Source organism: Erythrolamprus reginae, unplaced genomic scaffold (assembly GCF_031021105.1).
Source record: "Erythrolamprus reginae isolate rEryReg1 unplaced genomic scaffold, rEryReg1.hap1 H_24, whole genome shotgun sequence".
NCBI classification, from domain to species: Eukaryota; Metazoa; Chordata; class Lepidosauria; order Squamata; family Dipsadidae; genus Erythrolamprus; species Erythrolamprus reginae.
The window spans coordinates 461,818-515,383 of record NW_027248478.1 but is presented as its reverse complement, the minus strand read 5'-3'; the positions used below and the strand labels follow the sequence as shown (position 1 = coordinate 515,383).

Genomic DNA, 53,566 nt, shown 5'->3' with positions numbered 1-53,566 from the left:
GTGAGCCGCCCCGAGTCCTCGGAGAGGGGCGGCATACAAATCCAATTAAACTAAACTAAACTAAATGCTTTTAATTTACTTATGAAATTTCACAAATCTCAAACAATTAATTGAAGAAGAAAATTCATGAACATGATCTCACTAGAGGGAGCTCAGCAACTACCCATTGGAATTTCAGATGTTCAACTTCATTCTGGGACACTCAAAATGAAATGATGATAATATACATAATTCTATGAAATAGTCATTATTTGCATTAAATGTATTTTTGTCATGGTGTTGGGAATCCCTCTTTCAAAATAACAGAGGAAAGGTGTGGGTTTGGTAGCTGGAGAACATGGTACCTGCTCGGTTGATTTATTATCTGTGAGTTTCTCTGAATTGCTTAACTATAGTAAGTTCATATCTTAATTACATTCAGCTGAGCTAGAGATAGCTATTAAGTTAGCCTTTGTCAAGATGGCACATACCCATTTGTGATTCCATTCTTTTTTATTTGATTCAATTAATTAATATTGATATTAATTAAATAATCTGTCTAATTTAGATTGATTACTTAATTTTGACCATTGTGAATGGTTTATATGTATCTCATTAGCTATTTGCAATTATGAAATATAGCAGTATGCAAAAAAGTTAAATACACAATTTCTCAATAAATAATTTAAAAATCAAATACAGTATCAGCAACAAAATCAGAACTGGCTATTGTATGGCTTCTTCTTTGGGCAACCCCATCTACCTCAAATGTCCATGGTTTTAAAGTAGATTATGTGACCATCTCATGTATTTTGACTCTCTGGTGTATAAAGGCAGAAAAGGTAGCATGGGAATTATTGCAAATAATGTCATAATGAACAGGCATTGTTGCAAGAAGGCATAGAAAAAAGGTGAGAATTGAGTATTTTTTTAAAAAAAAAATCTATAATGTGGTTTTTGTTCAGAGACATGATTAGTTGGCAGCTATTTATCCCATGCAATCAAAGACTCAGGGCAAACAGTGTCTGAGCAAAGGGCGGAGGGCTAGAGGCCCATTGGCAGGAGGAGGTTCAATGGAGGAGAAAAGTGATGTGAATGGGCTGAGTTCTCAGGCAGAAGGAATGGTGCTGTGGGGGCAGTGTGGAATTGGTGATCGCAGGGGCTGTAGAAGTACAGTATGCAATGCAAGATTATTTTAAAAGTGCCATGGCTCCTCCGCAGGTGTTTTTTGGGGGAGTGGTGTTAAAAGTTTTTTGGATTTTTATTTTTAGAATATACATCAATATCCATACATGAACAGTGCAGCATGTGGGTATCATTCATTTTGGGACAAATGTCAGTAATAATATTAATGGTATTTGTTAGATTAATCAAACTTACAAAATCCTTGTATTAATACTGTATACATATTTGTTTTAAAGTAGTTATTTAATATTTCAATGTTCCATTTTAATGCCAATCAAAATATTATTTGAGTTTGCATTGTACTGCCCTCTTTCAACCTCTAATCTTTCCTTGTAGTTATTGCTGTTTGTTAAAGCAGAGAACAGAGAAAAAAATTAAACCCGAATGAAAGGAACTAAGGCGAAAAGAGCTAAATACTTTTTTAAAACACAGAAAATTGGACTTTCAAACTGGGTAGGCATTGTTTTGAAAAGGCATCTTAAAATGCTGGAATGATCTACTTGAATCATTGACTTTGCTTCTAAAAATTGAATTAAAATTGGATTAAATAATTTTACATTTGAAACAATGCTGAAACCTAAACTGAGGCTGCCCCCTACTGATGAAGGAAAATATACCAAATCCCTGCAAGCCTGGGAAAGTTTCTGATAAGAGAAATAATAAGAGATATAAACAATATTTCTCTGATAAGAGATCTAAACAATACTCATCATCAATTTTTATCCACCCTGCTAGGAAACAAACATTCTCTTGATGACACCAATTTTTAAATCAGTGTTTTGTTTCTAAAAACCTTTGCTCCTTATTGGATGTTGGCATTTTGTTGGAAGTATAAATGAAGACACCACTTGTGCTCCTAATTCCTTAACTTTCTTCCCTAGCTCTTTGTTGTTGTTGTTGTTGTTGTTGTTGTTGTTGTTATTATTATTATTATTATTATTTATTAGATTTGTATGCCGCCCCTCTCCGGAGACTCGGAGCGGCATTTGTAATCTCTTGTTATTGTTTTCAGGTTCCTTGTTGTGTCATTTGTCCCCATATGTAGGAGAAGAAAGGGGTATCCTTGTGGTTGATTAATTTGCTAAGTCTTTAAGTTACATCTTTGATTTTTGCTTTATGGGGACAGCATATCTGTATATAAAGATACCCCTTTCTTTTGCTACATGATTGAATGCCTTTTCTTCTCTTTGAAATGTCATTTCTTTTCCTATGCCATTGAATGTCCAGTCTGCAAGTTATAGTTTCTGAGACCCCAGTGTATAAACTGTGGTATAAACCACAGTTGAAAAAAGAAGAAGCCAAGGATAAAACCTTTCAGAATGTCTTCTTCAGCTCATGTTTTCTCTATACTATTTGCTGAACCTTGTCCTTTATTCCTCCCACTGAAAATGAGTATGTGATTGGATTATTAATATTGCATCAACTGTTATCCATATTTGCTTAACCTTCAGTTATTTGATCTCCCATTTACTTAAAGCAGCTATTAATTGTAAATGGAGGTTAAATGTAAAGGGCAATGTGTGAGAGGAAATTACAAAATATGTAAGGAACACAGGAAGTACACACACACACACACACACACACACCTATACATATACACAAAGACACTAATGCATATTTCTATGGATTCAAGATAAGATGTCTGACTAAAACCTTCTCTAAGTCTCACTTGATTTTTATTTAAAATATTTGATCAACATGAAAAACAATAAAAGAGATTTTGGCAAGATGCATCTCAATCCCACCAAAATTGCCATATTTTTTCTACCCATAATTATTTCAGTGCAGAATTAAACAATATTGTCCTCCAAACACTCCCAGCACATTGCAACAGCATTCCATGTCGATGTTTCAAAGCTCTGTTTCCAAAGCACTGTTTTCAATTCCGAGCCATTGTAAGATTTTTCTGAACAGTTAGACTATTGTAATAGTGATCTATCAAGTTTCCCAGCTTTTGAGTATGTTAAATAGCCCCTCCTCCAGTATCTGATCACTGCCATATATAGCCATTTCATGCTGAGCTAGTGGGTTGCTATGCCCTCCGCTGATCTGTAGGTTCCTGTTTTTTTCTCTTCTACCTGATATAGCCAGTTGAAGCCTTCTTGCAACTGGTTTTCCCAGCATTTCAGCCAGTACAATATTGCAGTTCGTTACTTCTCCCAAAGGCTATATTTTCAGTGACAGGTTCTTTCTAGCTATCTGCCCAATCCATTGAAATGGTTTTCTTCTCTACAACTTCTGTCCCAAATTTGCAGCATAGGCATTTTTAGAACAAAACCTCAACCCAAATGAATACCTTTTTTTTTGCTTGCTTCAATGGAACATGAGAAACCATCACTATTTCTTTGCCACAAAGGTTCCACAGACACAAAAAAAGGATAACGAAACAACAGAGTTAAAAGGGACCTTGGAAGTCTTCTAGTCCAACTCTCTGCTCAAGCAATAAGACCTAAACCACGTCAGACAAATGACTGTCCAATCTCTTCTTAAATACCTCCAGTGATGGAGCATCCAAAACTTCTGGGGTGACCCATTCCACTGACTAATTGTTCTCACTGTAAGGAAATATCTCCCTAGTTTTAGATTGGTTTTCTCCTTGATTAATTTACATCCATTGTTTCTTACCCAGCTTTTAGAAAATAGACATCTCTTCTTTGTGGAAGCCCCTTAAATATTGGCAGATTGCTATCAAGTCACTCCATTTCTTCTCTTCATTTGATTAGACATGCCCAATTCCTATAACCATTCTTCATATATTTTAGCCTTCAATTTCCTAGTTATCTTTGTTGCTCTTCTCTGCACTTTTTATAGACTCAACAACTTTTTTATATTGTGGCGATCAAAACTGGGTGTAATATTCCAAGTGTGACCTTACCAAGGCACTATAAAGTGGTATTAACACTTATCTGGTCTTGATTCTATCCTGCTGTTAATGCAGCCTAAGACTGTGTTGGCTTTTTTGATGGCTGCGGCACATTGTTAGCTTAATTGGTTGTCAATTTAGCAAAGGACAGCAGTTGTTTTGCTTTAATCAGTGTAGCACTATATAAGTGATGGTAGAATAAAGATTGCAGGGAAGAAAGGGTCTGAGTTAGAATCAATGGATATAATGTGGGAAGGGGATGTGAAAGTACTGTATTCATAAAGTGTAAACATCTGGGAGAACAAATTTTAGAAAACTAATAAGGAGAAAACAAGTAAAGTTTAAGTAAAGGTGGACACTGAGAGACATATCCACAGAGGAGCCAGAAAATGTATGAATATCCTATTCATGCAAGAACAAGGAGAAAATGGGTTGTGGTAGCCATAGTCTATATTGAGCACCAGCCTGGATCTTGCCAACCCACAGTAATCAGTATTTTAATTTCTAAAGTTAACTTCAGAAGGAGCCAAAAGCATCACAGAAGGCAAGCTTGTCTAGAACTGCCATTGAATATGCAAATGATGAGATCAATAGCAGGCAGATTGTATGAGTAATTGTTCTCTTCCCAGTTAATGACCCTTGTGAAATAATTAAAAGTGTAAAGGGAAACTGCTATTAAAAACATAACGCTGAACATAACACAGTATAAAGGTTTGCAATTTATATGCAAGTTAGTTGGAAGCACTCACACTCATGGTTAATTGCAGAAAGACTTCTAATAATAAAGCATTATTTCAAGGTCATCATTGTATGAAGTATATAGGTAAAGAAAGGAAACCCATTTGCAATCACTTTTCTTTATGCTGAAACTGTGGAATGTGCACATACTTTAAGTCTTCCTATTGTAGTAAGTTTTGGAAACATTTAAAAGCATAGTTGAACAGTCTATTGCCCATAGGTCGCCTCTAACTCTCAGGATAGATTTGTGGACCTTCATTATCCTAAGCAGGGGAGGTGGGTTTCAATTTTTGTTTGACTTCTATGCTGCCCACTCCCAATGAGATGCAGGGCAGCTTACAACAATATAAAAACACAACACAATAATAAAAAGAAGTCAAATATTAACATTAGCAATAAAAACCCTGTGTAAAACCCACAAAGCAAGAAGTCCAATCAACACATATGCATAACACTCATACACAATTTAGCCGTGGCTGATGTAATATTCATGGATCCCAGGCCTGGCGGCAAAGCCTGGTCTTCACAGCCTTTCGGAAGGCCAGTAGAGTAGGAGCAGTATGGATATCGGAGTTGGTTCCATAAGAGCAGGGGCAGCCACAGAGAAGGCCCTCCCCTGCAGCCTCGCCAACCTGCACTGCTTAATCGACTCAATCTTCCCCAAACTCCAAAATTGGACCCAAATTGAATTGTTGACATTTATCCATTTTGCAGTCAAATTTCATATTTTGACTATTTTAAGAATTAGGCGTGCTACAAAGGCAGTCTTCAAAAATCAGACATGACTGAATGGAAGAAAAAAATAGAAACAATTACTTACTAGGATCTCCTTTTCCTATAGTATAAACCTTGAAACAACCTCCTTCCCAAGTGGGACCAACAATTTGTAAGCTTGCTGTTCAAGTGACTTTCTATGTCATAAAAAACATTGGAAGCTCTCTATTGGAAGAATAACATATGTAGCTCCCCAAAAACTCAATTTTGTTTCTTACTATGATATATCATTATTAATTTTAATATCACAGTTGAATTTTCTGACTTCATAAGTTCAATACAATTTCAAGAATGACATTTGTGTAGTTTCTTGAATGAAATGTACTTTCAAAATAGCATGGGGAGAGGCAATGTATATTTAATTATTTCTCCCACATGATCGTTGACTACAAAAACATAGACAAATAAGGTGTAAGAAAATGATTTCTTATCATTGCTTGATTTCTTCCTGGGTTTGCCAGTGTCTGTGATGGTGAACCTATAGCACGTGTGCTGGAAGAGCCATCTCTCTGGGCATGCCAGCCATCACCCGTTGCTGTTCTGGGTTCTGGTGTGCACATTCATGCCAGAAGATGGAAGACCAGTTGATGGACATGCATGCACACACCAGAAACTGGAAGCTCATCTTCCTGATGCACATATGCACACCGGGGAACTGCTCTTCTGATTTCCGGTGCTCCCGCACATTTGCACCAGGGAGCTGCTCTTCCGCTTTCCGGTGCTCCCCCCTGAACGTGCACATGCTCCCATTTTAGCACTCGATGCCAAAAACATTTGTCAACACTAACCTTGCCAAAGTAGGAATCAGGCAAAGAAAAGACAATCAATTTGACATTCCCCGCTTATGCAATGTTTTCCAGCTAAAGGCAACACTCTAAAATGGATATGGCCATATCAAAAAAGTGGTTTATTCATACATAAAGTGAAAAATAAATCACATCAAAAGTGAAATGCTTTTAAAAAGTTCAGCGTTTAAAACATTGCATAGATATAAATGGTTTTCTGTTGATGTCATCCACTGTACCAGACACTATTAGAAAATATCTCATGTTGAATTTCCCTTATAATCAGGAGGAGGTTTTAGGATCATGCTAAATCATTGGGTTGATGCAAAGAGCTGGAGAAGCACTGACTGTCCATCCCGGGTTGTTCCTTTCCTTTTGATTAATATGCTTAATAGTACTGATAAGCTTCAGCTGATCCCATGATCCAGAAGGGTGGCATAGAAATCTAATAAAGAAATAAAATAAATGTTCCAATTTCAATTTGACTGGCAATATTCAGTTACACTGGCTTGCTGAAATCTGTGCCTTCACAACTATGAGTCTAATAATCAGCTTAGAAGTCTCACAAAAACAAGATTACTGATTATTGCATACACATGCTTTCTTTACCTAAACATTTTAAAAAAGAGAGAGAGAGAGAGAGAAAAGAAACATTGATTCATGAGTAAAAGCCTAATTTGCTTCAGTTAGACAAAGGTTTATTGGTTTCAGGATTTCTGGAAAGATCAGTTGCAACCATTTATGTAAAATGTAAAAAAAAGAAGAAAACTTTAAACAAATGTAAGCAAAGAGCTTGCTGTTTCTATTGGTTTAGCAGGAAGGTGGTTTTCGTTCCCACCCCTCTTGCTTAATGATCGAGTCAGATGATCGGAAACCTGGGTTTGTTTTAGTTTGCATTCAATTAAAACTTGTAAATGCCAGAGACTTACTCCTATGGTGAACAGAGGTATCCCCAAGCTGGAAAATTGTTTACCTTTTCCATTTAACAATCAGTGCCCTTGACAGGGAAAGTAGCACTTACATTTATTTATTAACATTCAAAATTTATTTTATGGCTCACAAGCAAAAGTTTAAAAAACACTGCTCCCTTATGGGATTGCCTAATGACAAAGCAAGAGAAAAGCCAAACCTTTTCTTGGCACCATGTGTTGAAAATAGACCTAGGCACATTGTGGAATGTTTTTGTGGAATCAGCCCTGATAAAGCAGCCTCATTTAGTGTCTTTGTACAACTATCACGGTGACCCAAAAGTAACTTTGCAACAGTCATCATATTTATGATCTTCTTAGCCATCAGGTCCTAACTTGTTGTGGAGGAAAATTAATGTCACTCCTTTTTAATGATAGTGAAATTAGTTAGAAGAGTAATCCTAAGAGTTGAAAATTCAGGAAGAGAAACAGTTAAAAAGCTCATCATATTTTTCTGAAATTTTCCACAAATAATAAGAGAACTATAGTAAATATACAAATTGACTCTGAAAGGTTGTAAATTGTCATTCCCTAATCTGGTTCTTTCCAAATGTTTTAGAACAGTAGTCTACAGAAATTTCCATTATTATCAGTGAAAAATAAAATATTGCAAAGTTATAACTAATTATTTCAGGATAAGTGCCATATTTGAGTGGTGCTAAGGGTCAGATTAGAGCTAACAACAACAACAACCCTCAAAAATTTTATGGACATTTGTGTACAATTGAAAATAACATGATTTCAGTAATATTACTGTAATATTATATATATATATATATATATATATATATATATATATATATATATATATGTCACATGTTTAAGCTGAATTTGAAAATTAAGGGAGACTAGGATAGATCTATTTCGGCCTTATTTTGGCCTCATCAGCTAGCCATATATATATAATTGGTGTATAATAACAATTAATATGCTTATACTTTTTTCTGTTACAGTAAACACTTCTAGCCCACTGCAACTTTCTCCAAAACTTTCTTGGTATCAGTCCTAGGAACATATATTGTGCTCACTGCATTACGGTCAATTTACTCCTTTCATCTTATCTCATGTTTGGTCTCAATATTTGCATGGCAGTGAGTGGTTTTTTCTGCGGCAAAGTCCCCTGTCATTCAAGCAGTCAGCAAAACCTTCAACAACTTTCCATAGAAAGTTAACTGTTTTCCACAGCATTCTATTATGCCATCTAACAGTCTGAAAATGATTTTGAGTAACTGAATTAATGAGATATTTCTCTAGTTGCTGAAAATGATCATATATATATGATCTAAGTCTAAGTCAGCACATGAAATAATAATCCTCTGGTACAACAAAGTACAGTATTTGTTATAAACGTGACATAACATTACATGAGTATAGCACAAACATTGCTTGTTTTCTAATCTATCAAGTAATATATATGCATCATATGGGTCATTATCAGTCATTCTAAGATAATGTAGTATATATATATATATACCTGTACCCGTGAAAAATCTATGAAAACACACACACACACACATATATATATATATGCTATTATATATATATATATGTTATTATATAATGTAATACTACATTATCTTAGAGTGGCTGATAATGACCCATATGATGCATATATATCACTTGATAGATTAGAAAACAAGTAATGTTTGTGCTATACTCATGTAATGTATGTAATGTTTATAACAAATACTTTGTTGTACCAAAGGGTTATTATTTCATGTGCTGACTTAGACTGCAGCTGATTATTCTTTTTAAAATTTCTTAAAATAAAACGTAATTATTTACTTGAAAAAGTGAAACCAATATTTAATTCCATATGTCCATACCGCTATGATAATTGCAGTTTAGGGTAAATGGAATGATAGACTTTTTGGGTCAGTTCTTTTCTCTAGATACGACACATCAAATATTTACTGAAATTGAGATGAAGAGGACATGGTGTATCACTTCAGCAAATGCTCTGTTAATGATTAGGTGAAATTGAGTAACAATGTTCAATAAGGACAACTAGGATTTGGAAAACTAGTGAAGAATTCAAAATCTCTTGAAGAATATTGGGACATGTTTTCACTCAGAAAGAATTATCAAATTTTTAGAAAATTTTATTAAATTTATACATGTGAACATTTGATTGCTTGAAAACATTGTTTTCAGAGCTGACTTTCTATTTATGTTTTGAACCTAGGATTTATAGACAATTCATAATTTATACATATTTAAGTATATCTGACTTTTATGTAGAAAATTTATATCACTTATATATTATTTCCTTCTGCTCTGTAGATGTTATGATAAAAAATTTGCAATAACTGAAGACTTTGAAATTCCATTAAAAGTGCTCCTGTTACCTGTTATGCTTGTGAGGGTTTTGTTTTATTGTGTTTTGCAATTTGTGTTTGAATTGAATGAGGGAATTGTTCAGTTAACAAGACAGTATTACATGAAGTTAATTTCTAGATATGTCTGAATCTGAATGTTAGCAAGGGTGGGTATTTCAAAGAAAGGGGCAGGCCTAAATTGTTGATCAGATTACATAAAAGAATGCACTTAGGAGATGCAATTTATTTTATCTCAGGATATTGGAACAGGCGATATTTGATACTAGAGTCATGACTGGATGTCCATTTTGGAAGAACAAATATCAGTAAGTAGATTTCTCTTTTTCATGAATAAGAAAGAGATATTGGGTTAGACAAAAACAAATGAAATACTGTAGATAAATACCAGTAAGTAAAATAATAATTTAAAAAATCTTAGAAGCAGCTGGGTTTTGGAATCCTATTTTTATTTCTTTGCTTTAATTGACAAAACCAGAATCAGTCTTGTCTTGTCTTCAAATTCAAATAACCAGCATAGTAATGTAATCTGTTATAATGTTCTCACATGTGTGTGCGTACATGTTTGTGTGTGTGTGTGTGTGTGTGTATGTATGTATGTATGTATGTATGTATACAAATAATACCTAATCAATCACAGTGTGTCATCTTGGTACAACATTTTAAATCAACATTTTTTCTTTGACCACTATTTTCTATTAAGAAACAACTCTACTTTTACAATTCAATTAAACTTATCCTCTATCAAACCTTCCCATTTCATTTTATTTAACGCCATATCTCTTTTCATTTATATTCATTTTCTATCGAATGATAAAAATGCTCCCGTACATCATAATACTCTGATTCTTCTTTCCCTTTTATTGCCATTGTTAATCTGTCCATTTCTGCACATTCCAGTATTTTCTTAATTATCTCTCCTTGTAGGATGTTACGTGCTTTACAATTTTGTGCAAATATATTTATGTAGTTATTACATGAATGATCAAGTACACAATTTCTTTACTATATTGCTCTGATAAAATACCTAATAGGAATAATTCTGGCTTTAGGTTGCTGTGTCATGTTGCTGTGTCATCTTTTCTAACCATTTTCGAATTTGTGCCCAATAATTTCTCACTTCTGCGCATGTCCACTACATCTGATAATACCAGTGTCTGGGTGGCATTTCCAACATTTAATTGATTTATCTTTAAACATTTTTTTCCAATCTTTCTGGAGATATAGGGCATTTATAGAATGTTTTGTACAGATTCTCCTTATATGCTTTTGCCATTGTTAATTTATAATTTCTTTCCCATAATTGCTATTTTTATATTGAAAATTTTCTGCTCATGCTATTATTGTTTCTTTCACTTGCTCTTCTTCTAATGTAATACTGAGTAAGTAACTATACAATTTTTAATCATTCTGTCCTCTGTTCCTGTGAGTATTTCATCCAGTTCTGTCATTTCCAAATAAAAATCACATAGTTTAACATATTTTTCATATCTTGCTTTTATTTGCAGCTATTTGTACCACACCATATAAATCCCCTGTTCTTCCAATTCATGTTTCCTTTTCAATCTTTGCTTCTCTGATAAAAATGTCTTTATATCTAATAGTATTTCCCCATATTAGTTCTATTTGGAGGTATTCCATTGTTGAAAGTCATATTGCTATTTTCCAATAAAGTTTCTCGTGAATTTTCTCTTATACTAATAATAGTATGCATTTCTTATATAATGCCTTTTAAAGTAATTGTGTATTTTATTCTTCCCTTATCATAGAAAGGCATGCTAACCTAATTGCAAGTCATGACCTTCTAATGTCAATAATCTTGTATTTCTTAGCACAAGACATTCTTTTATCTATGATAATGCAGCTTCCTGATAGTATAATTGCCAGTTTGGAAGTCCAAATCCTCCTCTAATTCTTGAATCTTGAAGCATTTTTATATTGATCCTCACTTTTTACCTTGCCATATAAATTTCATGGTCTTGTTGAGACTTTGAAAATATTTTTATTGGTATCATTTGGAAATAAATACAACAATTTCGGTAATATATTCATTTTAATTGCCACTATTCTGCACATTAAGAATAATTGTAGGTTCTTACATCTCTCCAAATCTATTTCAAGTTTCTTTTCAGTTTCTAATAGTTGTCTTCTTATTTGTCATACATCTTGCTGTTAAATGTACCCTCAAATATCTTATCTTTTTGATAATCTGTACATTTTTTTCTCCACAACCTCCCTTTTCTGTTTCTCTGTAATATTTTTTGCTAAGATTATCGTTTTGTCTTTGATAATTTTCAGCTCTGCCACCTCTCCATATTTTTCTATTTGTTCTATTAATTTTGGTCCTCTTCTGTTGACAGTACAGTGGTACCTCTACTTAAGAACTTTTCTAGATAAGAACCGGGTGTTTAAGATTTTTTTACCTCTTCTTAAGAACCATTTTCTACTTAAGAACCCGAGCCCGGAAAAATTTACCAGAAAATTTAAGAGCAGCACGAAGGCCCAGCCAGTTACCTGCCATTCCCCCTGAGTTTCCCTCTCTGGCGCAGTATATGCGAGGCAGCCTCGCGCTGGGTGTATGGGAGGTGCGTGCTCCTCCTTGCTGCCTCAGAGTCCCTCTTTTTAAAAAAAAGCCTTAAAGTTTTGGATTTTTTTTATTCCCCTCACCTTACCTTCTTCCTTCGGCAGTGACTGTCTTCCTCCTCCTCCCACCCAAATTCCGAACTTTTATTCCTTTCCTAATGGGTCTGCGTGCATTATTTGCTTTTACATTGATTCCTATGGGAAAAATTGCTTCTACTTACAAACTTTTCTACTTAAGAACCTGGTCACAGAACGAATTAAGTTCTTAAGTAGAAGTACCACTGTACTTAGCTTTGTTATCATTTTTTATTCATAGATTTAATTTTAGTAAACTGGCTTTGGAAGATGGGGCAGATGACAAATCACAGGAAGGATTAAACAAGGCTAGCAAAGGTGGTCTTATCTATGGTGAATATCTACATGTAAGTATGAGATAGTAGTACTGTTTAAAAAAATGACTAATTTGCACCAGAATATTTCTGCAATTTCTGTAGCTATTTAAGTATGTTTTATGATTATGAAACTCTTGATTATTGTAATGAATCTTCAAAAGACTTTGATGTTTTAACTACAGATCCTTAAACTTTCCCAGTAACTGCAATAGGCAAATAACCATCTGTTCCCCCGCCCCAGAGTAGTTCATCCAAGCAGCTGGGTGGTTATGAGTCTTACTTTATAAAGGCCAGTTTTCCATTTGAAGACTTGCTTAAAATTAACTTTGGTTATGCGGTTGTTGGTTTTTTTGGATGATTCTCCATTATTCGTCTAGTTTATAAGGGCCTAGCCATCAATAGCATCTAGACTGCAATATGTATAGTTCCACTAGGTTATGATGAGATACATTGTATTTAATTTGTGACCAAATTTTTCTTTTATCTCAGCAAAATATGTTTTGAATACATTTCCATATTAGATTTGTAACAGAATAATACCTTAGGCTCTCCCAGTTGTACTATAAATTAATATATAGTCATGGATTATTATTATTTTTTAAAGAATAAGGTGGCAGTCTTTGTGGGGCAGAAAAAAATTTGTTATGCTTTTATTTATAAATTGTTCATCTTTTTCCAGCAGGGTTTCCCTGCCAGACAAAAATCAATAGTAAAAAAATTACTGCAAAAGCTCTACCAGTCGAAAAAGCTCTACCAGTTGAACAAACATGTTCTTTTCCAGATCCATAAGCTCCAATATTACTTTTAGGATGAGAATCACTTTTATTGGCTGTTGGGTTTCACACACACCCCAAATATATTCTTGTCCTGCTGCTGTGGCAGCAGGACAAGAAAATCAGATTTGTTTATTTCCTAATTACATTAACGTGGGGCTGGGACAGCTGCAATAATTTTGCCATGTTAAACATTAGTGCTGACTCAAAAATATATGATATCCCTAGGCTACATTGAATATGGCACCATCTCCTTCCATTTTGCATTTTTAGAATGATTCAGAGAAAGGAAAGCATTGGTTCTTCCCAAACTTTGGTGTCCTACTCATCCTTAATCTAACAACAGCCCTATTGAATAATACGTTTAAAGACATGGTGTGTATGGGCATGACTTTAAAGCTATTGTTTTCAATATATAAAACCGATAATCAAGATGGAAGTGTGAATTTTTAAATAAAGATATATTCATTATGTAAGACAGAATTAAATGACATTATCTGCAGAATTTTTGAAAGATCATCTTAGTCTTCTTTCCTTTAAAGCTGGATAAAATATTGAATGCACAGGAACTTCAGAGTGAAAATAAGGGAAACAAAATTCACGATGAACATCTGTTTATTGTGACCCATCAAGGTAAATCCTGAATAATCCAGTTCATTTTATTATCTGGTGATTACAAATACATGTTTGCTTTTTAATTAAAAATATTTTATTCTATATACTACTGTATTTTAGTATAAGTTAGAGCATGTGTAAAAACAGCTAATATAACACTTTAAATTCCATAGCTATATCATAGCTGAAAAGGCTGATGAATAACATTTGAATTGTCTTCTAATTTGGAAAAATCCCTATATTTCTTAAAACCAATAAAGTTAACATTTGTATAGGCAATCTTTCTAACTTATGCCAAAACTGCTAACTTTGCAGAATGCAGAATATATATCCAATTCATAATAAAATTCAAGTAAACTGAAATTTATTAATTAATTACTATTATTAATTCAGTTATTACTTATAATTCAGGTATTTATTGTATTTATTATTCTAGTTTATGATTTTAAAGCATGTTAATGGATACAAATCAGATTCTATTATATATAAAATTATATATAAAAGATGTTTCTTTCAACTTTAGCTTATGAATTATGGTTCAAGCAGATTCTGTGGGAATTGGATTCTGTTCGAGTGATATTTCAGAATGGTCATGTAAGTAGAGTAGAACTATTTTATTTTTATTTAAATGCATTTAAATTTATCTTTGGATTGTAATACTTATAAAAAACAATTTGAAATTCAACTTGTGAAATTTGGATATTTTGAACATTTAAAATAATCATCATTTTTTGGAAGCCAACTAGATTAAATCTTTAAAATTTATGACTGAAGAGCACAATTAAAATTCTTCAGACTGCAGTGCTATGCACTTTTACCAGAGAGAAAATCTTATTCTTTGGAGGAAAATTCCACTGTACTCACCTATGTATTCTGACAAAGAAAGAAAGACATGATCTCATCAGGCAACAAATGAAAATATGGAAATATTAAAATTGTGCCTGGAGGCTGTGAGGGACCAATGGATGGTGGATGGGGCAAAACAAACCTAGATTAAACCCTAGTAAGGTGGGCTATTTGTAAATGTTATCAAATCACTGTCACAATTCAAATAGTCTATTATGCTTTATTATTTAATGTTATTGTGATTTTTCTGCTTTATCAGCCAAGTCATAATAATATTTTTTATATGTACAAACTAAGGTGAGAGATGAAAGGAACATGCTGAAGGTGGTTACTCGAATACAGAGAATTTCAATAATCCTTAAATTGCTTGTGGAACAATTTTCCGTCCTAGAAACAATGACAGCTCTGGACTTCTTTGACTTTAGGTACAAACATTTCAGGTCTTTGATTCATTTATATGTGCAGCTATGAAATTTTCAACGGTCTTAAAATGAATTTATAGGAAACAAAATAGTGATAAAAAATATTTGTAACTCAGGATTGAAATGAGGAGTTGCTGGTGTTCTCTGAGCTTGGTTGTTTTCTTGTTTATATTATAGTGGCTTACCCTGTCAGTGTTGGTGGAAATGGTCTTGAAGGTTTTTTGTTTGGGCTGTTCACTGTTAGCTTATTTGGCAGTTCCTCTATTGGGGTATTGTATACTTCTTGATTGTTAATCTATAGTCATCTGGGTGTTCATTGCTGATGGGGAGTTGTTCCCTTTTTGGCTTGTTGATTGTCTCTTTTGCACAATATGTGGCTAGGACAGGATCTCCCAAACTGGTAGCGACCTACTAGTGATGTCATGGATCCAGTTTGGTCAGTGCCAGTCTGTGTGTGCCACCACCTTTTTTTGGGTGGTTTATCCTCCGATAATTTTTTTAAAAAAATTGAGAACTTTTCCCTGTTTAGACTGCTTCTCCTCTTTCGCTGCTTGAAAAAGGGCCTGCTGCCTGCTTCCAGGTTAATATTGACCTTTATTTCTTCACCTGAAGCACAGCGGATCAGTTCCTCAGTTGTGTTTTGTGCCGATTCCAGCTACTGAACATGCCTGGAAGCAAAATTGGATAAGGGGCATTGTCATAATGCAAACCGGTGGCAAACCGGAACCCACTCCTGGTATTTAGATATTGTTTATGTTTCTAATTTGCCAGAGTGCCAGTCTTCTAGAAAGGAACTCCAAACAAGTTAACACTAAACAACCCAACCAAAGTACCTCCAAGACCACTCCCACCAACACTGACAGGGCAACCAGTAGAATATAAAATAAGAGAGCAAACTCCACTCTTGCTAGAACTGCAAGGAAACAACTAAACTCAGCGAGCACCAAGGACGCCTCACAAAATAATTAGTATCAGGATTTGTAGTGATAATAGTAATGTATGAGCATTTCACAGAATTGAAGAATAGAAGTCTTTATCCTGACAGGATTAGAAATTTAGAATACCAAAAAGGAAAAATTACAAAGGAGAGAACAATAAATGTAGGAGAAACCAGTAAAGAACTTCAAATTACATACAGTGGTACGTACCTCTACTTACAAATTTAATTCGTTCCGTGATCAGGTTCTTAAGTAGAAAAGTATGTAAGAAGAAGCAATTTTTTCCATAGGAATCAATGTAAAAGCAAATAATGCGTGCGATTGGGGAAACCACAAGGGAGGCCCTGTTTCCTCCCAGGAGATTCTACAGAGGCCCCACAGATGCTTCTCCCTGCCTTTTCCGGTTACAGTTTCGTAGGCTCAGGTTTGTAAATGGAAGATGGTTCATGAGAAGAGGCAAAAAAATCTTGAACACCTGGTTCTTGTCTAGAAATGTTCATACATAGAAGTGTCCTTAGGTAGTTAGGCTTGATGTAAAATAATGCCACATAATCAAACATGCTTTTTATGCAAATAATAAATTACAGCTCTTTCTCCTATTTTTAAAGAGATTATTTGAGTCCAGCTTCAGGATTTCAGAGCTTACAGTTTCGATTATTGGAAAATAAGATTGGTGTCCCTCAAAGTTTGAGAGTTCCATATAACAGAAGGCACTATCGGGATAACTTCAAGGGAAAGGAATATGAATTATTGCTTAAATCAGAACAAGAGCCAACACTACTGCAGCTAGTCAAAGTATGATTTTTCTCATTTACTATTTAACAAGTCATGCAGAGTTGTGATCATAAAAGGGCTCATACACTCTTGAGATTTGTTCACAGCTTTTTCTTTTAAAAAATCAGCTTAATTGAATTTTGCCACACTGGAAAAGATATATGTAAAATATAAGGAATTAAAAACTGGGTGGATGTTTGGGTGGGACATGGGAGGGAAGGCTGCTACTCCTATTATCTTCTCTATCAATGCTATATTTTGTTATGGTAGTTATTAAACACTAGCTTGCTAATTCACACTTTGTAACTAGTTCAATCAGTTGACATTTACTTCCTTGTGTTTTATAAGGCATGGCTGGAAAGAACACCGGGACTTGAACCAGAAGGATTTAATTTCTGGGGAAAATTTGAAGTAAATGTACATAATGGATTAGAACAAGAATACGCAATAGTACAGGTACATATTCCAATTTATCATGTTGTTGTTAGAATAATAAAGTAGCTTTCCAGATGTGGTTAACATTTGTAGTAAAACCTCCTGGTTGCAGTTTTAATAAGAGAGCACATACCCTGTTTCCCCGAAAATAAATCACTCCCAAAAGTAAGACATAGGAGAGGTTTCGTAGAATTGCCTAATATAAGGCATCCCCTGAAAGTAAGACGTAGGAGACGTTTCGTTTCACAGCATTCCCAAGCAGAACATATATAACACTGCTGTCCATAAATTGCATCCCAAAACACTGCATCAATCAGATTCAAAACACATCCAACACACGGCTGCGTGTTTGGATTTGTTTTTGCTGCAGCAGGATACAATTCACTGGGAAAAAAATAAGACATCCCCTGAAAATAAGACATAGCATATCTTTGAGAGCAAAAATTAATATATGACACTGTCTTATTTTCGGGGAAACACGGTACATATGAATTGTACCTCTATTTCAGTAGTGGGTTCTACTTACCTTTGCTACAGGTTCGGCAACGGGAGCTAACGGGAGCATTTTTTGATGACATTCAGACAGGTGGGTGAAGCCTCCCACCGCCACTACCAGTTCACTGTACCAAGTCGAACCGGTAGCAACATACCACTGCTCCATATATGTCTTAATATCCATGTGAATTAGTTTAAGCTTGCTGAGGCATTTATTTATGCATGGGCTCTGATTGCTTTTGTTGAAATAATGAAAACAGAATTGCAATGAAGGTTTGGCCTTTTGGATATGGCGTGCAATGTTGCAACATTTATATAAGAGGGATAAGTCTTTTATCATGACTGCACAATCATGGCACTGATGTTATTATTTTGCCCTCCTTGACCAGCCTGCCGATGCTATTGGTGGGGGATAACATTTATCTTATGACCACTTTGCATGAACATCTTCTCAAATAGTTCAGTTCTCAAATATTGGTGTGCTGTATATGAGGATGATTTATTTTAACAAGTTCAGACACTGAACCAAATAATCTGACAAAATCTAAACTCCTTATTTGGACATTTAAACAAATGAAATATTCAAAATAAATTAATTCAGGAATGGTTATATAGTTACAAGCAAATAGTTTTTAAGGTTGTATAAGAGAATGTGTTATTAATAAATGTGGTTATCTTGTTATGATATAGGCTGGTTATTCATTTATGTGCCAAAGTTTGTTTTAAGATAATATCTGTGTACAGAGTCAATAACTTCCATCCATATTTAGGATATTCCATGCTCTTTCTGGTTGGTGCCTTCCAGTGTGTTGAAAGCTGCAGTCCTGAGAAAACTAGAGTACTGCATTAGAGAAGGTTCATGATCTATCAATTGATCCATAAGCAGAGACAGCCAAGTCTGCAAGTTTCCTGTTCATTATGACATTTTTGTGTTTTATTTTAATCACACATTCACACAAGAGGAACTGTGCTCTAATTCAATAGTATAACTAAAATTCTTTGCCCAAATTATCATAGTTTCTTTAACTGTTTCTTCCTCCATTTTAAATCTCAGCAAATACTGTAGTTATATGCTTTTGCTATATTTTTTTCTTCCATCCCCTGTACTATTTTTTCAAGTGCTTGTTGTTCCCTATAAAAGCCATACTTTTCTACATATTTTTAATATCTTGCCTGAATTTGCAGATATGGCTACCATACTATATCAATTACCTGGCTCTTTAATTCTTGGAAATATTCCACATAAATGCAAGCACAAATAAGTAAAATGTTTTTTAAAGAATAATTGTCTTTGAAAGGCTAAAGAAGACTCTGAGGAAAAAGAAGATCAAATGGCAGAACTTCAGAAGCAAAAAGAAGTACTTATGTCATTATTTGATGAAAAACTCCATGAACATCTTCTTAGTAAAGGTAAGCATAGTAAAGGTAAACACAGACTTACAACAATTCATTTAGTGACTGTATAAACTTACAAAGACACTGAATAAAGTATTTTATTATGAATAACTTGTGACCATTTTTCATACTTACAAACATTGCAGCATCCACCCATGGTCACTTGATCAAAATTCAGACCGATTCATAATTATGACAGTTACAGTGTCCAAAAGATGACCCTCTTTTGTCATCTTCTGACAAGCAAAGTCAATGGGAAAATCAGATTCACTTAACAATTGCTTTAACCTTAGACTGTCTACAGTCGACCTCACCTAAGAGGTCTCTAAGGGACATGCATAAGCGCACCATCGTCCCTGCTGTCCCCATCCTACTGTCATATTGCTCAAATTTACTTATACCTACTTTGCTTTTGTTTATGTTTATACCATACCTATTATCTTGCACACATTTTGACAAACAAACAATAAATAAATTCATTTAGCAACTGTGGCATGAACTGAATTATAATTTATGTATTGTTTTCTACTTTTTAATTTTTGTAGGTGACCGAAGATTGTCGTATAAAGCAATGAAAGGAGCTTTGATGATCTACTTCTACAGGTATGCAAAAGTTAATTGCCTCTGTAAATGGCTTTCCTAGTGTTATTTCTTTACTGAAGCATTTAGTTTTTGTTTTAACATTCTTAACAAACAGTATTAGGATTACTGAGAATAAGAAAATGAGCCCTTGCTTACCAATCATTTGAAGTTACAACACTGAAAAAAATAACTTTATGGTTCATTTACCAACTATTTACAAACTTTGCTGCATCTCTTAGTAACCTGATTACCCCTGCAGCTAATAGATATTGTACTGTCCCTGATTGGTGGTTTTTAATCCTCGCCCACCTTGCAGAGCAGACATATTGCATAGGAAGGAGGAGTAAGCAGTTTGCTGTTCTCCACATCAAAAGCAGGCTGGAAGCTGTGGGCATGTTGTGCAAACAACTTACAGCATTCTCTAGAAATCTCTTTTTCTCCAAGTTGTTGTGGTCCACCAGCAGCCCGTGCAGCTGATAGTGGATCCCGTTTGAAAGGAGACTGACTTGGTTATGCGTCTGCAGCCTTTGCAGCTGGCACCTGAGTCGGACAGTGTCAGAGACAGAGGTTTAGCCAGGGCCTTTGGAACTTCCAGCACCTCATAGCGGTGATGAGGAAGAAGAGGCTTCTCCTCTTCTTAATGCACGTGCACACAGAGCGACCAAAAGGCAGGAATGGTTATTCCAGAGGAGGTCTCTGGAGTAAGACTTGGGGCTCATTAGCCACTCTCCTAGTCTACTTAAGGAAAGCAGAGGCAGCTGAATCTCTGCAGGATTCGTGTGTGTGTTGTGTTGCCTCATATCTGGAAAATCTCTGCTCTGGTTATCTGCTTCAGTTTGTTTATTGAAGACAACTTCTAGGTATTTTGCCAAACTTCATGAGTTATCAAAGACTAATTGCTATTCTAGAATTTAAGACTTCCTGAACTTATCCCAACTATTAATGACGATAAATTAACAGTTGGCCTTTTACAAGAAGACTGCCTTTAAGTTTGTGTGTGTGTGTGATCTCTACAGCAGTGGGCTACGAGCTGGAACGCTAAATTGCACTTGCCACGGTGGCTCGTAAGTGCTTGCGGGGCCAGCGTGAATTTGCTTCTGCACCTGTGGAGTAGCAAAATCACACACAGAGCTGCGCCCAAGTTTCGGCGAGGCTTTTTTGCTTCCGCACATGCCAAAACACGGGCGCACCTGTGGTTCTGTGCACGATTTTGTTACCTCCACAGGTGCGGAAGCAAAATCACACTGGCCCCGCAAGCACTTACAAGCTGGGGTGGCGAGCGCAATTTAGCGTTCCGGCTCGTAGCCCACTGCTGGATCTCTACTAAGACAGTAATTAGTAGTCAGTTATTGATTAAAATAAGTTTGAACAAACTATGTGTTTTGCTACATTCTTAGCTGGGACAAAACAGTTGGCATTCTGCCAACAAACACACATGAACACAGATTAACATGGATTAGTTATAGGTCTAAAATGCCCAGCTCCAGCAGTAGTTAGTGTGATGGCAGTTCAGCTGGCTCAGCTGCAAGCCTAGATGGGACAACCTGCTCCTCCTTCTCGGAGAAACTGCCCAGTAGCTGTGCCAGACAGGTTTGCTGGAGATATGGCAATGTTCTCGGCTTTTCTCAGACAATGTAACCTCTTTATAAGCTTGAGAACTGAGAATTTTCCCCATGACTCGGATAAAGTTAATGATAAGCCTGCTTTCTGGCTCTGCAGCTCGTTGGGTGATGCCTTTGTTGGTCCACAACAGCCTGTTTCTGAGTGACTTCCAAGGATTTTGTGAGCTGCTGAGGATCTGACTTGGACCGGTACGAGGACCCAGTAAAGACACAAACTACTACAGTGCAATTAAAATATTTGAAGCAAGGCTGGCAACCTCTCCAGCCTTGTATCAGTAAATTCTGGTTGCTCAGCCAGGACTTGGCCTGGAATGAGGCGACTCTCATGGACGCTTTCCAGGGTGGGTGGCTTATTGGAGGAGTTACTTGATAAGTTGGCCCAAGTAGACCTGCCTCTGATGCTGAATGATCTGGTGCAGCTGAGCCTCCTCATTGATGTGGGATTACAGAGGCAGACCTTTTGCTGGCTCCTCCACAACCCCCCTGTGGACTCTGTGTCACATGAGACTCCGCCTTCTTGGGAGGAGCCCATGAAAATTGGTGGAGCCAGGTCTCACCTGTCCAGTGCTGAAAGATAAAGGGCAGATCGGTTGTGCTTCTACTGTGGGGAGCCTGGACACTTCACGGCCTCTTGCCTCCAAAAGTAACTAGGGGCGTCGACTCCTGAGTCGACACCACAACTGCAGTTTACTCTGTTGGCCAGCTCCCAATCTAGGGGAGACTCTGGGTTGGGCACACAACAACACTGGGTCACGTGCTGTGAACGTCAATCCCAGACCCCGTCATTATCTGATTATGGACATCAAAGTCTTCATTGCCAACCCCTCCCAGGGGATTCCTGCCCATTCCTTGGTGGACTCTGGTGCAATGAGGAACTCATTTTTCCATCCCACTGTGTCCCATGGATCCTTCCATGCTTGTTGAGACGATTGATGGTCAGGTGCTTTTGTTTGGGTTGATTAAGGCTGCCACGTAACCCATGCACTTGATCATCGGAAGGCATAAGGCAGCCATCCAATTTTATATGATGGCTGGACTCCATTTCCCAATGATTTTGGGACTGGTTTGGCTTTGGACTCATGACCTACACAGTCCTAGAACTTCATGTCCTTCCTGAGCCTGCAGTGAATGGATCATACATGCCAGGTTTGTGCAGGCCAGGTATATGTTCCTTGCTGGCTGACTTCAAGGACATTGCGGTTTTCATTGAAAAGAAGGCAGACCAATTGCCCCCACATCAGTCCACAAAGGAAATGAATGAAAGACACCGTTTAGCACCCAGCATGGACATTTTAAATATACAGTCATGCTGTTCAGACTCACTAACGCTCCTACTATCTTCCTGCACTTTATGAATGACATTTTCCAGAATCTGTTAGACCAGTTTGTGGTGGTCTATCTTAACGAGATCTTAATCTATTCCATGTCCTGGAAGAGTCATTTACAACATCTCAGTTCTGTCCGGTCGGGTCACATTGAGAAATAAAAAGCCACACACACTGTTCAAAATTTGATTATAGACAAAATCTATTGGTAAAATGAGTTCATGCAATAAATTGGTTAACTAAAGGAATTTTCATGCTGGAGGCGTTAATGAGACAAAGATAAGAGAGGCCCTGGCTATGAGCCAGAAAGTCATGAATCTCAGTTCTTGATGTGTTTCTGTTAGCTTGACAAAACGTACAGTTCAATGGAACTCAGCAGCTAATGAAATGGGCATGAATAAAAGTCTGTGAAAGCAGAAAGATCTCTCAGCTTTGATTCACCATCCTCTATGATAAATGTTGTTCACCATGCCCCCTCACCCCCAGCCTGTCCCTCATATGCTGACAAGGTGTGGCCAAGTGTCCCATAGAACTATTAATGCCAAGAACCCCTTTTCAGGTATTACTGCCTAGCCCATGTCCTTCTGACCATAGGGGATCTTGCTCCTCTAATTCCCCATCATCCTCTGACTCACTCAATCCCATAACTGGGGGTGCTACAGACTCTAGTGGTTCCTCAGTCTCTAACTCCCCTTCACTGTCACACTCAGACTCAGATGGCAAGAACACTGGCCTGCGTCCATCTCCTAGTCCTTAAAATCTGTGAGCAGCCAAACCAGATGTGGTCCACTCACAACAATCTCCGTCTGGTCTTGCAATGGCTTTGCACCCACCAACACTTCATGAAGCTGAAGAAGTGCCATTTCTATCAAACCATGATCAACTTCCTCAGCCATCACATTTCTCCCAAGGGCATAGTGATGATCTGGAGTAAAGTCAAAGCATTGCAGAGTTGGCAACCTCCTCAGAGGGTGAAAGATGTCTAGTGATTCCACAGATTTGCTAATTACTATCAGACATTCATCACTGGCTTTACTACCTTGACTGCACCCCTCACTTGGCTCCTGCAGAAAAATGCCCTGTACCAGTGGGGCCACCCAGAGCAGCAGGCATTCCTGGCCTTAAAATAGGCCTTTAAGAAAGAGCCGATCCTGAAGCAGCCTGACCTCCAATGTCCATTTGTGGTAGAAGCAGACGTATCAGACATCACAATCGGAGCAGCGCTACTCCAGGCTCACGCAGATGGCGGGACTCTTTTCTCTTGTGTTTATTTCTCCAGGAAATTGAATGTTTCTGAGTGCAATTACACCATATAGGTGAAAGAGCTCCTGGCCATCAAGGCCACATTTGAGACTTGGAGGCAACACCTCAAAGGGGCCAAAGTACAGACAGACCTCAAAGGGGCTCAAAGTACGGACAGACCATAAGAATCTGGAGTTTCTACAAAAAGCGAGGAAACTCAGAGACAGATTCAGTGGTCCTTCTTCTTTACACACTTCTACTTCAAGGTCACCTACATTCCGAGTAGGTGCAACCAACAGGCGGACACGCTCTCCAGAAAAACGGAATATGTCCATGCCAAGGACCCTCTTTTGCCTTGGACAATTCTGCCCATCGAGTCGTTTGCGGCCATCCATGAACCTGTTGATCTATAGGCACAGATTCGGAAGGCCCAGCAGCAGAACATATGCATTGCACAACAAAAATAAGAACTTGGATCCAATTCTCCCTTGATGTTTTCTGACAGTTACCTAAGATACAGGGAGAAGCTGTACAGACTGCCAGGCCAGCTCCAGGGTCTTATTTTGTCACTGTGCCACAACAACCCTGTGGCAGGACATTTGGGTTTGTTCAAGACACTCAACCTTGTGTCGTGGACTTTCTGGTGGCCTAGACTCCATTACGATGTACAGTCTTATGTGACCTCCTGTGTGTTGTGGTTGGCTCAAGGCCAGCTCCTCTGGTAACAGATTTTGAACCAGATGACCTGGGTCCATTGTACCATCAAAGACCTGTGTGGTTCTCGGAGGGTTGGGATAGTGAGGGGGAAGGAGAGATGGAAGCTGAAGGTGCTGAAGAATAGAGGTAGAGGCCCCTGCAGTGCTTCTGGAATCTCTAGTTAGAGCCTCGTGTGGGTCGGATGAGGAGGAGGTGATTAATGAGCCCATTCTCAATGTCCAGGTGAGTAGAATTATGGGGTGACAGGAGCAGCTGCGCAGATGCAGAAGATCTTAAAGCACAGTTGGGAGTAATTAGGGAATGCTGCAGCAGGCTTAAAAGGGGAGGTTTTGTGGGAGGCTCTTCGTAGGAGTTATCATTCACAGTTAACAGAGAACAAGAAACAGACCTGGAGTTTCATCTCTAAACCAACATATTGCATCTGTGGAAAACAATTCAGATTTTGGACACCTGTGTTTTGAAAGACTGTAGCTCTTCAACAAAAGAGTGAGTACCTTTGCTGCAGCATGGTTTGGAGGCATTCTGTATTAACCTATTGCACACTGCCCATCCTTTTGGCACCAGAGCACAAGCATCTCTCCTTTGAGCAAGCTCAACTCCATGTAAAACTATTAGTGAAATATTTTCCAAACTGACACCCCCACCCCACCCCAATTAGAGCATAAGAAAACAAATGGGAGAAAGCTCCACTAAATACTTATTTTGACCCTAAGCTTCATTTATTCCTGTTTATGTTTATTTTGAAAGAATATAAATAGGAACAGCAAATTTTGAGCAGCAAATTTGAAGTCTATTTTCTGCTTTCTGCTGATTATTTTTAACTATTAAACTATCTCAAATTGCTTTAACAATTATGTTTATTATTTTCTCTCTTTTTTGCCTTAACACAAACTGATTAATGGGAATTCAATCAACTTTCTTCTATTATTTAAGAGAGGAACCTCGCTTCCAAGTTCCTTTTCAGCTTCTTACTTCTCTTATGGATATCGATGTGCTAATGACTAAATGGAGATGTAAGTTTTCTTTGAATATTCCTTTGATGCAAATAACATTATATTCATTTGACATTGCCATTATAGTCAACATGAAACATATTTTCAAGGTTAACAGTCAAGGATTTTGTAGCAGACTAAATATTTATTCCATCCTATCGTGCCCTACATTTGGAAAAGTTATAGATGAGTACAACTGGCTTATAACCATTAGGCATCTAATGGTTTAAATTAGTGTTGGCGAACTTTTTTGACTCAGAGTGCTGAAACCGGAATGCGTGTGTGCATGAGGGAGCTCCAGAAATCAGAACAGCAGTTACCTGGCATGCATGCACATGCCGGGAAGCTGAGCTTCCAGTTTCTTCGTCTGGTGTTCCATGTGCGTGCTGAAATCCAAGAGCAAAGGGCAATGGCTGGCATGCCTGGAGAGATGGCTCTGCATCTCACTTGCCATAGGTTTGCCAACACATGTGCCATAGGTTTGCCATCATGGGTTTAAGTGAGAGATACATTTGAAATACTGAGATATTGCTTCTGCCATGAAGTTATCCACATTTAGCAAATCGTTTTATTTTAACCTTACTTCTACTTATCTGGAATGGGGGACAATATCACAAAGCTACATTATACAGCAAAAATACCACTATTATATTGCAATAATATATTGTGTAATAAACATATTTCAAGGTTGTGAAACAATTCTCATTTACAACAGTTACCTAATCTTTTCGTATCTTAAAATAGAAAATGAACTAAATGAGTTTTTATATACTTAGATAACCATGTGTGTATGGTACACAGAATGATTGGCAGCAAGGCTGGGACTGGAGGTTCATCAGGCTACCAATATCTACGCTCAACTGTGAGGTAGGTTTAGGAAGTCAAGTTCAGTTTTTATTATTTTTAATGAATAGCAAGAGACATACCATATGGATATAAATGTGAAGCAAAAATTATTTGACATCTATGTACAGTCTTGTTAGCAATATCTGCAGAGCAGTTCTCATGTTTTTAAGTTTAAAAGAAAGTTCATATTGATCTTTTTGTAGGAAACCACCACAATATGTTGTGGGTAAAGTGTAAATGTTTGGCTACACAATTATGCTTTCTCCTTGTGGATTTAATTTCCTTTTAAAAATATATACAGGTAGTCCTCAACTTATGATCATTTGTTTAACAATGGTCTAAGGCAGTGGTCCCCAACATTTTTTCCACCAGGGACCAGTTTCAGCAAGACAATTTTTCTATGGCCCGGTGGGAGCGGAAAGGGGTGTGGTTGGGGGCGGGATTAAGCATGGGGGTGCTGGTCCTCCCCACCCCTCTTTACCGCCATCGCTCTATGGCTGGCAGAACCTGCCTCCCAAGCCCTCTTGCCCAGCGGGAGCTAAGCGCTGGAGAGGGGGGGTCAGGCTGGCCCTCCTGCCTCCCCCCAGCCAAAAACGCAAAAGCGCCCCACGGCAGAAGCCAAAAGAGGCTTGAGCCTCTCGGTCCTTCCCGCCCCTCTGTCCCGTCCATCGTCCTGTGGCCGGCAGAACCTGCCTCCTGAGGCCTCTTGCCCGGCGGGAGGCGAAGCGCTGGAGGGAGCGGGTGGCGGCATGAGGGCCGGCAGCTGCTGACTCCACGGACCGGTGCAACATGCCCCGCGGCCCGGTACTGGTCCGCGGCCCGGTGGTTGGGGACCCCTGGTCTAAGGTTACAATGGCCATGGGAAAAGTGACTATGACCTGTAGATGGACTTAAAATTGTCATGCACACAAACACACACTGATATGTGATCACAATTCGGGCACTTAGCAACCAGCTCACAACTTACAACTGTTTGCAGTGTCTTGCAATATTATGATCATGATTTATGATCTTTTTTGCCAATTTCCTGGAAAAAAGTAAATTGGGAAATCTCTGTTCACTTAATGACTGTGATTCACTTAATTATCATCATGTAGTAATAAGTTGAGGACTACATACATATTCATTCCTCAAACACTTTCTACATACGTCTGATTAGGAAGCATACTTACAAGGTACATAGGAAGAAAAAAAAGAGTTCATGCTATTAATAGTTAATCATATAGATACAGTAGTGGGTTCCTGCCAGTACAGCTAATTGTGCGCAGCTCCGTGGCTCTGGTGCGCAAGTGCACGTTCGAGCAAAATTTTGCTTCCTGCACATGTGCAGGTAGCAAAATCTCGCACGGGACGCACATGCACATTTTCCAGCAAGTTTTTGTTTCCGCGTTTAATTTTGCATGAACGCATGCTCGCGTGGCATATCCACAGAGCTGCACGCAATTAGCCGTACTGGCAGGTAGCCACTACTCTATAGATAGTTTATTGTAGGCAGTTCTTTGAGCAAATAAATTATTTGCTGATTTAATATGGACAACATCTGTTTGAATGTCATTGGAAATTTAGATCGTGGGATACAGTGGTGTTTATAGCCAATAGAAAACTGGCTTTCATCTTCTAACTTGAGCCTCATGATGCTCATTATTATAGATGTTATTGTCTAATAACATTTGGAAGTCTAAGTCTGGTTGTACACAACTTGCTGTATGAACTACATATTAATGAAAGCACATTTGGATGGTTGTACTTTAGCTGAATTGATGCACTTTTCGATTTTTTTATTAAATACTATTAAAACCAATGAAACCTTCTTAAGCAAGCGGTTTGAGAAATTATGCAATACTCTGCTAGTGGGCTTTCAGTTTGTCAGTTAACTTTGAAAACCCCCCAAGAAGCTTAACTAATGAATCACCTCAAAAATCATCTCTATTACTAAGAATTACATCTTCAACAGTCACATTCAACCCTTGATTAAACAAAATAAGCATAATTTGGGTGAAGAGAAGGGAGGTTGATGCCCTTAAATCTCAATCTCTTTCTCTCTCTCTCTCTCTCTCTCTCTCTCACACACACACACAGCTAAAATTTAAAATTTACTCTGTGTGTTGTATTTTGTTGTTGTGAGCCGTCCCGAGTCTCCAGAGAGGGGCGGCATACAAATCTAATAAATCTTAATCTTAAAAGTCTGAGTTGATCTATCTGTTTCTGTTTCATTCAGTGAAGCAAGAACTTCACTTCGAGAGACACCACTGTTGGCCTTGCTTAAGGCATTCATTGGCCTTAATGCAGACACAGACACATTTATTAGCCTTTAGATAGTAATATGTAATATATGAATTACTGTATACTGTCTCTTTTTGCACATAAACTGTATTTCTTATTATGAGAACAAGCAGTCATTTTTAGCTTTAGTCTTTGATTATACAAATCAATTCATAATTGTATAGAGTTGTACAACTGTCCCATAAAAGTATGGTATATTAATTATAGAAAAATGTTAATTCTAATTATACCCAGTCATTTATATAACCCATAATCAAAGAAACAATTTTTGATAAATGATGCATAAGATTATCCCCATAGCACAATTATTATCTGCAAGGTGAATGGCTGCTGCAGGGAATGCCAAATGCTCCCTGGAAAGTTCAATCTAACCCAGCAAGTTGATTGCAACCAACATATTCAATTGTTAATGTTCACCTTAAAGGGACAGATAAAGTGGAAATCTTCTGGACAATAGGCTCTTCCCAGAAGAAAAAAATTAAAGATGTTTGCCCTCACAGTGTCCCCTTGCTGCAAACAGTCTCTTGCGGCTCTACTTATATTAGTGAGCATTAGGTAAAAGGCTTCCACACTTGTTCAGAGTTAAGGATATACCGTAATTAAAACTATTATCAGAAACATTGGGATCACTAGAAAGCTCATAACATGTTGCCCCCCCCCCCTTGAATTTACAATTCCCAACTTTTAAGCATGGATGCTAGTACATCAAAGTAAAAGCCTTGGGTTGAGTCTAGTGTTTTGGGTTCTGCTTGCTATTATTTATAAAATGCCGTGGAATTTCCATTTTCATTAATATTTTTCTTTTTCAGTGACAGGTATAAAGTATTTGTTGATTTATTCAATCTTTCAACTTACTTGGTGCCAAGAAGCTGGATCCCAAAACTGAATCCAACACTTCATAAATTCCTTTACACAGCAGAATATTGTGACAGTTCATACTTCAGCAGTGATGATTCAGATTAACAGCTTTCCTTACACAAGTATTACAAACGCATGCTTTTGATATAGAGAGCTCCAGTTGGTGATGGTGGCAGAAAAGCCTGGAAGTTGTGTAGTCAACACACCTAGAGGCACTGATTTTAAAAAAACTTATACTGTGTAGATTAATAATGTATTTATATATATATATTTACCGGTATGTATTTATGCACAATATACAATGACATAGATTTTAATATATCATTATTTCAATTAAGTAATTATAAAAGAAAATATAGAAATAATCAGCTCAATTTTAAGCTTTACTTTTATCAGGTTTTTTCTGATTTATTAGGCTGAACTAAGATATTTTTGATTGCTGCACTAAGTTTATAATAAAGATATGATTTTAGGTTTATTACAGTTTAATTATGTCTTCAACTTTCCTTATGAAAATTTCCTTCTGAAAACAATATAAAAACATTGGGATGCAAAAGGAAGAAAATTGCACTATGTATTAAAAAAAATGATAGAAACCAGAGAATTATATAGAGTTACAAATGCTAGAATGGATTGCAGGAACATGTTTTGCACATGTTGGAAAATAGTAGAAGTTTTTAATAAATGAAGGGTATTTCTTTTTAAGGAACCTCCATTTTAAAAAAAATAAATGAGAACTAATGTTATTAGAAGAAACAGAACATTTCAAAGGAAATGAGATACTTAAGATACATTGAGATACATTTAAAATGATAGGTCAAAAGATATCAATCAGGAACGAATAGATGCTTAATGGACTGAATACAAAGTATGTAACCAGTTGTTAAAAAATTGAAGTATATTTTATCAGATAGAGAGAATGAAAGAAGATTCAATTGCAAAACAAATGGATTATGGAAGAATGAGTCAAAAAGGGTTGAGGATAGGAAAAATTTTATTTTATTTATTTATTCGATTTTTATGCCGCCCTTCTCCTTAGACTAAGGGCGGCTTACAACATGTTAGCAATAGCACTTTTTAACAGAGCCAGCATATTGCCCCCACAATCCGGGTCCTCATTTTACCCACCTCGGAAGAATGGAAGGCTGAGTCAACCTTGAGCCGGTGATGAGATTTGGTTGGGGGTGGTTGATAAAAGCCTCAAAAACAGAGCATTTTAAACAACAAAAGGCAATAAATGAAGGAGAGCAAAGTAAATTAATTAAATAGAAATATATATTAAAAGGTTTCATGTAAATTACATTTAGTTGTGCATCATTTTTGTTTATTATGTCTTTTTTGGAATAGTTTATTGCTTTTCTGCATTATTTCAAAAAGAAATGATGTTAATAGGTGAGAGCATATCAAATTTTATTGATTGACAGAACTGTCTTGCCTTCTTCTTGGATGCATTAGTCAATCTGCAATTATGATGGATTTTCATGTGTTTCTTTCCCAGTTATTACTGAACCAAAGTAGAAAATCATAGTGAGAGCAATTTTTGAAATTCAAATATAAAGTAGGTTTTTTTTAAATGTTTACCTTTATTATTAAAATATCAGATGATTTAGACATGAATATACAACTAGAGTTTCATATGACCTTTTGAGACATTTAATTAAAACTTATTAAACTGTTAGAAATATTTCAACTGTGATCAACTATTCATTGGAAATACTTCTAAATTATATCTATATATGTATAAAAAGCTTCCATCCCCTACTATTATCCAAATTGTCAATTCCAATTATTGTAGGATTCTATTCCATTTGAATCAAATTTATAAGTGGAGAAGCAAAAACTACACAGGAATATGCTTCTAATCCCAAATGGTTTTCCATAGAATATAAAAGATTACAAGACAGAATAAATAAATCTCAGTAGTGGCACAGTATCAAAGAAAATAGTTTCTAAAATATATTTCTTGAAGTTAATTCATTCAGTCTGCAGCATAACCAATATAGCAATAGCTTATATACCAGTTCACAGTGCTTTACAGTTATCTCTAAATGGTTTACAGAGCTAACATACTGCTCCAACAATCTGGGTTCTCATTTTACCGACCTTGCAAAGATGGAAGGCTAAGTCAACCTTGAGCCGGTCCGGATCGAACCCCTGGCAGTGAACATTTGTCCTGCATTCTAATCACTGTGCCAACATGTCCCTAATCATACTACCTATAGATGATTAAACAATCATTAAAAAGGGGTAAGCTGTGAATCAGCAACAAGTTTTGAGGAACTAGCTGGAAGATTGTTTTCAGATCCAAGGGTTGTTACTATCTGAACACTGGCAACAGTCCTTTAATTCTTCATTATAAACTAGTGTCTGCAATGTTTGCCACAAACACTTAGCAGCTAATTCATACAGATACAGCAGAAACTAAATCAGCAATACCTAGAGAGCAAGAAACAAAGTTATCATTTAATCTTTTAAAAAATCTATTATTTCTGTTACATTTAAAAAGTATTTTGACTTTTTTCTTATTCTTAACCTAAGTACAGAATAACAATAGAATATCTATAAAATATAACACAAAATATAAACATTTATATCAGAGGTCTTCAAACTTGGCAACTTTTAAGATTTGTGGACTTCAGTTCTCAGAATTCTGGGAGTTGAAGTCCACAAGTCTTAAAGTTGCCAAGTTTGAGGATCTCTGATCTGTATCAAAATAAAGACAATAAACATTCAGATTAACACAATACAACAATTAAAACAATACAACAATTAAAATGAACAGTAATATGATGCTGCCATTAACTATCAACGTCAAGTCACTGTACATAAGGAATCTTTCTTGATATTCAGAGCAGCCCTGGGTCTCCAGCACTTGTTATCATTTTCTCCAAGGCCACCACAGTTGTGCTAATTTCATGTCTAAGACTATCCCATAGTAGTACAAGCTATAAAATAACTGCTTCCTGGCTTTTGGAATCATTAAGAGCTTTTGATGCAATGTCTCTTCAGCCAGGTTCCTTCATTACACACACCTCTGAAGTTTTCAGTAGTTTTAAGCATGCAGACTTTCTCCTATGGGCGGAGCTATCCTCCAATAATAAGATCAGCAATTTTGTCTCAATTTCAGATATAATGTTAAAGAAGCTGAATTTATAGCTACGTTAATCAAGTGTAATTAAGAGTCTAAGCTATAGTCAGGGAGGCATTTGAATTATCTTCAACGTCAGATATTAGAAAACTTAGTTTTCCAGTGTACAACATATTACCTGAAAATTCAAACCATAACAAAGGCTGTTACAGCAGGTGCTATGTAGGAAATCATTCACATCTAAATTCAATATAAATAAAAACTTACCACAAATATTAGAACCCATTTTAACATGAGCGTAGCCATTTATTCCCCATGTATGTCCCCAGGAGTTCCGTACAATCCAATAGGGAATTCTACCTGTAAATTATTTTATTAAGTGAGTATTTCCCTTTAAAAATAAAAAGGGGAATCTGGTTTCTTAGGAAGCCAAATTGCCATCATGTCAGTTCAGAAAAGCACTTGCAAGCATTGTAAAACATTGTGCCTCTCTCCCTGGTCACATGGCCTCATTTTGGGTGCTTGATAACTTTACATATTTACAACTGGTTGCCAAATGCCCCGCAATCATGTGATTTCCTTTTGTATGTTTCGCTGCTGGCTTTGCCAGAAAGGCAATCGGGAAGCCAGAAGGAAAGGTTGCAAGGTTGGAGAGTACATAAGATTTAAGGTCTATTTCTTCATCCTGTCAAGGGATTTCTCCTCCCTTCCCCTCAGAAGTGTGCATGCCGGAAAAACAAAATAAAAATCTGTTAAAATACTACTAAACATAAGCATTTGGAAAATGCTGGTGTTTGCTAAAATCTTTCTTTTTCTAGACTTTCCAAAAAGGAGAGGAAAATTCTAGCAAACAACAACATCCTGAAAGTTTTACAAGACTGGTGTTCACTAGCATTTTTAGGTCTATTTCTCCCTCAATCCTGGAGGAATGGACCTCAAATCTGAGAATGATCATTCTCCTTGGTGGAACAGGGAAAGGGCACAGCACTTAATGATTACAATTGGATCATTAAGTGGGCCAGGCCGGGCCAGGCCAGGCCTACTCGCTGCCCTAGCCTACGCCTGGGTACACCATTGTGACCAAAGGACACACAAGCAGGCCTAGGGGTTTTTCCTCTATACAACTCTAGGGCTAGAGGCCCACCTCTTTTTTATTACACCTCATAGGTGGACAATGTCATTCCCAGGGTGGTCAGGAAAATTGTACATGAACAGGCAGAAATGATCCTACTGGTACTGCACTGGCCCAGGACCTGATTTGCAGATCTAGTGGCTCTCTCCGTAGTATCCCCTTGGAGGATCCCAATGACAGAGTGGTTGCTGTCACAGGGCTCCATCCTGCATCCAGATCCCAGCTGGTGGCAACTGACCGCTGGGCGCTTGAGCGGCTAAAACTATGCAAGGCTCCGGAGGACATCTCTGACATCAGGCTGTCAGACAGAAGGCTGTCACATGGTATGTCACTTAACAACCACTTTGCTGAAGACTGCTATTATGCAGCATAGGTATCTATATCCAAGTATAATTTTATACCGGTAATTATAAAACTTGGAACAATTTAATTAAACTGAGAAATCAAGGTTATAATATAATTTCAGACATAACAGCAATTTGTTATAGGGATTGTACATATGTCAAAGAATGTATGTAAGGCCTTTTCATAAATAAACAAAGAAATAAAATAGCAAACATAAAACTATTTTGCATTGAACTAAATAACAAAATAAACATGACATTTTACCTGTTCTATCAAAACCAGTAACAACCACAGCATGATTTTGTTCTCCACTAGAACAATGATGTTGTATGATACCACCAAGATAATCTTGCCAGCTAAGTGCATCTACAACTACTGACAAAGGACCCCATTTAATCAGCATCTTCATCATTTCATCTTCATGTTTGCTGTAAGACACAGAAATAATGATATATAGTAAGAATGCAATACTCAAAACACCATTCTGCAATAAAACAGTTCTGGTCAATCCATTTCAAGAAGCTGACCATTCTTGTCGTGTATTCAGAAACTGGAGTACCTTGTGCCAGTGAAATTATATAAGGAAATATTTACTATCACTGCACCAATGGGCCAGAGACAGTTGGTGTCCATTAAAGGCAAATACGAAAATTTAACTTGGGGGGACTGATTCATTAAACAGACTTTTTCATTATTTGGTGATGAAGTCAAAAGTCAGAAGTTGTTTACTGTAGGGATCCCCAACCCATGGTCCATGGACTGGCACCGCTCTGTGGCAGTGCACCAGAAAGTGGGCCACACAAACAAGCAAAGCTACATCTGCAGGATATAAAACTATGTCCTCTCTGGTGCGTGGAAAAACCTCTCCCGACAGAAGACTCCCCTGATGTTCCAAAGGTTGGGGCCTGCTGATTTACTGTATCCAAACTCTGCTGAATTACATTGCAACTGTCATAAATACTTGCCACTTAGAAGCATCTGAATTTTAATCATGTGATCATGGAATTTCTGAAATTGTTGTAAATGTGAAAGATGGTCATTTTTTTCATTTTTGTTGTAACACTGAACAGTTACTAAACAAGACTTACCTATATAGTGGTACCTCTACCTAAGAATGCCTCTACTTAAGAAATTTTCTAGGTAAGAACCAGGTGTTCAAGATTTTTTAATCTCTTCTCAAGAACCATTTTCTACTTAAGTACCCGAGCCCAGAAAAATTTCCCAGGAAAGTTGAGAGCGGCACGAAGGCCCAGCCAGTTTCCTGCTATTCCCCCTTTAATCCCAGCCATCTCAGGCTTTTCTGAGCTGCCACAGGAGTCTTTCAGTGGCACTTAAGGAGGCTTTGGCAGTCCAGAGCGAATGGAGCATTTTCCTTTCTCTGGGCACTTGGAGAGGGAATGAACCACTTCGCTGTGGTGACTTGCTTGCGCTGCCTCCCATACACCCAGTGCAAGGTTGCCTCCCAGAGCGTCTGGGTGCGGAAAGGCAAAAGGGGGCGCTTCGCCCCGGCTGGATCAACTCGGCTTCAGCCAAACTGAGGAGTCACCACAGTGAAGGAAAGGCGCCGGCTACAAAGTGAGCGAGCGAGAGGAGCCCTTCAGCATGGGAAGGAAAAGAAAGCAGGTAGCAGCAGTAGCAGCTTTTCCGTCAAAGGAGCAGGAGGATCCCCCCTCTTGCCACCTGTGTTTCTCTCTCTGGTGCAGTGTATGGGAGGCAGCCTCGTGCCAGGTGTATGGGAGGCAGGTGCTCTTCTTCACCGCCTCAGAGTTCCTTTTTTAAAAAAGCCTTAGTTTTTATTTTTTTTATTCCCCTCACCTCAACTTCTTCCTTCGGCAGCAATTGTCCTCCTCCTCTTCTTCTTCCTCCTCCTCCCACCCAAATTCCGAGCTTTTATTTCTTTCCTAATGGGTTTGCACGCATTATTTGCTTTTACATTGATTCCTATGGGAAAAATTGCCTCTACTTACAAACTTTCCTACTTAACAACCTGGTCACGGAACGAATTAAGTTCTTAAGTAGAGGTACCACTGTAGTTATAAAAGAGAAACTGAATGTTTAGATCTGATTTTTCTTGGAGAGTATATTTCCTTGCCTGAAAAAACTGCTTGTCAGGCAAACTGCTTTATATGATATATAAAGAGAAATTTGATATACAATTTCTCATGCAATTAAGAATTGTACCAAATTTTGCCTGTTATTTTATGCATTACAATATTCTGAATAATTCTATATGCTTGCATAATTCTTTTAAAAATCTGTCAAACATATATTGGCTGTAGAATAAAGGCAATGATTTTTAAATATATCAATATGTGTTACAATAGGCATAATTTTTCAAAGTTGTAATGATGTTAATTAGCTACTAAAAAGGTCAGTTCTGGTAGTATTTTAATGAACTCTTACATCTAAAGGTAAGTTTAAAATATGCATTTTAAAATATACTGATTTGAACAAGCAAAAGAAAATTGATAGTTTTTATTTATTTACTGACACTGGTGAATATTGCTTAATTATTTATACAGATTGTATAAACCCAAACAGCTTTATTATTTTCAATATCACTATTTATTCTGGCCACATGGGAAAAGAGTCAGTACATTGCAAACAGTACATATTTTTATGAACAATTGGGTAAATGTATAACATGCATCTGTCTCCTCACGGATGGACCTCAAAGATTGACTTGATTTGAAAAAAGATGGCCTTTACCACATACAGCATTTTAAAAATCATTCTGCCCTGTCATTAGTAATGTCCTAAATTAAAAGCAGAAAAGTATTGTGGGTTTTTTTGCCACACATATGATGGATAAATTTATTGTGTCTGGAGACTCAATACATTTATGTAAAATTCTAAAAAGAAAGAGAGGGATAGAATCCAAACTACTATTAAATTTATTGAGGACTATGAAGTAGCTATCATTTCAAGAATGTTTGTTAAAGTTTTACTCTGTTGACGACATCCACTCATTGTTAAGCTGATTATACCATTGAATACAGACAAAGGATGCAAACAATCTAAGCATAGATATACAGGTAATCCTTGTCTTATGATCACAATTGAGCCCAGAATTTCAGCTGTAAGTTGCTGTTTGCAAGTTAAGCAGGTCACCACAATACCTGACTTGATTTTATGACTATTTTTACAATAATCACAGAGTGAATCACTGTGGTTATTAAACAAATCACATGGTTATTGCATTATTTTAAAAATGTTTTAAATGTCTCATCATCCAGGAGAGGGTTCCACTTTCCTTCACCATGAGTTCGCATTGCAATGCTTTGTGAGTGCATGCATGCTCTGAGTCTTTGGAGAAGGGCAGCATACAAATCTAATAAATAAATAAGCAAATTCCTTCATGCAATTTGGCTTCGTACATGCTAAGTAGCTGGAACAGTTTAAACTCAGGGGGGCGGGAGGGCCCTTTTACAAGCAGCAGAACAGGAAAAACCTTGAAAACAGTAAAAGAAATAAAAAAAAAAGAAAAAAAGATGGCAGCGCCCACAGACTGGCACTGACTAAACCAGATCTGTGATGCCATCATCACGTCACCTGCAGGTCACTAACAGTTCAGGCAATCTCGTCCAAACTGAGAGGAACCCACCCCTGTCATCATCCAAAGTGGAGCTAATATTCATCAGCTAATATTCATGATCCAAAGTGGAGCTAATCAGTGTTTTTTTCATTTTCTAAAAGAAGCAAAGCATTGCAAATCATGATTACATGATTGTGAGACAGTGCAATCAGTCATAAATATGAGCTGGCTGCCAAGCACATGATGTGATTGGAGGGGGTGGATGTGGCAGTCATAACTTCAAGGACAAATTATAATTGCTTTTCTGACGTCTGTCATAACTTCAACTGCTTGTTAAGCAACTGATCATTAAGCAAAGACTATCTATATTTATGAAGTTCAACATACTAATTCCCTATTGCTATAGAATCAACTTTTGAACATGACTCCACATAGATCAGATGAAGGTGTAACATCTGGAAGGCCAATGTTTTTCTTATGTTTCCTTTAAGCCAGTTAAGGGGAAAAAAACATAAACATATTCATTATTACCTTAGATCATATGCAACGTAATCTGTTATTGAGATTCCAAAATCAGAACGTCTGAAGTAATGGCACAATCCTGTATGACCTTTAAACAGATACTTTGAATCTCTCACCAGTTTCACATGTGTCTTTAGGGGGGGGAAATCAATGATTCATAATTAAACACCAATATTTAATGCTTTTTAAAATTATCTTTGATATGTTCTATGCAAGAGGGCCAAATAATATTGCAGTCAAGCAAAGCATGAAATTCCCCTTTTCTTGGATTGCATACTATGAAGAGATCAGGAATTTAGAACTGTTCTCAATTCCTATTTCTAAAGGGTTTTATGGAAAATATTTGAAGAACTTACATAATGCCTGAGGGACATGGTCAATATAGCCATTTCAAGCCAATCCACTAGCTTGAAAAATCAAGGTAGCAGTGCAGAGTAATTTTTGCATTAGCATGACATCGAGTTCAACCAAAGCTATTTTTTAAAATAATTCTAAGATTTTTCTCTTCTCTTCACAAATACTATTAACTTATCAATAGAGATTTTAAATAAATACCTCATTTAGCCAACTCAGCGCACTAACAGTTGAACCCCCATTGCAACCATAATTATTATATGAACAGTCAATGACTTGCTGTACACTGAGTTCTTCCAGAGTGTTTCTTTTAATGGCATAAGCAGATTCTATTCCACTAACAATACTGAAAGCCCAGCAGGCACCACACTGGAAGAAAAAAAAATCCCATAGGTATTATTCTTTGAATAACGGTTTAAGAAAGCATGTTTACTATAAATATTATGTTATTCCACTGCACTATTTATGATTTTTTATGTATAAAGTTTTTCTGATTACATATAGTATTTAATCTATTTTTCAAGAAAGCCCTTTTGATTCCTTTCAAAGAAGTGGACAGCTATTGATTGTTGTTTTTTAACTGCAGAAGTTTTTTCTAAGTACTTTCAGCCAGTTGCAATTTAATTTAAAAAACCTAGTTTACTCAAGTCACTTTGAGCCAATTATGATCATTCATCTATCTTATGTCACAGGTTTGTGGTAAAATTAAATGAGAATGAGGGAAAGAACTCTGTACCCTCTGAACCCTTAGGTTCCCAGTAATAAATACAAATTACTGTAAGTAAAAGCTGCACCATGCAAATCTAAGACATAATGTATTATAATACTAACTTGAAAAGAATGCAGAAATATTTTTACCTATGAATTATAGCTCTGCTAATTACAGAGTAAGGCCACCATAGAATTAAAATATGTATGTCCAAAACTATTCCTTTATTTCTTTATTCAGATTTGTCTGCCACTCAACTCCCAAGGGACTCTGGGTGGCTCACAACCAAATAATAAAATATATATGTAACATGAAAACCCCTTAAATTTAAAACCAACAATTAAAAATAATTAAAACTGTTAAAAACCATACATGCCATTAATGGTCGGATCCTGATGGTGTACCATCAGATCAACGGCCCCAGGCCTGCCAGAGAAGCCAGGTCTTTACAGCTTTCCAGAAGGCCAATAGGGTGGGGGTAGTCCGGATCTCAGGAGGTAGCTGGTTCCAAACAGTTGGAGCAGGCACAGAAAAGGCCCTCCTCCGTAGGCCTGCCAGCCGACACTGTTTAGCTGACGGAACCTGGTGAAGACCAACTGTGTGAGTCCTTATCGGTCGCTGGGAGCTATGTGGTAGAAGACAATCGCAAAGATAGTCTGGTCCTAAGCCATGTAGGGCTTAAAAGGTAATGACCAGCACCTTGAATTGCACCCAGACAACAGGAACCAATGCAGTCCGCGGAGAATTGGTGTAGTATGGGTGTACCTAGGGGCACCCACAACAGTTCTGGTGGCTGCATTCTTGACCAGCTGTAGTTTCTGAAAGTTCTTCAGGGATAGCCCCATGTAGAGTACATTCTATAACACTGAGATTAAATAAAAAGAAAGACAGTTTACCTGTCCTTGATCTCTCACTTCTGTAACGACATTCTTGTCCCTCCAATCAAACTTTGCTGGCAAGGGTGAATCTGTTCCTTGTAATGCAATTTGAGGAACATATCTGGCAACTTTTGAAGGTCTACATTGTAGGTAAATAGCTTTAATATAAAAACAACTTATTTATATTAACTTTATCATAACTACAATCATCAGAGATATCTTGTTTTGAAAGCAAATACATTTTAATTTAATCAGATACTTTTTGCAGCAATAGCAATCCAACAGTGTTCAATGCACTCTGCCATTTTGAAACTTCTTAAGGATAATATCAGATATCAAATCCTCAGAATACATTCATCCATGATAAAGTGGTACCACTGGCAAAAAGTACACTTGGTAATATGTTCTGTACCTTTAAATTCTTCAGGAGATAAGTGAGAAAACTGGTTTATTCCATACAAAGCAGTATTGTCACCGAATGATAATGAATTCCAATGCTGAATTCTCTTAATACTTTCCTGAGAAAATAAAGAGACCATATATATGTCAATCAATTTTCAAATAACTACGCTATAGTCATTCAACACACCTCTTGTGTGCATAGTTTCCACCAACTGTACACTTCTGAAGCTAACAGGGATTTCAGCACTTGGGAAAATGGTTTTCACCACGTGCTGTTTTGAGAATATATTTTGTATTTCAGATCAGCCTTTCTTCAATTCTTCATAAGGCAGCTCTCCTGCACAGTTTTTCTAATCTTTCATTTACAAAAAATGTAAAAACTATGCGGAAGTTTTATTGTAAGCCACCCAGAGAGCTTCTAATTAATACAGATTTCTACTTAACACCAAGTAGGGAAAAACAGTTTTCTCTACTAATTCCCATTTTAGTGTAATTACCGCCCTTCCTTCCTTTTGTTATTACATGGCAAAACTCTTGGCCATTTGGCAACGGGATCGCTGGTTTTGCAGTCCTGTAAAAAAAATTCTCAACTAAGAGAAACGGGAAAAAGGAAGAGCCCCGAAGTTTAAAGAGCAACACCGCAAAGTGAGGAACTGGTAGGGCGGAGTAATGCAGCATAAAGTGGAAGAAAACGCCGAAAATCGGTGCCTGCCGACTGAGTCTGCGCACGAAGAAGGGTGGCAGGTAGATTACCCGCGACGGGGTCGAAAGGAGCCTTTACGTTCTTTTGTACCTACCCGCAAGGCGATTTCTTTCTTCCACTCGCTGCCCCTGGGATTGCGAAAGGGGGAGGAGAGATTTGCCGGTGGAAATTCGGAGCGGGAGGCATCCCCAAGAAAAGGAAACAGGATTAAGAAGGCGCACGGCCACGGGATCCTGAGGGCATGTCGGATTTCCATTTCGCTCTGCTGGCCCCTCCTCCTCCCGCTTAGCGTAGTGGGAAGATCCGGTGAGGCCTGGTCCGGTTTGACTGGAGCACCCCTTTGTAATTAATCGCCTTTGCTGCTTGAATATTTGCAAAAAGTACAAAGTGCCAAAAGATAACGGAGAAACAAAAGGGACAGATGCAGACGGTACATCCATATACATAAATATTAACAAAGCATTAAATCTTAACCACGTATTGTATTGCTCATCTTTCTTTTTAAAACAGTGTTTGATGCCTTTTAGTCAGTATGGATTCCTGGTAATGTCTGGACTAGTTTCTTTAGTTTTCTCAGCAAAGTACTTTGGAAGTGGCCTACCATCGCTTGCTTACTAGGGCTGAGGGAAAATGACTTAGGTATGTGTGGTTTGTTAGAGCAACACATAGTTGGTTCATGTTTTAGCATGTGATTCTGATCCTAGAGACTGACTGACACAATCTCACTGTTTCCAGTGTCTTACTTCCCACTTGGAACTGAACCCAGATGGACATTTCTCCCAACATAGACACCTAAGATTATTTTGTGTGCTAGCCCTTTTAAAACGTTCCTTTTTAAAGGAACGAGAAAATTGCAAATGGTATCCAAAGGTGAGCAAATTGTTGGTATTTTTCCTTAGTGATTGCTCTTAGTGCAACTGACAGTTACCTGTGCATCCACAATGGTTTCCTAAATGGTTCCCCATGCATCCTATGCATCAATAATGGTGTACTCTCTATTTTTTCTTATTACAATTTGATTTTCTGTTATTTTAGAGAAATGTTCTCCTGTATTCTTTTATCTGAAGGTTTCTGTCCGTGGAAACTGCCTTGTGCTTTGCTAAATTTGTTGAAATTTGCTGTAAAGAAAGTTAGCATCTGTTCTGCCTGGGTCACTCCAGAAGCCAATACCAACCCAAAAAGAGAAGCCAGACACACTGGTAAAAGGCAAAGGCAGTTTTATAAAATTCAAGAAAAACACAGGTAACAGAAAATGTCCTTACAAACAGGAAAATGCTGTATCTTCAGATATATCCACGAAGGCAAAAGTCCATGCAGCAATACAGAATTCTTGCTGCCAAGCCGAGGCTGTAAATAGCAGACCTACACCTCCCACGGGTCTTCCAAAGCTGCTGGGCCACAAGCCAAGAACAGAGACTCCGAGAAACAAGACAGGATAACGCAACTCCAAACTGATAACACTCCACATGGCTTCAAGGGCTTACCTGCCTTTTAAACCCTGCTAAGGAGGACCACACCCAAACCCAGCTGTTCCTAATTCAGTGCTGATAATACTTCTTCAATTGCTCCTTTTTTTGATCTGACCGTCTCTGTCCCATGTCAATGACGACTTGTGCGTCATCACCTAATGACTCCAAGCTACTGGCTGGGGAGAGCCCCCCCCCCCGGGGCTATCATGCTGTTCTCCTTCATCCCATTCCTGATTTTCCTCTCCCCGTCCGACTGTTCAGCCCCCTCCTCTTCGCTGTCCTCCTCTTCCGGGCATGGAGCCAGCAGAGACACAGCTGGTCCCTGAGCAGCCTCAGGCTGAATCACAACAGCATCCATCCCTCTTAGAGGAATGAAATAGTCTAGGAAATATTTAAAAATCAGAATATTATATCTCCCTGGATAAGAAAGGGAGAAACATGCTCTTGGAAAGCAGCCCACCTTTAATAACCCCAGAAAGACTGGGCCATTCTATCTACAAGACAAAAGACCTTCAGCTCCAGGGTGATAGAATTAGCCCTCACTCAAGTAATGCAGTGGCTAAGCTTGTTGATCAGAAAGGTCAGCAGTTCGGTGGTTTGAATCCCTAGCCTAGTGCCGAGTAACCGAGTGAGCTCCCATTACTTGCCCCAGTTTCTGGCAGACTAACAGTTTGAAAACATGTAAAATGCAAGTAGAAAAATAGGGACCACCTTGGTGGGAAGGTAACAGCGTTCTGTGCGCCTTTGGCATTTAGCCATGCCAGCTATATGACCACGGAATTGCTATCAGACAGTGCTGGCTCTTCAGCTTAGAAATGGAGATGAGCACTGCCCCGTAGAGTCAGGAACTATTAGCATGTATGTGTGAGGGAACCTTTATCGTTACCTTATAAGATCCAAGCCAGGAGAAAGCTATTATAGGAATTGACCTACAACCTTTCTGAATACAACCATCACCCAGCAAGATTCACACATGCCTGGAATGCAGACAACCTACAAGGTTAGCCGGACCCAGCACACAGCCCCCAGGGAGTTTGACAACCAATAAGATACATTTCTTGCAAGGCCCAAGAGAAAGTATAAATACAGTGATCCCCCGCTCGTTGCGAGGGTTCCGTTCCAGGACCCCCCGCAACGAGCGGGTTTTCGCGAAGTAGCGCTGCGGAAGTAAAAACACCATCTGCGCATGTGCAGATGGTGTTTTTACTTCCGCAGCGCTAGCGAGGAGCCGAAGATTGGGGGCGGGGCGGCTGTTTTAAAACGTCGCCGCCGGCATGGGGGGCTTCCTAGCGCTCGCTCTCGCCGCTTTTCGAGCTGAGTCCTGAAGCGAATTCGCTTCAGGACTCAGCTCGAAAGCGGCGACAGCCAGCGCCAGCGAACGGCTTGTCCGCGCTCGCTCTCGCCGCTTTTCGAGCTGAGTCCTGAAGCGAATTCGCTTCAGGACTCAGCTCGAAAGCGGCGAGAATGAACGGCGTGGGCGGGCGAAGGGCGGGCGGCAGCGAGGAGTTTGCGTGGGCGGTGGGGAAACTCCTTGCTGATGCCCGCTGCTCGCCCTCCCGCCAGCAAGAGGGGGAAGACCCAGGGAAGCCGCTCAGCAGCTGATCTGCCGGGCACCATCTACGCATGCGTGCCCATAGAAAAAAAGGGCACACATGCGCAGATGGTGTTTTGACTTCCGGGTTGAAAAATCGCAAATTACCCTGTTCGCAATGGTCGGGGACGCAATAACCGGGGGATCACTGTATACAGTATCTCATTCTACACTCCTTGTGTTCAGCTACTCCAGGACCATGTACTTAATGGTTCTGCTCCATTAAACCATCCTTCCAAGCAGTGTCTTTCTCCCTGCTTGGAATTGAACCCAGATGGATATTTCTTTCAACAGCTGTCTTAAATCTAATTGTATACCATTTGACTTTCTATGACTTTGGGACAAGAAACGTATTACCAATAAAACTAATCAAAGAAGCTAAGCATGACATGGAATAAAACAAAATCTGGGTAAAGATTCTTACTTTAATTCATAACTCTTCCAAACAATAGCTGGAGACATCTGGAACTCAGGGAATCTCTTTCCAGAAGGCAGGTAAAGAAGGCTTTTGGGATCCTGATAGATTCCATAGATTAATCAACTGGGGCATGCCAACCTTACAAGATTGAATCAGCTAGGCAGCTACTATCTTAGTCGAAGATAAATGGGCATTGCCCCATTTCCAGAAAGAGCTGGTTATTTATTTGAGTAGCAGCCAATCTGAATAAATACACTGAACTTTGATAATAATTCAAGAAGTTTAGAAGGAATAATTCTGGACCAAATTGGAAATTAAAATATGGTTTACAGTAATTGAATATATTACTTAGTTTGCAGTTTTGGGCAATCCAATTTTTTCTTGCAATAACTCAGATGGTTTAAAAGCTTGTTTGTCAATAAGACAAACATTGACAATGCTTCTTCAGAATTCCAAATATATGCAAAGTAAGAAGCATCAGTATTTCTAAAGTCAGTTTCTCATGCTGCAATGGCTTCAGTTAATTCTATTGGTATCAAGTCCTGTAGAACAGTGTTTCCTAACCTTGGCAACTTGAAGATATTTGGCTGGGGAATTCTGGGAGTTGAAGTCCAGATATCTTCAAGTTGCCAGCGTTGGGAAACACTGCTGTAGAACACTGCTATTCTGGTAGGGAAGAAGCTTGGAGGTATTACTTAGTTTATAACCTTCCAGGTGCCTATGTATGCTATGCTTTGATTTACCTTCCTGGGACAAAAAGGGGGAGGGTCATCTGTTTTATCTCAGCTCTGGAGCCTCCAGCGATGCCTGAGAACAGCCTCTTATAACCTTCTCAGCCTTCAATTTTCAAAACATCTTCACATTTACTGCAGATTGGTTTATTCAACACCGGACTGAGGGAAGGGATCTCTAACTGTTTTAATCTAACGGAATTGTATGGGAATACACAAATCTTGTTTTATTTTTATTTTTTTATTTTTTCCTTGATATCACTTTCTTTTCAATTAAAAAAAAATCCTTTTGAAATGCTAATCCTTTCATGTGTTCTAATTTATTGAGTAGAGAGGAGAGGCTGGCCTTACATCTGCAACAGTGGTTAACCTGGAAAATCTCTAGTGAGGGGACCCTGCAAAGTGACAAGCATGAAGAGGTAGATTGCTGGGGTGAAACCTCTACCATTATCCAGCTGGATGCAATCTCTATCATGCTATCAAAGATGAGGTCTCTGGAGGATCCCACAAAACTGAAATGGTCAATTGAAGTGAGGAAGAAATATAACTGGGATGGAAGAACTAAAGATGTCACCCTCACCTGGGCTGACTGGCAACCAGGCTGGATGCTCCATGGGATCAGGAAGATCTGGCCAAAGAACCAGCTAGGAATGAGTGATTTAAAAGACAAGTCATATGGTTTATGATAGAGATCCTGCAAGCTCAGGGGGAATTGGACTGCCGAAAGGAAGGAGGTGAAGTACCAGCAGCCACTGGAGCAAGAGCTGCCACCCCAGGTCCAGTGGTCATGGACCCGGCAGATTGGACTGCAGTGCTGGTAGCCATCCTGGCAAACCCGCCACATGCAGCACTGATCTCTGCAAATGTCCCAGTCCAGGTAAGAGCCCCATATCTGGAATGGAAGACACCCTGGGTGTGAAGTATGAGGGTGACCCACAGCAGTTGGGATTTTTCCAGGAATGTGGGTAGAATTTCCAAACTCAGGTGCCCAGATTAGAGTTGTTACCCTGGTTCTGGAAGAAGTGGCAGTAAGATGGATTGTGACCCTCTACAATGTTGATGCTCAGGAGTTGTGGAACAAAGCAAGTATGCTGGGCCCAGTGCTTCAAGTGCTTTGACTTTACTTACAAATACCTCCCTGGGGGAAGAAATTCCTAGCTAATGCCTTATCCAGAATGCCTCAGTACAATAGCACCAAGTCAGAGGTAATCAAGCCCTTTTTTCCAACTAGCTGCTAAAGTAATGACCAGGGAACTAGGAAAACTAGACCTGCCAACTGACAATGCTACTGCACAAGCATTCAAACAGGCAATCCTCACCGATGACTACCCATATTTTTTGGAATATAAGACTTACCGGAATATAAGACGCACCTAGATTTTAGAGGTGCAAAACAAGGAAAAAAGTATTCTGAACCAAATGGTGCAGTAATATATCATTTAATAAAATACCAGTGTAGCAGAATACTTTTTACAACCATGGACAATTTTTACAAACTTCAAACTTGACAGCTTTAAGACTTGTGGAACAGCTCCCAGAATTCCTCTTCCAGTCATGCTAGCTCAGGAATGGGAGTTGAAGTCCACAAAGTTTGGAGATCTTTGCACCCTTAATCCCTAATCCAAGGGTCTTCAAATTTGGCAACTTTAAGGCTTGTGGATTTCAATTCCCAGAATCCTCCAGTCATGCTAATTTAAGAATGGGAGTTGATGTTCATTAGTCTTAAAGCTGTCAAGTTTGAAAATCCCTCGATTAGGGTTTAGAGGTGCAAGGGTCTCCAAACCTGGCTACTTTAAGACTTGTGGACTTCAATTCCAAGACTCCTCCAGTCATGCTAGTCCAGGAATGGGAGTTGAAGTTCATTAGTCTTAAAGCTGTCAAGTTTGAAGGTATCTGGGTTAGGGATTAGGGTGCACTGCAAGGGTATATAAACTTCCTGAGCTAGTCCTCCTAACTGTGGCTACTTTGCTCTTTAAACTTTTTAGCTCTATTTACAAAGAGCCATAACGATTATCACTGGAGATTCAGGAAAGGAAGTGCGAGGGACAAAGTTGCAGTCTTTTGGGAAGGAGAGAGGGATGGAAAGAGGAGCTGCTTATCTCTCTCCCCCCCCCCCCCTTGCAGAAATGATCAAAAATGATCTAACAGGAAGTGAAAATATCTCCTTCTGTAGTTAGGGCAAAGCTTGGGGTTGTTTTAGTCCGATCTCACCCTAGGAAAGGTAGACTGGAGTCCAGATCGCTTTAATACTAGAGAGGTTGGTGAAAGAAACAGTATTGAATTCAGGTTTCTTTCAGTGTAATAACTGGAAAGGGAGGTGAAGTTTACGTGCACACGTTGTGTCTCTCTTTTCATTCTGCTTTGGGCAGCCAGAGACATGGGCTGGGCTAGGCTAGTCAGTGATAGAAATGAAGGAAATTTGCATTAGCTACCGGAGAAAGAGGCTGCTCAGAAGCACTGAGCAATTTTGCATAATGATACAAACCCTTCTCCCTTCTGTCCTCTTTCTTTTCTCTCTCTCTCTCTCACACACACACGGAAGAGTCTGGCACTCAAGTCACGCAGGGAGAGCAGTTTCTCCCGTGCTTCCCAAAAAGCGTCTCTGCTGATCGGCTGATCGGGGGCATGGGGGGGGGAGCATTCCCCCAAAGCCTTTCATTGCAGCTGAGTGTTTGGATTTTGAGGCTGCCTGCTTTCCTTCTCCACCTCAGGGGTGCTCCCCCCCGCTGCTTCTCCGTGTTACTGTCCTCAAAGGCTGATCAGAACACACTAACCTCCACCCCAGGCACTGGAAATTAAGCCTTGCGTTTTCTCTGGTGAAGCTGCCATTTTGATAACTAATTTCGCTATCTCCCCCTTCGTTGTTCCTTTCTGATTGGTGGTTGGATAAATCTCCTGGAATACTGCCAATCAGCTGTCTGTTGCCACCAATTGTGGCTATTACTGCTGTCCCACCAAATCCCCCCTCCCCAGGTACAGCATTCAGGGTATAGAACGCACCCAGTTTTTGACCCTATTTAGGGGTGTGTGTGTGTGTGTGTTAAAAAGATGTGTCTTATACTCCAAAAAATATGGTAGTTCCAAGCTCATAGGAACACTTGTTTGCTAGAAGGTGACCTGGTGTGGATGGGAGGGAAATGTCCCAACTAGCCAGAGACTCAACCTCATGAAGCCGGCCATGATTCAAAGCTAGCCGGCCATTTTGGATTTGAAAAAATACTGCTCTTATAAAAAGGCAATTCTGGTGGCCTTTCTTAAAGAAAGACAAAAAGCTACATGGCCAGTTGCCCTGTCTGGGCAGTTGCAAAGAGAAGGCAGGGAAAAACTCCAGGACTATTGCAAACAGTAGCTGAACCATCAGCATTATGGAGAGAGGTATCTATGGATTTCATAGTAGAACTGCTGAACAGTGCAGGAAACACTCTCATTTGGGTAGCAATAGCCTGTTTTCCAAACAAGTCCACTTCAAATCTTGCCAAAACTCTGACCAAAATGTTCCTGCACCACATCTATTGATTGCATAGTCATCATCCTCTGATAAATGGAAGGATAGAACAAATGAATGGAGTTCTATATAGTATCTAAGATGCTTCATCATCTACCAATAAGATAACTGGACCAACCTTTTGCCTTTCACAGAGGTTGCTTAGTGCCCTCTAGCACTGGATTCATCCCATTTAGAGTGGCCACCAGCCAGGACTTCAAACCAATGCCAGAACTACCAGTAGAACAACCCTCAATACCCTCCCTTAAGGAGTTGATACATCAACTGCAAAATACCTGGCCAATAAGGAAAGCACTCAGTGATGCTAGAACCACATTCAAAGCTCAGACTGATAAAAAAACAAGCAGACCCCAAACTATTTAAAATAAAGGACAGGCAGGGATGGGCAACAGCCGCCACAGTATGGTACGCCGTTCCACCAGCAAAAATGGAGTTGCACATTCAGCTCCATCACTGCCATCCGTGCACGTGCTGTGCACATGAGATTCAGCTTCTGTGCATGTGCAGCAGCTGAATCTCACTGCCCCAACGAGCAGCAACAGGGTTTCCCAGCTCCGGCCATATGGTATGATGTGCTCTCCCATGCCACAGCCATAGGCACCTCTCAGAGTGGCGATGACGGCTGCCCCAAGTGAGCTGTGGCCTTTGAGAGCACAGCGCTGGAGGTCTGGTTCGGCACCGCTCTCTGCTGGACGAATTGGCTGCTGCTCAAAGGGCAAGGGGAGCAGACACAGCACCCCTCCACCAAGCGAGATCCTCCCTACTCGCCCACTTCTGCAAAGGTAAGGCTGGATAGGAGGGAGAATGTTGCTCAGCGGAGGGGTGCTCTGTCTGCTCCCCTTGCCCTCTGCTGCCCTCCCTCTCGGTGGAGACTGACGTGCTGCCAGGTTGGGCCTCCAATGCTGTGCTTCGGGCCACGACTCGCTTGGCCACCCCATCGCTGCAGTGAGAGATGCCTGTTGTGGTGCAGGAGAGAGTATAGCCATGGAGAGTATGAACGCGAGGAGGCAAGGCAGGTTCTCGTGACTTGGCGGGGGGGGGGAGATCTCAGGAATCCCGAGATAGGGGGGATGGTAGCCTGCGGCCAAAAAGCCTTGGTGGCAGGGGTGATTTTTGCTGCACCAAGAGATGCCTGCTGTGGTGCAGGAGACAGTATAGCCAGGGAGAGTATGAACGTGAGGAGGCAAGGCAGGTTCTCGTGACTTGGCCGGGGGGGGGAGAGCTCAGGAATCCTGAGAGGGGGGATGGTAGCCTGCGGCCAAAAAGCCTTGGAGGCAGGGGTGATTTTCTCCCTTAGGCTGAGTCTCCCCTCCCCTTCAGCCTCACCACCACCGGGCAGCAGGAGTCAATGGCCACGCCCCTGTAGGCGGAGTGCAAAGCTGAGCCAAGATCTCCGCCAGGGGCAGAGAAATAGCTGGAAAGCTGGCATCTGGGGCTGCCAAGCTCCAGCAGCAGAACACAGGCTTCCAGGCACACCTGAGGAGAATACCAAGCAAAGTGGGGTGGAGAGCGAAGGGGTGGAAGGACTCAGATGCTCGGTTGGGAAAGTTTCCTTCATGGAGCTTTTCTGCATGTAAATTGCCCCGGCGCGACCTTCACCTGCTGTTCGATTCCTGGGCAAATTTCCCAACTGAGCACCTGAGTCCTTCCACCCCCCACCCTTCACCCAGCTGGGAGAGCACAGCTGTTCAGGCACATGGCAATTCGGTTTGGCATCTTGGTAGGCGCTCTTGCTCTACTACTCTGCCCACGTCAGTCCCTGGAGCCTTGCCACAGAGGCAGAACGCACAGCCTGCAGGCAGGACGTGATAGGTGAAGGCTCTCGGGCTGTGGGCGACTATAGTGCTGCGCCCACTGCTTGTCGCCCTCCTGAATGACCCTTGGCTCCTGGACTGCCTGGCGGAGGTGCAGCCCATCTGTCAGCAGCATGCCTCATGGTTGTGGCCCTCACCCGCAGGCTGCACCTGTACAAAACCTTCCTGCGCTCCAGAATGGAGTGGAGTTCTTTTCTCCATTGTTTTGAATTAAATTGTTGCAAAGACCAATTATTTTAATGATTACAGTATCTATCACTCTGTTGATGTTGTTTTCTATAATCCTCTGTCCAGAAAAAAATACATTTGCATGGTCAGTTGTAAAGTTTAGTATAACTATGTAGAAATAATTTTATTACCAGACACTTGAGGGCAGCATTGTATTTGAACATCTAAGTATTGAAGGTTATTCAAAAATAAATTGTGGTAGAGGTACATGAATTTATGCTTAATCATAAATTGAAAGGAAAATCTACAGTAAAGGTAACATTTTTCTGAGTGAGGCCTGTATATAAACTGAACAGCTATATCAAATATATATTCTTTACAAAAATTGGAAGATAACACTAAAACTACAGTAAGGTTGGTATTTCATTAATGTTAAAGGGTATACAATGATTTGACTGAAAAATGTAGTCTCATTATAGTACTTCAGGAAACTGACATGAAGGCTCCTCTGTGTTAATGTTGTGTATAGACTTTTAGCTTACTAATATACAAATTTAATTTATTTTTCAGTTAGTATGTGTCCGAATAATTTTAATTCTAATAAAATTTTAAGAGGTTAGTAAGAAGAGACTAGACCAGTGATGGTGAACCTTTTTTCGTTAGCGTGTCAAAAAGGGTGTGTATGGGTATGCTAGCATGCATGCACGTGCCCACACCCCTTCTCTTCCCCCCAAACATGCACTCACACACACACACGTGCTGCCCCCCCCCCCACGTGCATGTGCACAGACCTTTCAGAAGCTTGGTAGACAATGCTGGGTTCCTACCAATGTGATCCAGAGTGCCACATCAGTAGGAACCCAGTGATGCAATTTTCAGCAATTATTATCCGCTGTCTCCATGTTGGAAGAAGCCCTCCGTCCCATCCTTGTATTAATGTCTTCCTCCGAAGCTTAGCTAAGAAGCTCCTTCTCAGGAGATGCTGGAAAAAAATTGCTGGAGATTTCATCATGGGGTCCCTATTGTTGTGGCACTTTAGACCACACCTGGTAGGAACCCATCACTGCTGGTAGGTGAAAAAATGCCCAAACGGGCAAACCAAAAGTGCGTTTTCCCAAACTTCTGGTTTATCCATTCGGGGATTTTTTTTTGTCTCCGGGGCTTCAGGGAAGCTTCCCTGAAGCATGCAGAGGACAAAACAGCCTTTTCCGAGGCCAAAAATCAGCCATCATGGGACTAGACCATTGTGGAATGTGTCTGTGGAATCAGAGACCTTAGGCTCCAATGTTGATTTCTAGCCCACCCTGAACTGACCCTACAGCTCACTTTAGATGAAGCCAGGGCCTCAGAATTCTCTGAGCAATCAGCCTCTGAACTACAGAGATTCCTTCCTTCCTGCTCGCTGCCCAGCAGAAGCCAAACTGTTCACCTTGGAAACTGTGACCTTGAGGACTGTTCTGAGAAGAAGGAAGACGTCTACCATGTTAAGGTTAAGAACAAAAGAGCTCCTAGTACAAAATTGGCTGAACTTTCCTGCCTTAGTTGTGACGGGACGTTTCCTCTGAGTCCAACTTCTGCCATGACAGATTTCTGGAGAGCAAGGGTAGGAGGCAAGCAGTGCTCACTAATCCTGCACAAGGGAGACTGGCCCTTCTTGAAAAAGAATCCCTGTTTCTAATCATATATGGTAAGAATGCTGGCTTGTTGGGACAGCCTTCCCTCACACAGCTCCCCTGCCACCTCTCCTCCTCTTCAGAGATCTGCCAAGGCAAAATTATTACACAATTGCCTTCATACTAGTAGGATTTTTCTTAAGATCATACCTGACCTACAAACATGTAATGGCGTGTGTGAATCACTCTGCGGAAAAAGGGGAAGAGATGCTACCTAGGAAGCAATCACGCAAGAGAAGGAGGAACCTTCAATGACTTAACTGGAAGAGAAAGAAACCTGAGAAAGACCCACTTAATTATTCAGAGAGTTTAAAGTGGTGGTGGAAAGTTTGGATCTTCAGATTTGCAAAATTCTGTTAATGTAATCTTATAATACAGTAGAATTAGTTTATCTTGGCCTATTTCTGTCTGATTTACTTGGGAAGGGTGACAGAGACTTATCAGATATTCATGCTTGCTTCAGAAGTAGGGCTCAGGGCACTCATGACCATATTGTGAAAGAAATCTATATCTGCTCTATTGACTACAGGAAAGGCTTTGATTATGTCAATAATAACAACCTTTGGCAGTATTTAGAAGACTTAGGAGTGTCCACACCTCTGGTTAAGTTGATGCAGTAGCCTCATGCAAACTAGGAAGCTACTGTGAAACACCATTTGGGCACATTGGTTCAAAATAATAATAAAAATGCAGAATGCATTCTTTCACTTTTCTTACTCAACGTGCATGTTAAAATGTTCATGAGGAACCTGGAAGTTGAATTAAA

At 39.1% G+C, this 53,566-nt stretch overlaps 2 protein-coding genes across 2 annotated transcripts; one reads left to right on the top strand and one right to left on the bottom strand.

The window, feature by feature from the left end:
* The first annotated feature begins 9,571 nt into the window (after window positions 1–9,571).
* Window positions 9,572–30,241, top strand: LOC139155505 (tryptophan 2,3-dioxygenase). Its single transcript, XM_070730657.1, has 12 exons — window positions 9,572–9,936; window positions 12,528–12,633; window positions 13,919–14,009; window positions 14,515–14,585; window positions 15,135–15,262; window positions 16,806–16,992; window positions 17,320–17,427; window positions 19,200–19,311; window positions 19,842–19,899; window positions 25,718–25,797; window positions 26,553–26,643; window positions 29,715–30,241. Exons 1-12 carry the CDS (start codon window positions 9,902–9,904, stop codon window positions 29,866–29,868), a joined length of 1,221 nt encoding a protein of 406 aa, XP_070586758.1. The 5' UTR covers window positions 9,572–9,901; the 3' UTR covers window positions 29,869–30,241.
* Window positions 30,242–31,326: 1,085 nt separating this feature from the next.
* Window positions 31,327–41,692, bottom strand: LOC139155506 (cathepsin O-like). Its single transcript, XM_070730658.1, has 8 exons — window positions 41,526–41,692; window positions 40,739–40,844; window positions 40,345–40,484; window positions 38,941–39,108; window positions 38,395–38,516; window positions 34,593–34,756; window positions 33,119–33,211; window positions 31,327–32,199 (listed from the first exon to the last, which is right to left on the bottom strand). Exons 1-8 carry the CDS (start codon window positions 41,685–41,687, stop codon window positions 32,165–32,167), a joined length of 990 nt encoding a protein of 329 aa, XP_070586759.1. The 5' UTR covers window positions 41,688–41,692; the 3' UTR covers window positions 31,327–32,164.
* Between the last annotated feature and the right edge of the window lie 11,874 nt (window positions 41,693–53,566).

Coding starts and splice junctions, on each gene's coding strand:
- LOC139155505 (XM_070730657.1), top strand. CDS start 9,902: ATGACTGGATGTCCATTTTGGAAGAACAAATATCA. Junction 12,634..13,918: donor TCTATGGTGAATATCTACAT/GTAAGTATGAGA, acceptor TTTCCTTTAAAG/CTGGATAAAATATTGAATGC. Junction 16,993..17,319: donor CACTACTGCAGCTAGTCAAA/GTATGATTTTTC, acceptor GTGTTTTATAAG/GCATGGCTGGAAAGAACACC.
- LOC139155506 (XM_070730658.1), bottom strand. CDS start 41,687: ATGGAAATCCGACATGCCCTCAGGATCCCGTGGCCGTGCGCCTTCTTA. Junction 34,757..38,394: donor TACGTTGCATATGATCTAAG/GTAATAATGAAT, acceptor TGTGTCTTACAG/CAAACATGAAGATGAAATGA. Junction 32,200..33,118: donor AATGGGTTCTAATATTTGTG/GTAAGTTTTTAT, acceptor CTTGCTCTCTAG/GTATTGCTGATTTAGTTTCT.